At 41.2% G+C, this 60,948-nt stretch overlaps 9 protein-coding genes across 9 annotated transcripts; 7 read left to right on the top strand and 2 right to left on the bottom strand.

Moving 5' to 3' along the window:
* The first annotated feature begins 1,756 nt into the window (after positions 1–1,756).
* Positions 1,757–4,518, top strand: LOC104421110 (probable caffeine synthase 2). Its single transcript, XM_010032953.3, has 4 exons — positions 1,757–1,929; positions 2,142–2,534; positions 3,017–3,286; positions 3,778–4,518. Exons 1-4 carry the CDS (start codon positions 1,855–1,857, stop codon positions 4,129–4,131), a joined length of 1,092 nt encoding a protein of 363 aa, XP_010031255.2. The 5' UTR covers positions 1,757–1,854; the 3' UTR covers positions 4,132–4,518.
* A 2,853-nt stretch (positions 4,519–7,371) lies between these two features.
* LOC104421109 (probable caffeine synthase 2) lies at positions 7,372–10,187 on the top strand. The gene is made up of 4 exons (XM_010032952.3): positions 7,372–7,730; positions 7,910–8,302; positions 8,730–8,999; positions 9,492–10,187. The coding sequence occupies exons 1-4, from the start codon at positions 7,656–7,658 to the stop codon at positions 9,837–9,839; spliced, it is 1,086 nt and encodes a 361-aa protein (XP_010031254.1). The 5' UTR covers positions 7,372–7,655; the 3' UTR covers positions 9,840–10,187.
* A 1,624-nt stretch (positions 10,188–11,811) lies between these two features.
* Positions 11,812–13,871, top strand: LOC104423345 (caffeine synthase 1-like). The gene is given in 5 exon segments (XM_010035850.2): positions 11,812–11,921; positions 12,187–12,429; positions 12,431–12,580; positions 13,016–13,261; positions 13,800–13,871. Coding segments are annotated over 5 exon segments (786 nt in total). The 5' UTR covers positions 11,812–11,846.
* Positions 13,872–17,856: 3,985 nt separating this feature from the next.
* Positions 17,857–20,376, top strand: LOC104421108 (probable caffeine synthase 2). The gene is made up of 4 exons (XM_010032951.3): positions 17,857–18,155; positions 18,340–18,732; positions 19,175–19,444; positions 19,907–20,376. The coding sequence occupies exons 1-4, from the start codon at positions 18,081–18,083 to the stop codon at positions 20,258–20,260; spliced, it is 1,092 nt and encodes a 363-aa protein (XP_010031253.2). The 5' UTR covers positions 17,857–18,080; the 3' UTR covers positions 20,261–20,376.
* A 636-nt stretch (positions 20,377–21,012) lies between these two features.
* LOC104421107 (probable aquaporin PIP1-4) lies at positions 21,013–22,833 on the bottom strand. Its single transcript, XM_010032950.3, has 4 exons — positions 22,407–22,833; positions 21,932–22,230; positions 21,672–21,812; positions 21,013–21,562 (listed from the first exon to the last, which is right to left on the bottom strand). The coding sequence occupies exons 1-4, from the start codon at positions 22,738–22,740 to the stop codon at positions 21,470–21,472; spliced, it is 867 nt and encodes a 288-aa protein (XP_010031252.1). The 5' UTR covers positions 22,741–22,833; the 3' UTR covers positions 21,013–21,469.
* Positions 22,834–29,141: 6,308 nt separating this feature from the next.
* LOC104421106 (nematode resistance protein-like HSPRO2) lies at positions 29,142–31,162 on the bottom strand. Its single transcript, XM_010032949.3, has one exon. The coding sequence runs from the start codon at positions 31,065–31,067 to the stop codon at positions 29,508–29,510; it is 1,560 nt and encodes a 519-aa protein (XP_010031251.1). The 5' UTR covers positions 31,068–31,162; the 3' UTR covers positions 29,142–29,507.
* Positions 31,163–40,051: 8,889 nt separating this feature from the next.
* Positions 40,052–45,413, top strand: LOC104421105 (probable zinc metalloprotease EGY2, chloroplastic). The gene is made up of 12 exons (XM_010032947.3): positions 40,052–40,423; positions 40,555–40,639; positions 41,257–41,394; positions 41,665–41,715; positions 41,853–41,963; positions 42,245–42,319; positions 42,406–42,511; positions 42,652–42,745; positions 42,920–43,073; positions 44,051–44,258; positions 44,503–44,663; positions 44,903–45,413. The coding sequence occupies exons 1-12, from the start codon at positions 40,269–40,271 to the stop codon at positions 45,149–45,151; spliced, it is 1,587 nt and encodes a 528-aa protein (XP_010031249.2). The 5' UTR covers positions 40,052–40,268; the 3' UTR covers positions 45,152–45,413.
* Positions 45,414–47,747: 2,334 nt separating this feature from the next.
* LOC104421104 (clathrin light chain 2) lies at positions 47,748–51,165 on the top strand. The gene is made up of 3 exons (XM_010032946.3): positions 47,748–48,183; positions 49,273–49,426; positions 50,529–51,165. Exons 1-3 carry the CDS (start codon positions 47,888–47,890, stop codon positions 50,880–50,882), a joined length of 804 nt encoding a protein of 267 aa, XP_010031248.2. The 5' UTR covers positions 47,748–47,887; the 3' UTR covers positions 50,883–51,165.
* A 2,004-nt stretch (positions 51,166–53,169) lies between these two features.
* LOC104421097 (arginyl-tRNA--protein transferase 2) lies at positions 53,170–57,683 on the top strand. Its single transcript, XM_010032934.3, has 6 exons — positions 53,170–53,472; positions 53,761–53,799; positions 54,244–54,394; positions 54,908–56,062; positions 56,284–56,593; positions 56,973–57,683. Exons 1-6 carry the CDS (start codon positions 53,340–53,342, stop codon positions 57,234–57,236), a joined length of 2,052 nt encoding a protein of 683 aa, XP_010031236.2. The 5' UTR covers positions 53,170–53,339; the 3' UTR covers positions 57,237–57,683.
* The last annotated feature ends 3,265 nt before the right edge of the window (positions 57,684–60,948 follow it).

Below are 60,948 nucleotides of genomic sequence, written 5' to 3'. Positions count from 1 at the left end.
CCAATCCATATCAATCACTCCGTTTATTTTGCAAAAAATTAATGATTAGGAAAACTGTTCAAGCTTTTCAACAATGTGCCGACACCTTTGTCCAAAAAAAAAAAAAAAAACAATGTGCTGACACCATTTCCAAGAAGATCATCTAGATAAGATCAGAATTCACACAAATGGCAATACGAGCGCGCTCAGTTCTTCTGTGCACTCTTTACAACGGTCGAAACCTTCCTCGAGTATAGAAGTAGCCGTGCTCCCTAGCATGGGCTTGGCTAGAGACGCAATCTTTTGCTGTAATGCAAGAAATGAATTCATGCTCGTAAATCAACCCGATCTCATAGTCTAGAGGACAAAATTGAACCACAACTTCTATTATAATCGGAAATAATCTAATTGCTTGAATCACAGTTGCTAATTGATCTTTTGCCTATTACTCTGTTAAATTGACTTCACCTTAAGGGCGGGCGAGTGGCAAATGTTGGGTGGGCTAGTAATGAGGGCTAGTGATGGAAGAATTTTTATATTCATAGCTAAGGAACGGTATCGATTGGAAACCAAAACAAAGGAAGAAAAACCGGAATTCATTAAGGTGCTTATGACTTATGGGTGTTAAAAACTCTCTTTTAAGCTTATGATGAGAAGAACCCAACAAGGAGAAATATCAAGAGTTCCATTTTAATTCGCCATCAATTATTGTCAACATGGGTACAAGCAGGAGAGGGGCCTCAAGGGCTTTTTTGGGGCTGTGGCCACCGCGATTGCAAGGCGTTCGGACATAGAGCGTGTTCAGCCCAAACTGCAAATGGGTTTTGGTCAAAGTTCTTTGTTCTTCGGCCTAGTAATTAGGCTTGTCCGGACATGGAACATCTGTTCACGTCTTCTTAATCATATGGAGACTTGAACAAGTACATTTAGGCCCGATATCTGACCCTGCCCGTTCATAGATTAAGTGTAGTTTTAATATAATAATTAAGCTCGGCTAGGGATCTAAGAGGGATACCTCATTCATCTTTCTTTCGTGCTTAAATATTGAAATAGGATTTAGAGTCAATAAGACATCCAAGCAGGGCAACGTATTGGTATATAAATTTGGTGCATAGTTGGTTGGTACTTTGAAAGATGTCTAGCCGGCGACTAGAAGTATTCTCTTCAAATCTTGCCAATTACGTGCAATCTGAGATAATGCTACCAACACATTTTAAAGATTTGAATCGGAAGTATTCTCTTCAAATCTTGCCAATTACGTGCAAATGCTCTAAGACAATGCTATCAACGCATTTTAAAGATTTGAATTGAACCAATTCATTTCATATGGCTCATAAATTATCTTCCAAAAAAAAAGTAATAATAACATCTTTCCCTGGTTAAAAAAAAAAAAAAAAAAAAAAAAAAAAAGTGGTCTGTTTCAATCTCTCTCTCCGATCTCATGATCATAAAAAAATCACGCAAAAATGACATGAGAGCATCGAAACTCTGACATGATTCCCCCACACAATGTTCGACCATCTATTGCGTATCAATTTTTACGTTTCAAACTCCACCGACGGGAAGCCCGAGATTCTAATTGTGAACATTATTGAGGTCTTAAGTTTTCAATTGACCAAAATAACGTCTAAGTCCTCAATTATAACCAATGGGCAAATTTTTTAATATAAGTCGCTATCCCAAGCTTTACCCGGTCCAATGAGCACTAGGTTATCCAAATAATTTATTCGTGTCGGAGAACGACGTCTCAGAATCGAATAATTGAAGCAGACCAAGACAAAACAACCCTGTCTTGCAGAATGATTCATCACAAAAGACAGTAGACACATCTATCCTAATAACCAGCAGCAAGACCTCGGTGAGCAGATCTTCGCCATGGACGTCAAAGAAGTTCTCTTCATGAGCAGAGGAGACGGAGAAGATAGCTATGCTCAGACGTCAACCTATCCGGTACCCCCTTGCATCTCTTCTTTGTTACTTGCAGCCTACCATGGAGGACATAGCTAGGTAGCTCTAGGTGAAGTCGATTTAACAGAGCATTAGGCAGGATCGATTGTTAGCTCTGATTCTTTTTTAGCATATCAGAAGTGGTGGTTCAGCGTTTTCTCTAAACTACACGATCGGGTTGGTTTATGAGAATGAATTCAACTCTTGCATTACAGCAAAAGATTGCATCCCTGGCGAAGCCCGCTGTAGCGAGTGCAGTCGCTTCTCTGCTTGAGGAAGGTTTCTTCCCCTGCGAGCTTCTAAGTGTGGCGAATTTAGGCTGTGCTTTGGGTCCTAGCACAGTAATTTTCATGTCGACTGTCATGGAGAGTGTGCGGAAGAAGTGCGCGCACTCAAAGTGCCCACCGCCCGAACTCCAATTCTATCTAAACGATCTTCCTGGGAATGATTTCAACACGTTGTTCCAAATCTTGTCGAGCTTCTCCCAAAACAATGAAAGCTTATCGTGCTTCATAATGGGAGCTCCGGGAACTTTTCACGGAAGGCTCTTCCCTAGAAACTGCTTGCACCTCGTTCATTCCTCCTATAGCGTCCATTGGCTATCTCAGGTAAATCTAATTGTATATATCTTAGGAAAATGTGATTTTATATATATGAGTAGTGCGAATGATTGTTGTGATAATTGTTATCGTGAGAGATGCATGTAAAGTCAAAACATTTTATAGGTCATGTGTCAAGTCAATTAATACAATTCAGTGGTTTCGACTACAAGATGATATAGACTCAAATCTCTCCATCTTCACATTCAAATTCAACTCATGCATGCCGAAAATCTTCACACGACATATGATCAATTAATGACATGCGAACGACAATATCATGAGAGATAAACAGGTGCCAAAGTATTTGACAGATCATGTCAATTATTGATTTCGCAGTTTTCAAGAAGACGACTTAGGTTCGAATCTCGCTGTAATCTCGTTCAACTCATACATACATAGCTAAAATAGAGCTGTAATGTGAGCACTGCATAGTCACGATTGTTGTCCATTTTACTCCTGCATTAATATGGAACTTTAGCAACTGAAAGGTACCGAATCTCACGAGCAAAGAAGGCCTCCCGTTGAATAAGGGAAGGATCTACATCTCAGAGACCAGCCCCAGCGTGGTGAAGGAGGCCTACTTGGCTCAATTCCGAGTGGATTTATCGACATTTTTGAAATTCCGCAGCGAAGAGATGGTCAACAATGGTTACCTCGTGTTGGTACTTAACGGGAGGAAGGATAAGGACTTTGCAGGCATAAACAGCCACTACATTATGGAAAAACTTGGAGAGGCGATTGCTAATTTGGTTTCAGAGGTAAGTTTTCTGAATCAGCTTTTCAACTTTCACGAACTCGCACATTTAAGAATATGCAAGTATTGGTGAAATCTGTGCGCAAATGAGATGGAATCGGGTTTTAACATCTGATTAGTACATACCAGTACTCAGACTAAATTAGAGTTTGATGTTTCGAGTACGAAACTTTCATTATGACATAGCAAGAATAAAGTGTTGCCCAGATACATTGACATGCATCGCAAAGGAACTTTATTAACAATTATAAATCAGTTTCGCTTAATTCGAGCATATATATATATATATATATATATGTTGACATCAAACTTTCAAATCCATATTTTTCCATTGATGCAAATGAATGAATTGTAGTTGTCAAGATCAAATCTTTGCACATGTTACAAGATTAATAGTACTTGAATTCAAAATTTTCTGATTCATTGGACTCATGCCATGGTAAAACAATTTTTACTTTCAAGTTTCAATATTTATTTATCAAAACCGTGTTGTAGGGGTTTGTTGAGGAAGGGAAATTAGATACCTTAAATATGCCACATTACACGGCATCTTCAGAGGAAGTTCAGGGCATAATCGATGAAGAAGGGTCCTTCGAGATCGAACATATGGAGATAATCGAGGTTGATGTCGGCGGAACCACGCCGGACGAGGATCCTCATAGCAGAGGAAGGAAGATGGCTAAAGATGCCAGATCTTTCACTGGTTCCATAATCTCACACCATCTCGGCAAGGAGATCATGGACAAGCTCTATTATGAAAAGCTTCCCATCATCATAGGTGATGATCTGGCTAAGGAAAGGAGGATGGGAATCAGCATAATTGTTGTGCTCAAAAAGCATATCCTATGACGCAATAAGTGTTCGTCTCCACTATAGACAAGGTCAATTTCTGGGAAAGCTATTCAGGTGTTATTTGAAAGAATTCCCATTTTGTTAGGGTGTGATGAATTGTTGGCTGTATTAGGCTAAGTTTATTAAGGTGCTTATGATTTATGAGTGATAAAGACTCCTTTAAGCTTAAGATAAGAGAAGAGCCCTGCAAGGAGAAATATTTAGAGGTGCATTTTAATTTTCTATTAGTTAATGTTAACATGGATACAAAGGTTAGGGAGGGATCAAGGGTTTGATCGGTCAAGTCATTATAGGCATGACAAACCACGGCTATGGGCTTGTTCAACCCAAAGTGTATACACATGGATTTGGACAAGTTATTTGTTCTTCGGCCCAATTTTACTAGTTAGGCTTGTCTGCACATGAGCATTTATTTATATTTTCTTAATCATGAAAAAGAATAGCTAACTCTTTGTACTCATATATCAAATCTCACATCAGAAAATTAAAGTGGTATGGTATGAAATAGTTAAAATGTCTTAATTAACCTATAACTCATTTGCTAAGGTTTTTGAATAGAGGATCTAATTGGATATGTTAATAAGCTCGAACTTAAATTCCTTTTTAGCAATCTCACCTAGTAAAGATATCAGACTTTCGTTGTATGCTCCCAATAAATGATATCTAAGTTGAGAGTTGATTGGTGGCGCATTCCCAATATGTATCAGCATTTGAAGAATATCTCAAGGAGTATCGTGACCAATGTGATTTTGGGTAGCTTTCATGGTTCGATCTAGCGTAAGAGACCTATGATGAAATCGTGTGTTATCATGTTTGAGTCTAGAGAAAAAGACTAGAATGAAGGTGGGTGTCATCGTTGTTGCGGTCCTCGCCAAGGCAACAAAGTGCAAACTCAAAGTTGAGACAAGTTATGTAGAAGGATATGTGAATTAGGGGGGACAAAGTTAGCTAAAAAGGCCGTATCTTTTGCTGAGTCTGCATTCTCACACCATCTCAAAGATGAAATCTATGGTGAGAAGCTTTTCTCATTTGGTATCACGCAAAAAAAGGTATTCTCCTATCCGTCTGTTGACTTAGGGTGCGTTTGGCTGGCACCTATTTCTGTTCCCAGGAACATAAATTTTTGTTTTTTTGTTCCTGGGAACAAAAAAGGAACAGAAACGCGTTTGGGTGCGTTTCTGTTCCTTTTTGTTCTTTTGTTTCAGGAACAAAAAAGAAACAGAAACAAAACTTAGAAACACTTTTTATTTTTTTCTTTTTTCTTATTTTCTTTCTTTTTCTTTGGCGGTCGCCGGCCTCGGCCCATGGCTGCGACCGGCCGACGAGGGCCGACGGGGCGAGGCCGAGCCTCGCCGTAGCTGGGCGAGGGTCGGCCTCGCCTTGGGTGGGCGAGCTCAAGCTCGCCCGGCCCGGCGAGATGTCGGCGCGTCGGCCGGGCGAGCTCGATCTCGGCCAGATCCGGCGAGGTCGAGCTCGCCCACCCAAGGCGAGGCCGACCCTCGCCGAGGGCGGCGAGCCTCGCCGTGCGGGCGAGGCCGCCGGCCATGGCCGAGGCCGACGACCGGCCAAAAAAGAAAAAAAGAAAAAGAAAAAGAAAAAAAAAAAAAAAAGGAAAAATAAGAAAAATATAGAAAAAATAAAAGAAATAAAAAAATTATACAAATTTAGCAAACGTGTTTCTATTTATTTTTGTTAGAACAAGTTTACCAAACGCGTTTTTGTTCAGAAATTGTTTAGGAACAGAAACACTTTTTTTTTTATTTCGTTCCTAGAACAATTTTTAAAAAACGCAAACAAACGCACCCTTAGTTTCCATTTCGTAAGCAAATGTCTAAGCCTTTGTTAAATATAGATTGCGTCTTTCTACCAGAGGAGACATTTTTATGCAAGATTTTCCATATGTTTAAGCGAGAATTGATCCTGAATTCCCTAGCCAAAAACACCAAAATCCATAACTTAGTTTAGGAGTGAACTAATTAGTTAGGTGGTCCCCAATAAAACTAACTGTAGGTCCGTGATGTACGATGATTGGTCGCTCCACAGCGCTTTCCCCCTCTCGAATGTTGATTTTTCATGGTAAGACCCAGCGATTAGGAAAATAGCTGAGAGGCCCCTGTCTGGTACTTTATTGGGTTTGGTATGAATTATGAATGGTGATGAGTTGAAAGATAAGGGTAAGATAAGTCTAAAGAGATACTAATGACCTTGAGAATCTTGTACTCTCCCATCGCTAGTGATGCAAATGGAAAGGCGCACTTTCCTTGGAAAAATGCGACGCCTCCTCAATTTGGTTTGGGGTCTCTTAATATTCTTAGTTATCTGGTCAAGCCATTATCTTCCCAAAGAGACGGACCATAATAATTTGTATTCTTAATTATTCGGTCAAGCCATTATCTTCCTAATGAGACAGATCAGAATAACTTGTGGCCTTCATCTCTCTCTCTCTCTCTCTCTCTCTCTCGGGGGAAAGGTCTAGCCGAAAAGTACATGAGAACCAATTAAAGAACGGAGGATATCTATGCTTCACACAAGCGTCCGAAATCTGATGTACAATCTTTGGTCATTTACCATGTGTCATTTCTGACTATTGAAATTCCACCGACAGTAAGTTTAAGACTTAATTGTGATTTTTTCGATGTCTCAAATTTTCAATTGACTGAGATAATGCCGAATTCCTCAATTATTGCCCATGGGCAAATATTTTCAACCTAATTAAGTCACCCAAATTTTACTTAGCGTATATGCACTAGGTTATCAAAGTATTTCTTGGATATAAAATTTACCATCGAAGAAGGAGGTGTTTAATATAAAAATAAAAATAAAAAAGAGATAAGTGTGTTAAAAGTCCTAAAACTTGTCACAAAAATACAATTGAGTTTTCAAATTTTCAAAAAGAGCAATCAAATCTTGAAAGTTATTACAAAAATTTAATTGAGTTCTAAAACTTTCAAAATATCTAATCAAGTCATAAAATTTGTCACGAAAGTGTAATTAAGTTCTAAAACTTTTAAAAAGTGCAATCAATGGAAGGACTTAGATTGGACTAAATTGACAAGTTTTAGGACTTAATTGCACTTTTTAAAAGTTTTAGGATTCAATTGCACTTTGTGACAAATTTTAAGACTTAATTACACTTTTTGAAAGTTTTAGAACTCAATTTCATTTTCATGATAAATTTTAGGACTTTAAATGCATTTATCCTATAAATAAAGTAAATTATGTAAAGCAGAACAAGTCAAAAGAACCAGTAACCCCGTCTTGAAGGACAGTAGCAGTTGGAACGATTACGATAGGAAATGAAACAAAAGAAAAAAGTTGCGGAGGTGATTGGGAGGAGTATGAAGTGAAGGAGGACCGAGTCTTCTTGATCATGAAAGATATTCTTCTTCTCCCTTCCGATATGAAGTGTTGATGGATATTCGCCAAGCAGTCAAAACAGTGTAGAATCAGCAGAAGACTCTGGGAATCCACGCCTGGAATATCAACCGATCTCAAGACCTCAGTGATCGCATCTCTTCGCCATGGACGTGAAACGAGTTCTCTTCATGAGCAAAGGAGACGGAGAACATAGCTACGCTCAGACCTCTATCTTCACGGTTCGTTTCACTCAATTAATACCCCCCTTTCAGATATAAATAGGCATGATCAATCCCCAATCGCAATTCATGGAATATAATTTCCTTTTCTGATAATATTAGAAGTTGGGATTCAATGATTTCTCCAAAAAAGGGGATCGGGTTGGTTTATAAGAATGAGTTCGTTTCTTGCATTACAGCAAAAGATTGCGTCCGTAACGAAGCCCACGATAGCGAGCACGGTAGGTTCTCTACTCGAGGAAGATTTCTTCCCGTGCAAGCTTCTTAACGTGGCCGATTTAGGCTGTGCTTCGGGTCCTTGCACGGTAACCTTCATGTCGACCGTTATAGAGAGCGTACAGAAGAAGTGTACACACTTGAACTGCCCGTCACCTGAATTCCAATTTTATCTTAACGATCTTCCTGGGAATGATTTCAACACGTTGTTCAAGAACTTGTCGAACTTCTCAGAAAGCTACGAAAGCTTATCGTGCTTTATAATGGGAGCTCCAGGTTCTTTCCATGGAAGGCTCTTCCCTAGCAACTGTTTACACCTTGCTCACTCTTCCTATGGCGTCCATTGGCTATCTCAGGTAAATCTGATTGCATATATATGTGAGCTTCAAATGATTGTTGTGATGGCTATCATTGTGAGAGATGCATGTAAGGTCGTCATGCCTTATGGATCATGTATTACATCAACCGATAAATTTTCGTTGTTTCAAGTGCGAGATGATTTAAGCTCAGATCTCTCCATTATCTCATTCAAAATTGTAACTGACGCACACTCAACATCTAATCAATTAATTCTTGGACAACATAACATGTGAAGGACAACATCAATTATTGATGTATAAGCTCGGACAGTTTTCAAGTAGATGGACTTAGGTTCGAATTTCCCCATTATCTCATTCAACTTATGCATATATGCCCAAAATAGAGCTGTAATGCAAGCACGGCATAATCACGACAGAACTCCATCTTAATCCTGCACTAATTTGGAAGTTAAGCAAATGCAAGGTACCGAATCTCACGAGCAAAGAAGGCGTCCCCTTGAACAGGGGGAGAATCTACATTTCGGAGACCAGCCCCGTCGTGGTGAAGGAGGCCTACTTAGCTCAGTTCCGAGCAGATTTTTCGATATTTTTGAAGTTCCGTGGTGAAGAGATGATCGATAACGGTCGCCTCATATTGATACTTAATGGGAGGGAAGATAAGGACTTTGTGAGCCGAGACGGCTACTTCGTCTTGGAAAAACTGGCAGACGCAATTGCTGCTTTGGTTTCGGAGGTAAAGTTTATCTTAATTAGCTTTTCAACTTGCATACGCTCTCACATGGAAAGAGATGGATATTAAAGTGGTGAGGGATTCTATGCGCATCTTAGATAGATATTGGGGTTTTAATATTTGATTAGTAGATACTGCTGCAAGACAAAGCTAGAATTAATATTTTGAGCACCAAACTTTCATCGTGTCCATTGCAAGGATAAAGTATTGTCCATACAGAAAATGAGATATACGTGCAATTATAGATCAGGTTTTTATTAGTTCAGGTAACATGTCAATATCTCAATATTAGACTCTGAAATCCATGTTTACTATTGGTAAAAAATAAGTTAGTTGTAGTTGTCACAACCAAATCTTTCCAAACATCACGAGATTAACCGTGCTAAAAATATTTGACTTTGATAAATATTAGACTCTTTCTTCATCAAGTGTGTCATGGTAAAATGATTTCCACTTTCACTCTTCGATCTTATTTTCGTTCGAACTTCATTTTAGGGATTCATTGAGGAAGAGAAACTAGACACCTTAAACATGCCATATCATACGGCATCTTTAGAGGAAGTTCGAGACATAGTCAATGAAGAAGGGTCCTTCAAGATCGAACATCTGGAAATAATAAAGATTGATAGAATGTCACTGGACGAGGATCCTCAAAGCAGCGGAAGAAAGATAGCAACACTTGCCAGATCGTGGACCGGTTCCATAATCTCACACCATCTTGGTGAGGGGATCATGGACAAGCTCTATGGCGAAAAGCTTCCTGTCATCATTGGAGATGATTTGGCTAAGGAAAGGAGGAAGGGAATAAGCATAATTGTTGTGCTAAAAAAGCATGTCCCATGACTCTTTAAGTGTTCGTCTCCATTACCATGGACAATGTCAATTTCTGTGAAAGTGTGATAAGATACGAAAGAATTCCTTGTTTGTTAGGGTGTGGTGATCTTTAATTGTACTAGGCTAAGTTTATTAGAGTGCTTAGATCAAGAGATCCATTTTATTTCTTATTAGTTAGGTTGGGGAGGGGTCGAGGGTTTGATCGGGGTTGACTACCGTCGATGCAAGGTGTTCGGTCATGTCATCATAGGCATGACAAACCACAGCCATGGGCTTGTTCAACCCAAAGTGTAAATACATGGATTTGGACAAGTTATTTGTTCTTCGGCCCAATTTTACCTGTTAGGCTTGTCTGCACATGAGCATTTATTCATATTTTTTAGAGCCAATATCTAACCCTTCCTCATATATCCAGTCTAACTTCGAATATAATAGTTAGGCTCGACTAGGGATCTAATAAGGCTACATTATTCATCTATCTTTCGCGTTTGCGGTGAATTAGAAGCACTTAGGATTAAGGGACAACTAGGAAATCCTAGTGGGTCTACATAGTAATATACAAATTTACCAAACCCTGAGTTGGTGCCTGGTTGGTTGGTGCCTTGAGGATTTCCTTCTAAGGAATTAGATATCATTTCGTCTAAATCTCACAAATTTGGTGCAAATTATTCTACAATAAAGCTATTTGCACATGTCAAAAATTTGTATTTAACCATTTCATTGGACTAGTAAGGTATTCTATGGATCTCTAGATAGCTAGGTCCCAATGCTCATGCCCCTACATTATCCAAAAAAGAAAAAGAAAAATCCAATTTTGCCATCATTTACGATAATAGGGTGCTAATTATCATATTTGTCTTGTCAAGATATACAAGTGAGTTGTATAAGAAAAGTCTCACATTGAAAAATTAGTTTAGTGTAGTATGGAATAATCAGTATGTCTTAATTAGCCTATAACTCATTGTTTAAAATTTTTTAATGGATATGTCAAACTGAATATATTTGCCGGCTCAAATTTCGGCTCTCTTAAGATATGGACTTTTTTTGCCTACTCCTAATAAATGTTATTCGAGCCAATGGTTAATTTGCACCACCTAATCAGCCTAATCAGCCACACAAAGATGCAATCTTCTGCTGTAATGCAAGAAATCAGTTCATTATCGTAAATCAACCAGATCTCATAGTCTAGAGAAAAAATCGAACCACAACTCCAAAGATAATCGGAAAAGATCTAATTGCTTGAATCACGGTTGCTGATTGATCTTTTTGCCTGTCACTCCATTAAATCGACTTCACCTAAAGTTTCCCAAGCCATGTCCTCCATAGTTGGGTCGAGCATGTTGTCCTCTCTAATAGGGCTCCTCCATAAATAGTACTACGCGACAGGTTGTTTTGTCTGGGTTTGCTTCAATTATACGATTTATCTTCCTTTTACACCGAAGACGTCCGTCTTGGACTTAGCTTACTTTGCCCGCGTGAAATATCTTGATAATTGAGAACTTAAATTGGAAATATTTGCCCATTGGTCATAATTGAGGACTTATACCTTATTTTGATCAATTGAGAATTTAACACCTTCATAAAATCATATGCACATGCACGAGATTATTGAATTTTTTTATATGACTTCACCTAAAGTTTCCCAAGCCATGTCCTCCATAGTAGGGTCGAGCATGTTGTCCTCTCTAACAGGGCTCCTCCGTAAATAGTACTACGCGACAGGTTGTTTTGTCTGGGTTTGCTTCAATTATATGATTTACCTTCCTATTACATTGAATACGTCCGTCTTGGACTTAGCTTACATTGCCCACGTAAAATATCTCGATAATTGAGAACCTAAATTGGAAATATTAGCGGGAAAAAGGAGCGGAGTGGTGTTCTTGATTATGAAAGATAGCCTACTCTTCATATCCTTTCCCGGAATGGATGTGGCGGTACATATTCTAGCAGGGACAGTGTAGAATCAAATGCGAGTGGGTGGACTTGCAATTATCAATCAGCGATCGGATCTTCGCCATGGACGTGAAACAAGTTCTCTTCATGAGCAAAGGAGATGCAGAAAATAACTACGCTCGTGCCTCCTCCTATACGGTTTGTTTCATTCAATTGAACTCTCCTTTCAGATACTTTCTTCTTCTTCTTTTTGTGTAAACTTTCACTCTTTTGGTTAAGTCAATTTGATTTCCAGAGTAATAGGCAGGATCAATCACCATGGTTCAATTTTTATCTAAAATACGGAATCGGGTTGGTTTATAAGAATGAATCTAGGAAATTAACTGAAGTTTCTTTGTTTTCTAGTCCATTAGGCAATCTTTGAATTTTCTGGATAAATTAGACCTCGTTTCTTGCATTACAGCAAAAGATTGCGTCTTCCGCCAAGCCCACGATAGCGAGTACAGTTGATTCTCTGCTTGAGGAAGGTTTCTTCCCGTGCAAGCTCCTCAACGTGGCTGATTTAGGCTGTGCTTTCGGTCCTAGCACAGAAGCTTTCATGTCGACCGTTATAGAGAGTGTACAGAAGAAGTGCGCGTGCTTGAACTGCTCGACGCCTGAGTTTCAATTCTATCTGAAAGATCTACCCGGGAACGATTTCAATACTTTTGTTTAAAGGCTTGTCTAATTTCTCGCAAAACTATGAAAGCTTATCATGCTTTATAATGGGAGCTCCAGGTTCTTTCCATGGAAGGCTCTTCCCTAGAAATTGCCTGCACCTCGCTCATTCCTCCTATGGCGCCCATTGGCTATCTCGGGTAAATATGATTGTATATATCTGTCTAGTGCAATTGATTGTCGCGATGATTAATATTGTGAGAAATACATGTAAGGTTGAAATATTTTATAGATCATGCGTTAGGTCAACTGATAATATCTAATTGTTTAGAGTACAAGATGACTTGGGCCCAATCTCTCCATCATCTCATTCAAATTTAACTGATGCATGCTCCAAATCTGATTAATTAATTCTTGGACGGCATAACATGTGAAGGATGATATAATGAAAGACAAATAGTTGTCAAATTATTCGACAAGTCGTGTCAATTATTGATATATAAGCTTAAACAATTTCAAGTAGATGGACTCATTCAACTATATGCCCAAATAGAGCTGTGCAAGCACAGCATAATCACGATAGAAGTCCATGTTAATCCTACACTAATTTGGAATGGAACGTAATCAAATGAAAGGTACCGAATCTCACAAGCCAAGAAGGCTTCCCGTTGAACAAGGGAAGGATCTACATTTCGGAGACCAGCCCCGGTGTGGTGAAGGAGGCCTACTTGGCTCAGTTCCAAGCAGATTTCTCGACATTTTTGAAGTTCCGTAGTGAAGAGATGGTTGATAATGGTCGTCTCGTGTTAATACTAAATGGGAGGGAAGATAAGGACTTTGCGAACCTAGATGACTACTTCTGTTGCGAAAAACTTGGGGAGGCAATGGTTACCCAAAAAAAAAAAAAAAAACTTGGGGAGGCAATTGCTGATTTGGTTTTAGAGGTAACTTTGTCTTAATCAACTTCTCAACTTTCATACACTCACATGGAAAGGGATGGATATTAAAGTTTTGATGGATTCTACGCGCAAATTAGATAGATATTGGGGTTTTAATATGTGATTAGTATGTCCTAATAAGTTATTGTTGAGTACGAAACTTTCATCACGTCCATTGCAGGGATAAAGTGTTGTCCAGTCACTCTGACAAGCATTCCAAAGAAAATTTTACTGAAAATTATGAATCAGTTTTTTATTAGTTCGCGTATCTTAACATTAGACTCTGAAATCCGTTTTCTGCATTTGTAAGGATGAGTTAGTTGTAGTTGTCATGACCAAATCTTTCCAAACATCACGAGAATAATGGTGATAAAAAAAATTAATTCAATATCTATTAAACTCATGTTACACCAAGGTGTGTATCCTAGCAAAACGATTTTCCCTTTCGCTTGATCTTATCTTCCTTTTCACCTTGAATTAGGGGTTCGTTAAGGAAGAGAAACTAGACACCTTAAACGTGCAGTATTACACGGCATCTCCAGAGGAAGTTTAAGGCATAGTCGATGAAGAAGGGTCCTTCCAGATCAAACATATGGAGATAATGAAGATCGATAGGATTTCTCCAGGCGAGGATCCTCATAGCAAAGGAAGGAAGATGGCTATAGATATGAGATCCTTCACCGGTTCCATAATCTCGCACCATCTCGGCGAGGAGATCATGGACAAGCTTTATGGCGAGAAGCTTCCCATCATCCTAGGCGATGATTTGGCTAAGCATAGGAGGAAGGGAGTCAGCTTGGTTGTTGTTCTCAAAAAGCGTGTGCCGTTTCTTTGATTCTATTAGGTTGAGTTTATTAAGGTGCTTATGACTTATGGGTGATAAAGACGATAAAGACTCTTTTGAGCTTATGATAAGAGCCAACAAGGAGAAAATCAAGAGATCCATTTTATTTCCTATAAATTATTGTCAACGTGGGGACAAGCAGGAGAGGGGTCTCAAGGGCTCTCCCGGGGCTGTGGCCACCGTGGTTCAAGGCGTTCGGATGGTAACTTGCGGCCATGAGCCTGTTCAGCACTAAGAGCAAATGGATTTTGGACACGTTTTTTGTTCTTTGGCCTAGTAATTAGGCTTGTTCGGACATTGAGCATTTGTTCACATTTTCTCAATGATATGTAGGCTTCAACAAGTACTTTTCAACCAATAGCCAACCCTTCGCGTTCATAGATTAAGTCTAGTTTTAATATAATAAGCTTGACTAGGGATCTAATAGGGCTACCTTATCCATCTTTCTTTTGTGTTTGAATGATGAATTTAGGATTAAGGGTCAATAAAATAATCCAAGCGGGGCAACATATTAATATCTAGAGGTGTCAAAATGGGTTTTAGACCCATATATGACCCATTTAAATCATAAATGGGTCATATATGGGTCACTTGTTTCTGACAAAAAGTAGTTAAATGGGTTTACTTCGATAGGTGGGTTTTAAGTGGGTCTTAAATGGGTTTGGTTTTAACTTTTAAGTGGGTCTTAAGAGAGAGACTCTCTTCTCTTTTTAATTTTACAAAAATATTTTTTCATAAATACCAAAATTATAATTATTTTTCATTTTAATTTTCTTTTCTTTTTCTTTCCTATTCTTTTCTTTTCTTTCTTCCTTTTTTTTCTTTCTTCTTCCTCCGGTCACCAAAGCACGGCAATGACCGATGACCGGCCGGCGAGCCTCGAGCTTGCCGGATCTAGCGAGGCGGAGACCTCGCCGATGCCCGCGAGGCTCGAACCTCGCCGATCCGGCGAGACTTGAACTCACCGGCATCGAGCAAGGCTCAAGCCTCGCCGGATCTAGCGAGGTGTGAGCTTGAGCTCACCCGACACCGGCGAGCCTCGCCAAATCCGACGAGGGGCAAGCTCGAGCTTGCCCGACGCCGATGAGCCTCACGCTCACTAGATCTAGCGAGGCTCGAGCCTCAAGCTCGCCGATCTAGCAAGCCTCGAGCTCACCGGGGTCGAGTGAGCTTGAGGCTCGCTTGTGGCCGGTCGGAAGAAGAACCAAAAAGAAAAAAGAAAATTACATTTTAAAAATAAAAATAATAATTAAAAAATTAAAATTTGATTTTTTAAATAATTATTTTAAAAATTATAAAATTTGTCCATTAAACTTGTGTTGTATAAAACTATATTAGCAATACCATTTTAAAAAAAATAATATATATAAGAAATAATTTTGGAAGTTTTTTAGTAATATAATCTTTAAAAAAAACATAAGAATAAGTTTTCCTAAATTTGGTTAAATATGAAAATATTTTATTAATATGGGTAGAGTCGGGTATGGGTCGGGTATGGGTTGTGTCGGGTGTAGGTCGAAAATTTTACATTAGGCTTAAATGGGTCATAAATGGGTTAATTGGTCAATTTGGGTCGACCCATTAATGACCCGACCCAAACCCGACCCAACAACCCGTTTGACACCTCTATTAATATTTAAATTTGGTACATAGTTGGTTCGCATTGGAGGATATCCAACTTGCGACCGGAAGTATTCTATTCGAATCTTACCAATTACATGCAAATGCTCTAAGATAGTGCCACATACATATTTTAATAGTTTGAATTTAACCAGTTTATAGGACTTGTGAGGTATTTTCAAAAACAAAAATTATAATAACTTGCTCCCTTGGTTTTAAAAAAGGAAGAAAAAATAAGAAATGCGGTCCCTTTCAATCTCTCTCTCTTTCCGATCTCATGATCATGGAAAAACCTACGGCCACGAGCCTGTTCAGCCTAAAGTGCAAATGGATTTGGACGAGTTATTCGCTCCTTGGCCTAGTAATTAGGTTTGTTCGGACGTAGAGCAGTTGTTTACATTTTCTTAGTCATATGGAGACCTGGACAACTTCTAGACCCGAAATCCATATGACCCTTTCCGTTCATAGATTAAGTCTAATTTTAATATAATACTTAAGCTCGACTAGGGATCTAATAGGGCTACCTTATTCATCTTTATTTCGTGCTTTAATGTTTAATTTCTCCAAATTTACTTATATTTAGTCCATGGGGCCTTATGCCGGCTTACATGGTGTTGGCCAAGGAAGTCGAGGAAATGGTTCGTAAGGAGGTATCCTTCGAAATCAAACATGTGGAGACGGTCGAAATCGATCTCGAAGGGATTTCACCCGATGATGAGGTTGAGGGTCCTCACAGCAGGCAGAGGAACAAAGGTAGCTAAAAAGGCTGCGACATGGATAGAGCACGAAGGATCGAGTTAGTTAGCATCTTTATCACGCTGAAAAATGTATGCTTCGACCCCCCTGTTGACTAAGCTTCCATTTCGTAAGCAAATGTCCAGCTCCTTTGTTAGAAATAGATTGTGTCTCTCTACCGGAAAAGAGACATTTTTTTTTACAAGATTCTTGTTATGTTTAAGCAAAAACCGATCCTAAATTCCCTAGCTGAACACCAAAATCCGAAACTTACTTTAGTAGTAAATTAATTAATCAGGTGGTCCACAATATAACTAATTATAGGTCTGCGACGTATGATGATTGTTGGCTCTGTAGCACTTTTGCCCTCCCGACCATTGATTTTTTACAATGAAACCTAGTGATTAAGAAAATGGCCAGGGAGTTTCCTACAATTGGTCGCTTAGTGAGGCATGGTACTTTATTGGGTTGGGTATGAATTATGAATGGTGATGAGTTGAAACGTTAGTCTATAGGGATACTAATGAACCTTAAGAATCTTGTCCTCTTCCATCATTAGTGATGCAAATGGAATTGCGCACTTTCCTTGGAAAAATGTGACCCCTCTTCAATTTGGTTTGGGGTCAAGCCAATATCTTCCCAAAGAGACAAATGATAGTAACTTGTGGCCTTCATTTCTCTCTCTCTCCCTCTCTCATGGAAAAATCCAGGCAAAAAGCACATGAGAGCCAATCAAAGAATTGAGGATATCTATGTTTCGCCAACCTCACCTTCTCTCTCTCACCCCCCCGGTTGAATTCAAGCGCCAGAAATCCGACAAGCAATCTTCGGTCATTTGTCATGAGCCGTTTTTGAAAATAGAAATTCTACCGACGGAGAGTTCAAGACTTAATTATGATTTTTGTCATGTACTCTCACATTCACACACACACCACTCTCACGGTTCTTGCTCTCACCATCACTTGGTCCACACACTACACAGCACATTATGACACCCTGCACTCTTGTTTTTCTCTCTTATCACGCCACTCCTTACATCCCTCTCACGAGAGCGGCAGATGCACAGGTTGTGTTCTCCATTTAATGCACGCTCTCTTTGACCATTAGCCAAGTGACTTGATCAAGGATTGCCTCTTGGATTCTTCTAAACACTGACGTGGGCTCCTTTCCACCTCTATTTCTAACCGCTTCAAAATATTTGTAAAGATTATGCTAGACTAACTCTAGTAAAATGGATCATATTTCAACATTTAATAAAATAGGAAAGTTAATTGAAGCAGCCCAAGTCAAAAGCACCAGTACCCCAGTCAGGAAAGACAACAACAACTGGAACGATTAGGACAGGAATCGAAACAAAAGAAAAAGTTCGGGAGGTGAGTGGGAGAAGGCATACCAAGCTTTCCTTATCATCAAAAGATGGCCTCCTCTTCTTCTCCCTCCTGACATGGAAGCGGCGGTGCATGTTTTCCAAGCAGTGACAACAGTGTAGAATCAGCAGAAGACGGTGGGAATATACACCTGCCGTATCAACCGGTCTCAAGACCTCAGCGATCACTCTTCACCATGGATGTGAAACGAGTTCTCTTCATGAGCAAAGGAGACGGAGAACAAAGCTACGCTCAGACCTCCACCTACACGGTTCGTTTCATTCAATTTAATACCCCCCCCCCCCTTTCAGATATAAATAGGCATGATCAATCGCCAATCGTGATTCATGGAATACAATTTCCTCTTTTGATAGTATTGAAAGTCGTGGTTCAATGTTTTCTCTAAACTACGGGATAGGTTGGTTTATGAGAATGGTTCGTTTCTTGCATTCCAGCAAAAGGTTGCGTCTGTGACGAAGCCCAAGATAGCGAGTACAGTTGGCTCTCTACTTGAGGAAGATTTCTTTCCGTGCGAGCTTCTAAATGTGGCCGATTTAGGCTGCGCTTCGGGTCCTAGCACAGTAACTTTCATGTCGACCGTTTTAGAGAGTGTGCAGAAGAAGTGTGCGCGCTTGAATTGCCCCCAGCCTGAGTTCCAATTTTATCTTAATGATCTTCCCGGAAATGATTTCAACACATTGTTCAAGAGCCTGTCGAGCTTCTCACAAAGCTATGAAAGCTTATCGTGCTTTATAATGGGAGTTCCGGGTTCTTTCCACGGAAGGCTCTTCCCTCGCAACTGTGTGCACCTTGCGCATTCTTCCTATAGTGTCCATTGGTTATCTCAGGTAAATTTGAATGCATATATGTGTGTGTGCTTCCAATGATTGTTGCGGTGAATATAATTGCAAGAGTTACATGTAAGGTCAACATACCTTATAGATCACGGATTAGGTCATCTGATAATGTTTCATTGTTTAGAGTGCAAGATTACTTAGGCTCAAATTTCTCAACTATCTCACTCAAAATTTTATTGATACATCTGATATAGCATGTGAATGACAATATCATAAGAGAGAAATAGGTGTCAAATTATTCGACTGATCATATTAATTATCAATATATAAGGTTCAGCTATTTTTAAGTAGATGGACTTGGATTCGACTCTCACCAATATCCCATTTGACTCACGCATACATACTTGAAAGAGAGCTGTAAAGCAAACACATCATAATCGCGATAGATGGTCATGTTAATCCTGCATTAACTTGGAAGTTAACCAAATGAAAGGCACCAAGTCTCATGAGCGAAGAAGGCTTCCCGTTGAACAAGGGAAGGATCTCCATTTCGAAGGCTAGCCCGGACCTGGTGAAGAAGGCCTACTTAGATCAGTTCCGAGCAGATCTATCGGCATTTTTAAAGTCCCGCTGCGAAGAGATGGTCGATAATGGTCGCCTGGTGTTGGTACTTCACGGGAGGAAAGAAGAGGACTTTGCGAGCCTGGACAGCCTCGACATGTGGGGAAAACTTGGAGAGGCAATTGCTGATTTGGTTTCAGAGGTAAAGTTATTTTTTATTAGCTTTTCAGCTTTCATAAATTCTACACGTTACAAGACATGGATATGAAAGTATAGATCCATTCTGTGCGCAAATTAGATAGATACCGGGGTTTTAGTATGTGACAGTACATACCAACACTCGACAAAACTAGAATTAATGTTTTGAGTACCAAACTTCCATCATGTCCATTGCAAGAATAAAGTGTTGCCCTGACCCATTAACATGCCTTGCAAAGGGAATCCAGTCCTTATTATAAATCAGTTTTCATCTTATTTCGAGCTAACGTGTCAATACAGTCAACATCAGATTCCAAAATCCGCCATTTCCATATGTGATAATACTAATGGGACTTCAATTAAAAAAAAAAAATGATCATTCTATATATATTAGACTTACGCTGGACCAAGGTGTGTGTCATGGCAAAAATCTTCACTTTCGCGTTTCAATCTTTGAACCTTTTAGGGGCTCGTCGAGGAGGAGAAACTAGATACCTTAAATGTGCCATACTACATGGCATCTTCAGAGGAAGTTCAAGGCACGGTCGATGAAGAAGGGTCCTTCCAGATCGAACACATGGAGATGTTCGAGGTCGACGCCGGAGGAACCGCACCAGATGAGGATCCTCGTAGCAGGGGAAGGAAGACGGCTAAACATGCCAGATCCTACACGGGTTCCGTAATCTCCCACCATCTCGGCGAGGAGGTCATGGACAAGCTCTACGGCGAAAAGCTTCCCATTATCCTAGGTGATGATTTGGCTAAGGGAAGGAGGATGGGAGTCAGCATAATTGTTGTGCTCAAAAAGCATGTCCCTTGAATTAGTAATTCCAAGTGTCATCTGAAAGGACCCTTTTTGTTTCAAGTGTTATCCGGAAGGATTCCTTTTTGTTATTGCATTAGGCTGATTTCATTAAGGTGCTTATGATTTAATAAGTAATAAAGAATCTTTTAAGCTTTTACCTGGCGGTTATGAACGGCTGTAAGGTTACGAACGGCTGACGGGTTCCTTGGATATAATAAAAAAAAAAAATCTGTTAAGCTGATGATATAAGAACAAGGAGGAACACGGAGAGAACCATTTCATTTTCCTACTAACCATGGTTAACACGTATACAAGCAAAGGAGGGCTCAGGGTTTCGATCAGGGTTGTGGCCGCCGACGTTGCAAGGCGTTTGGTCAGTCCATCGTAGGCATGACAAGCCACGGGCGGGAGGGTCCTGTTGATCCCAAGTTGCTAATAAATGGACTCGGACATGTTCTTTGTTCTTCGGCCTGAACCGACTAGTTAGGCTCGTTCGACACGAGCATTTGCTCACGTTTTGTTAATCATGGGTAAGACTCGGGCAAGAACTTTTAGATACGATGTACAGCCCTCCCGCTCCTAGATCTAAAAAGTCTAGTTTCGAAAATATCGTACGTTTACTGCTTTTTGTCACACTCAAGAAAGCAAGGAGCACCTACGATTGCTTCGTTGCATGAAGACAGCCTCCGGCGGAGACGGCGAATATCCGAGCGAAGATGCCATGTGAAAAAAAAAAGCAAAGTGGAGGGGGGAAGCAGATAAACATGTCGAGCGTTCCGATCTGCACATTATTATATTTCACATCACAGAAGACAACAAAACTCAACAAGACGGAATCGATCCATGGTGCTTGAGGACGACTCGGTGGAGATAAAGAGAATACCTTCTTCCTTTTTTTCTTTCCTTTTTTTCTCGTTTTACCATAACTTATTTTGATGTGACGGATCACCACCTTCACGATAAAACACATATAATACAAGGCACTGCTTACAGATTGGACCCCCCTTTACATTCCACAGGTCATGCGGGGGGGACCCTCCTTCGGCTAAAGTTGAAAGCGAAAAGAGCCTTTGCAAAGCACTATTGAAAATTACGCAAATCTTTAAACACATGCCAGACACACATAGGCAGAAACCAAAAGAAGTCGGGCCCGCCAGCTTTTTTTTCAATCATCTTAGGGTTTGTTCCTTGACGGGGCAAGTGACGGGGAGGATTCAGGGGGCATCACCGGGTCTTGAAAGGGATGGCCCTGATCACCACTTGATGGTAGAGGGCGGCGAGCGCAGCACCGATGAATGGTCCCACCCAGAAAATCCACTGCACCGAAACAAGATGCCACTGTTAGTAATCGAGGAAAGAAGAGAGGGGAGGGAGCTGGTACTTGCAGCTCCAGGAAACTTCGAGGGAAGTTAAGGGGGACACTCACGTGGTCGTCCCAGCCACGGTCATTGTTGAAGATGATGGCCGCGCCGAGGCTCCTGGCCGGGTTGATGCCGGTCCCGGTGATGGGGATCGTGGCCAAGTGCACCAGGAACACCGCGAACCCGATTGGCAGCGGGGCCAGAATCTACGCAAGCGCACGGCCAAAGCAATAATTCGATGTCATATATCCGCTGCTTGGTGATGATACTAAAAGGGAATGATATGCTCCGCCCGCTTAATTCTTATCAGTTAGAGGAAGCTTACAGGGACGTGAGAGTCTCTGGCGCTCCGCTTAGCGTCGGTGGCGGAGAAGACGGTGTAAACGAGCACGAAGGTACCGACGATCTCGGCGCCGAGGCCGTCGCCTTTGGTGTAGCCATGGGCGACGAAGTTGGCGCCCCCGTTCAGCCTCTCGAACGTGCTAGCCTTTTCGAACCCTTTCACCACGCCGGCCCCGCATATGGCGCCCAGGCACTGCATCACCATGTAGTAGACGGCCCTCGTCAAGGACAGCTTCCTACCCAGGAACAGCCCGAACGTCACCGCTGGGTTTATGTGACCACCTAGACGTCCACAAATAACCAAATATCATCACTGAAAACTTATAAACCACGGAGAAAATAGCAGACTATAGTGGATTTAACTAGCTCTTGAAAACCTATCACAGGGTACTTGTTTGATGAAAGAGGTGAATATCTTAGTAAAATAAAAGACAGAAAGAAGGATCCTAAGTAATTACCCGAGATACCGGCGGTGCAATAGACGAGAGCGAAGATCATGCCTCCGAAGGCCCAAGCGATGCCTTGAATTCCGACCGTCGTGCACTTGGTAGGGGCTTTCACTACGCCCATCACGGTCAAGATGGTGATGTACAGGAACAGGAACGTGGCCATGAACTCGGCGATCCCCGCCCGGTAGAAGGACCACGACGTCAGCTCCGAGGGCTCAAAGAGCGGCGCCGGCGGGGGTTCGGCATAGTCCCGCCCGTCCTGGCTCTGGGCCGATGTCCCAATCGGCTGCCTCTCCGGGAACTTGTTGGCTCCCTCCCTAACGTCCTCTTCCTTCCCCTCCATGCCTCCCTCTTGCTGGTCTCTACGGTTCGATTGTTCGCGACTGGATCTAACTGGCGGTTTGGTCGAGCTCCGATGAAGGACGGAGAGTGGGGGCGGTTAGGTTATAAAGAGTGGGTAGTGGGGAGTGTTTGGCTGGAGAGAAGGTGGTGGGACCCGAGTGGGAGATTAGAGAAGCGAAATTATGATAATTGCGTCATAATATAAGACAGCCGACCAATCATGTTAGGATGGCAATTCATTCGTTTTTTTCTCTATGCTTTTTAGTCTCGGATGGGTTTTAAATTCAAGTTACGACTTTATAATATGATCGTGAATGCGACATGTCGAACGACTCGAACTTAGTTGGCAAAAATGTGTCCACAAGGGTGTTAAGAAATCAATCTCCATGACGCAGGTCCGGTCACCGACCATTCTGCATCAAGCACATAGAAAAAGAAGCATTGAAGTCACGCCTTAGAGAAGGGAAAAGACAAACCTCTGAGGAATTGGTGGCATCAGGTAAAACGATTGGGACATTGTAATTGAGAAATCGTGAAGATCTCATGTGCAATTATTGCTCGGTATAGTATCGCGTGTTAGGTTGAAGAGGCGAACTCGAATACGTTATTTTTAAGATGATTTGAAATATCAATTAAATCTCGTTTATTTCAAATTGTGACCTAGCTTGTTATATAGCATAAGTAGCAACATGCCGACTGGTATGGCCACAACCATAACAATGACGAGTCAAAAAATTTCCCGCTAAATAGAATTGTTGTGTCACAAACGATGCATCTATCGAGAAATTACCGATGGACTGTACATATAATTATATAGAAACTTATGCTACTCAATTCGAGGTTAAAAGACAAAGGATTGGAATTGGAAAGGAATCCCATCGTTGTCACGTAGATTAAAAAAATCACAAAACGATCAATTGTCAAACAAATTGGTCGGTAATAATTAATAGGTAAGTAGACACCGCATTTGCGCTTTGATCATCATCATCAAGACGCTTGATCGAATTATTAATCGACGACGGCCAATGCTGACAACTATAACCTTATCTCGCCCCATTATTTATTTTTCCCTTTCCATGGTCGCCCTTTGCATATTATTTAATATGCTCTATGATTGTCGATAGCCGCGACCAATGCTATCCACAGGTTCGATGGAAGCAAAACGACACGTAGCAGTTCCTCTAGATAAGGACCACCTTGGCTGTGAGACTTTTTTGGCTTATAGTACTACTTTAGCTCACCTAATTTGATTAGACTAGCTATATTAGCGGCAACGAAGAGGATTGAAATTAGTCCGTAACCCCTGTTAGCGAATTTCCGGGCTTTAATTTGCCATGTTTCCTTAATATTTGCTGCAAATTAACGAACGCCATAATTCATGAGTATACAACAGGTCCACATTTGACACCAAAATGCATGCCACATGGCCGTAGCCCACAAATTGAGACCGTGATAGAACATTCGTGCTTACAAATTGGAAAGAATTAAATGCAGATGAAACCCAAATTCAAATGGGGAGAGAGAGAGAGAGAGAGAGAGTTCTCCAAGTTAGTGTGGATCACATGCTGGGTGAGGGAATAAGAGTAGGGACGGAAGCTAGAGGTTGAAAAGGAAATTGTTGCGTGTCTTTCGCTGTAGACTATAGTGGAAGTAGGTTAGAGATGTGAACCGCAGCATATTTTTCAAATAAAAAATAAAGAGAAACTGTGATAATTTAAATCTGCTTACGTAAATAGTGGTTAAACCCTAAAAGCCCTTGCGGGCATGAAAAGTTGTTTGAGAGAGCTCGTGATGAGTATTCATTTTGTTTTTCCAGAAAAATGTCATCTAAGGTTTAGAAGTCGAGAAAAAGTTAAAAATTTATGCGTCTTGAAAGATTTCGATTATTGAATGTTAAGTAAATGTCAATATTGAAACACTCCGGTGAGCAGGCAAATGTCACTATCCTCACTTTGTCGTATTGACCAATGACCTGCCAAGTAATTTCTTGCTACATTGTTGTCCACCAATTGACTAGTCAGGTAAAGTTACTTTTGATTGTACGCATGTTAGGATTCTGCCATCTCCCTCTCATCTTCACATACTTTTCTCCTCCAATTTCTACGGAGGGGAGGGTTTGAATTAGACCTATCCATTCCTCCCTTTTTCCTTTTTCCTTTTTCTTTGACTGATGTGTTTACTTTCCTCCCGTTTTGAAGAGCTTTTCTCTTTCAATTTGTTTTAGATCTAGAAGTTTCTCTCCCTTTTCGAGAAGGTTTCTATTTCGATCTAATCTAAATTTGAGATTTTTTTTTAGCATAAAATTTCTTTGTTTCTCTTCATTCGGATTTCATTGGTGTACAAGTTCAATTTCGAATTAGATTAGAGGAACTTTTTGAAGGCTTCACTTACCTTATTACTCCGAATGGCGATGATGTTGGAGACGCCAAATCGAGACGCGCACCACTAAAAAGCAAAATAGTAGTAATAACTAGAGATCTTGGTGTGTGTTTATTACTGAAGACGAATTCAATAATCAGTCGCCAATTTTGTTATGAAAAAGTCACAAATATGCTCTTTGAGTGTGTGGTCCATAATCTTATTGTGATGATTCATCTTCTAATAAGGAGTTTGTTTTGTTTTGGATTTATATCAAATTTGTCTTGATTTGTAGTTGAACTGTGTTTCTATATTGTTTATACATGAAATGTATCTTTTTGACAAAAAATTAAAAAAAAAAAAAAAGATACTTTTGATTAATTGTTTATTTTAAGGTGCCATCCGAAAGGATTCATCTGAATTGTATTAGTAGTAAAAAAATGAATGAACATGAAGAAGACCCTCTTGATGTGCACGTACTAATTCGCAATCTCAACATTGAGAGGACCTAATTTCCCCCGGTCCAATAGACAAAGCTCAAGATGAGTGTTCCGGGTACGCAAGGATTCGAGAGAAAAGTGAAATTTAGCTTGATTTGATGTCTAATGACAAAAATTATGATAACCAGTTGAAGGTTTTAAATGGTTGAAATGGTTGAATAACAAACAATGAGGGGAGTAATCAGTATTTTCACTGAAAAATGATAGAGAAATCCATGATCTTTACAAATCATAAGTCATAATCTATTGTACGGCTATCAATTTATGTTGGTAGTAACAAACTAGGAGGTGCATTGTCCCATATCAAAATGATATAAGTACATATGTAGACGAGATTTGGCACTAATCAACGATCATTATTTTCTATCTATTAAAATTCGAATTACTTGTTATAAAATAACTTGTGCATCCTATTGAAACAATATAATTTTTCATAATAGAGTAACAATTATTTTTAATTATTTAACTTTGAATTTATTATTTTTGCATAATGGTTATTAGGCACTTTTACAACCATTGGAAAGTTGTGTTTGATCAAAAATAACTTCTTTATCTTTGAAAGGTTGTATCCGTTCAAATATATTTATTCAACATTTGTGTTCAATTCTTTGCAGAATTTTCAAGTCTTTTTATAATCTTTTTCTTCCATTTTTGTTTTCTTTTGAAAGAATATACATCCATTATTTCCAATTGTTTCTCATAAGAGACTCTAGAAAAATAATAAAATTGTTATCTAGTATTTTTATTTGAAACTCTATTATATACTAGAGGATATTTTTGCCGATGACCATTAGTAACGATGTAGGGCAAATAAATACTCAAATTAAGTAATATCACGTCTCAAAATCTAACTTGATTGTTCTATTGATTCGAAGCTATATTTTTTGCGAAAATTTAGTCATAAACATTTCAATTTAATCAATATAGTTCTAAACATTTTAACAATTTGTTGTTTTTGCTAGAAATCGAAGATGTAGATACCTTTTACAATTTTTTTTAAAAATATGAATTTTATTTTATTTTTTATCTTTTCTTTCATTGTGGCTAGTAGTGAGAACTTGATGACTCTTATCGACCACAGTTTGAGAGACAAAAGAAAAGAAACAAATAAAAAAAAATAGAAAATAAATAAGATTTTTTAAAATTATTCACATCAATACTAGTCATGCCACATAAGGTAGAGAGCATCAACGTCAGCAATTTTCAGCTAAAATTAGTCGGAATGACTACATTAATATATTGTCAAAGGATTTATGATTAAAATGATCAAATAAAAATATTATGATTTTTTTGATAATTTTTCGAGCCCGTAACGTGCCCTATTGCTCTAAGCATAATATGATAGTTAAGTTTGTCTATGGGAAGCTGATGAGCGGGCCTGGGTTGGAGACCCAAAATTGCAAATCGAATCGAAGGTGTCAAAAGAAGGCCACACGCAGAGCAAGAGCCCACAATTGTTCTATAAGCATCTAGTTGCGAGTGAACAGAAGAACGTGACTGCTTTTGGGGAGACGCTAAAGAAACGAGCCGTAACTTCAAGCCCAGTTTGTTTAGTGCCGGTCCACCAAAGTCGGTGCAGACTACGAACTTGCAGAGGCAAGCTTGCTCGGAAAAAGGCCGTCAAAGTGGGGTGATTGATGATGGACGGGGCCGAGAGTTAGGGCCATTAAAGAACCTGGCCCGAACCAACAAAAGAATCAGTTCTTCTCGGTTCGTGCCTCGTTCTGATTGGGTAATGGTTGAAAGGATTGGGTATTATTTCGGTTCCATTCGGTTTGGTTCTACAGAAATCCGAATGGTTGAGGGCCCTACTTGATCCATCCCAGGTCGGCCCTAATCTGTTGCCCATCATCTCTACTGCTAGGAGCCATACCAGGACAGATTAGATGGGGGAAGTAGCTCCAACATGGTACATCCTAATAACCCGTGTGAAAGTGAAAAGTGAATTATTACTCTTTTCTTGTTATTCATGCAAGACCAACTCCTCACATGTTGCTTTATGTTTTTCTTCCTCACACTCCCAATTGGGTCGATATATTCATTGAGTCATAGCCCCGACTCTACCGCTAATTGCTTTACATTACATCCTAGGGATTCCGAGATCCAAAAGAGGCCCAACAAGAAGCCTTTTTAACTACTTGCTCTGGTTGGAAATAAGTTTAAGCTATTAAAGGTATAATTTTGTCATACGACGATTGCTCACTTCAACTTGACAAGTCAAAAATTAGCCAGAGCCTTATGCAGAGTCAATGTCCTTGAAAAAGATGTGCCTTGCATAACCATTTCTCATATAAATAAATAAATAAATAAAAAGAGAGAGGGACAATATCTATTAGCATGTGAGAAATTGCTCTCTTTCAAGATAAAGGCTCTCACCCTACTCATATTTTGACCACACATGGCGAAATTCGAATCCAGTGGCTCACATGAGTGGCTCTTGGCTTACTTTCTTTAGGCTAGAAAGACTATGTGTTGATAAGCCAAAACCACCTCAACCAGAGATTGAAGGCTTCCAAAGTCGATACGTAGGTTTCAAGGGTTGGAATTGAGGAATGGGAGAGAAACTGCATCGGTAAATTTACAACAAGTTGTTTCAAGGTTATATTTTTCATCTTTTATGTGTATATTTTCACTCAAAAATCAAAAGCTTAAGCCAAGAGATGGATCGTTCTTTCTAAATTAAGCTATGCTAAAGATATAATGATAAGAGGATATAGTTGATTTAACAGTAAAAAAATTAGCCAGAGCCTTATGCAGAGTCAATGTCCTTGAAAGAAATGTGTCTTGCACAACTATTTCTCATATAAAGAGAGAGAGACATTATCTATTGGCATTAAGGATGCGCATGATAAAATTTATATTTCTCTATTTTTCTGTTTCTCTGTTCCTTAGAACATGTTTGGAACGGAAATCCGTTTAGTAATGCAATTTGATTTTTTTATTTCTGGAATATATTTCTATTCTAGAAATAGATTTGAAAAAGAAATTAGAAGCTAAAATTTTTAACTTCTCAATTTCTAAAACATAAATTAAGAAATCTATTTCTAACTAGAAATCGATTTTTATTCCATAAATGTTGTTATATGAACCCTAAGCATGTGAGAAATTGTTCTCTTTCAAGATAAAATATTTTGACCAGACATGGCGAAATTCAAATCCACTCGCTCCGATGAGTGGCTCTCGGCTTACTTCCTTTAGGCTAGAAAGACTTAGTCAGAGGAATTTAGATCACCTATGAATTGTTAAACCAAAACCATCTCAACTAGAGATTGGAGGGCTTCTAAAGTCGATATATAGGTTTCAAGGGTTGGAAATGAGGGAATGTGGAGAGAAATTGCATAGGTAATTTTACGACATGTTGTCCGAGGGTTATATTTCATCTTTTATGTGTATATTTTCACTCAAAGCTAAAGCCAAAAGACGAATTGCTCTTTTCGAATTAAACCGTGCTAAAAATATAACGATAAAGAGTATATAATTGATTTAACAGGCAAATGGTACTTCGAAATTGATTACTGAAAAATCTCTGGGCTATTTTTTCAACTCATTTACAAACCAAAATCGCATACCATCTCAAGATAGACTGAGAAAGCTGAAGCTCTTTTACATTCCACCCCATCAATTGTCTGAAACAGAAGTTGCACTACAATCAATCCACTATAAAAATTATTATACAAAGAATAAATAATCGATCTCTATCCCTATTCAAATGCAAAAACAAAAGAAGAGAAGAGAAGAGAGAGAGAGAGAGAGAATTCTATCAATTTTTTTTTTTTTTTTTTTGTGGGAACAAAAATTCGGTCAAACTTTGACGAAACAATAACGTATTTGAACGAGTTGACGCTCCCGTCAAAGTCAAACACGCCCAGGTCTCCACCTTTCTTCCCCTCGCTCGGTCATGGCCGGCCGGTCAAGACGCCTGACCGCGCTCTCGGCTCAACGAGTCGCTCAGGAACGTCTTAGCGGCGTCCAAGCTGGGGAAGTAGGTCGGCTCCAGGAACATCTGGCTCAGCGAGTCGTCCCGCTCGAGGCTCATCGCCGCTCGGCTCGCCGTCGCCTCCAGGCTCCCCACCGCCACCCCGAGCACCTGCCGGTACGCGAAGAAGAACCTCTTCATCGCCGCCTCGATCGCCTGCAGCGCTTGCAGGAGGTGGATCTTGGCGTACTGCTCCCTCTTCTCGCCGCCGCCGAACAGCCTCATCGCCGCCTCCTGAACCCTCGGCCCTCCCTTCGGGTCCACCTCGACGCCGAGGATGTACGGCACCTTGTGCTTCAGGTCCCTGCACTTCCTCGTCATCGCGACGAGCCCTCTCGAGCGGAAGCAGAACGCCGCCGCCTCGCTCCGGAGGTCGAGCTGGTTCTTCAGCCGGAGGAAATCCTCCGGATCCATCAACAGGTGGAGGTCTTCGATCTCCGTCATTAGCTTCCATGTCCGCTCGAGCAAGTAACAGTACGTCGCTGCCGTCTCGAAGCTGTTGCTCTCGATTTGCTCCGCGACGCGATTCAAGAGCTCGTTCGACGCCTGAACCCACGACTCCAGGATCTGGTGCGTCGTGTACAGGTTCTGGTTCTCGTGATTCTGGATCTGGTGATCGTACGGATTCTTCGCGAGGGAGCGAAGCTCGCCGGGCTTGCAGACGGCGTCGTACTCCAGGCTCGGCTTCCCCGTCAGGTTCGGCTCTCCCAGGCCCAGCGTGTACGGGCACCGCCTCATCTCGCACTCGATGGTGTACAGGATCTTCTGCGCCACGTCCTCCGACGTCTGCCACGTCCCCAGCCTGGGCAGCAGGCTGGCTTCGCTCGTGCGGCTCACCACCGTGCCCGCGGCCTCGCCCCCGGGGAGCCGCCAGACCTCCGCCGAGCTGCAGTTGCGAGCCAGCACGCCGACGCCCGAAGTCACGTCCGCGATCGGCGCGCCGCCGCGCGTCTCCGCCTCGTCCTCCTCGCTCTCGATTATAGCCGCTATGAGCCCGATCTGGGTCGCGGCCAGCGCCTCGAGCCGCCGCTTCCACTCGCGCCGGTGCGCGTACGGCCTGGAGTCCGACAGCACGGTCGAGACGAGCCGGAAGGTGATCTCGAGCGCCTGGAGGGGCGGGCGGAGGAGGGGCTCGGACTTCCAGTCGGGGAACTCCCTGCAGCCCCAGAGCCGCCGCAGCTCGGGGAGGCGCAGGTACGCCTCGTAGGCCGAGGAGGCCGAGCCCGAGGCGGCGGGCACGTCGGTGCCGCCGCGGAACGGCGTGGGGATCAGCAGGTGGAGCTTGTTGGAGAGCCGGGGGGACTTCCGGGACATGTCGGGGGCGGCGGCAGTTGACGTGGCTCTCTTTGCTTTCCAGTCTAGATCGACCATCTTCGCAGCATCAAACGACTTAAAAAGGAAACGAAGGATTTCTCCCTCCACTCGTCGGTTTAGGTTTGGCTTGGCTTTGGTAATTCGAAATTGAGGAGGAGAAGAGGAGAGAGAGGAGGGCATATATAGAAGGAAAAGGCGTGTGGAATGGAAAATACGGGTGGCATGGGGGAGGGGGAATTTGTCTCAGTCGTTCTTTTAAGAATCGAAATCGAAACGGTGCGGAGAGAGAGAGAGAGAGAGAGAGAATAGAGTTATCCACAAAGCCTAACGAAGACGAGATTGTCGGTATGTCGAACGGGGGGTGGATGGAGCTGGGAAATTTCAAGGGGTTGGAACGTGGAATCGTTGAAGTTGGACCTCCCCTTTCTTTTTTGGGTCTTCGCTCGACTAAAAAGCGACAGTGTCGTCGTAGCGTCTTCCTGCGTGACAGCCCAGTGACACTGCGCCACGTGGATTTACTGTTCGGGGGTGGGGCCCCCATTTGACGACCACTGAATATTCTAGCGGTAGATGCCGACTTGTGTGGTGGGGACTTAGGTAAAGCACCGAGGAAAAGTATAATTACGACAAACGAGAAGATGGGATCTTTACCTGCAAATTCAGATCGTTTCGAGAGAAATCGAGTTTTTTTTTTTGTGAGGTGCCCGTTTGCCGATTTACCTACTTTGCTGCCTTCCATGTGCCTATTCTGTGAACGATTCTTATTTAGTTATAGTAATTCGACATGTGGATTGTCATAGATGGGGGGAGTTAGATCATTTATTACCAATCTTGGGATATAAAAATTAAGTAAACATTTTACGTGAAATGCTCAATAAGGGCAAGTATAATCTCTTAAATGTTGTCAATCGTCTATATATATCAAGTAAAATCACAAAAACCATGACAATGAAAAGCGAATCTCTTTTCGTCTATCCTCTAATTGAGGTCATTTACATTTTTTATAAGTATATTTTCCATTTTCTGAAAGAATAATTGCCAAGAGGAGACAATCTAGTGGTAGATATCATACGCATTTGTTCTAATGAATCCGATGAGAATCGGATGCTCCGAAGTTTCACAAATTGAATCCTTCTAGGCTGCTTCGTGGGTGTACAAATGCGAGGCACGCCGGGTGCGATGAGCAACGTGATGATTTATGGATTTTATTGTCTGCTTTTTCTTTTTTCTTTCTTTCTTTTTGGGTCTTCCTTTTTGAGGTCCACGATTGCTGCTCTCGCCGCTGTCGGACCGCACCAATTAGGGGACTCGTGATTTTGTCCCTGCTTCCCGACAGCCCACCTTGGAAATTTTGAATGTGATTTCCCGGCCGTCTTCGTGGGACATGAGATCTGGAGTTCGGAATCGCGCCATGATGGCTGGAGGATTTTGTGGATAAACCCTGGAATCCGCTCGCCTTTTCCTTTCCGGCGAAGTTAAACCTTCGCTGCGGAGTTGCGCCATGGCACACGAGAGAGAGAAAAAAGGGGAGAGGAAAAAGGGCGGTCCCGACAAGGTTTTGAGAGCTGTCTTATATTGGCTTTATTGGAAAGTAAAGGTAATTACGCCCACAATCAACTACAAAAGCACTAGTGGTCGTTCGTTTATTATCTCCTCTCTTGCTCAAAACTTTTCTTCGGCTGCGCTGCACCATTGCTTCCGAAGATTCAAATTTGTCCCCATTAACAAACATCTATTCAAAAACCTTAAATGAAAGTGCAGTTCAACATTTAAAACATTCTAATATTCCCATTCACGTGTAAGATGTACTTTAGTGTCTCACAAAACGTGAAAGTACATAATAAGAGAGGCAAGATTAAATGAATAAATGGATTCAAAATGAACTTGTGAAATTTTATGAAAGCATTGTTAATTGTTATAAAAACTTACGCAGATAGTTGATGGTATAGTTTAATAATTAATTTTTTTTTTTTTTTATATTTCGTTTTTTGTTTTTTTTTTTTTTTTTGGGTTGCTTTGTGGACATTTCACTAGATAGGATTAGACTATAGCAACGTGGTGTCTTTCTTATCAAATACAGTGGATGCGCTGAGCGAGCGTGCTAGGTCCAATCAAATTGGACTTGCACCACTACCATCGCTAGCCTAGCAAAATCCTCAATTCCTCTTACCATACAGGAAGATAAAGTGGCCCATTCTTTAAAGATGGCTAGACTAGGGCTTAATTTTTCCATCTCCTCCTGTCTAGTCCATAAAATCAACTCAGGATCAAGCCGGTGGGTCCGACCCTATCTTGGGTGGGGTTTATCCTTCCAAAGAATAGAGACATAAGTCGACGTGGGAAATTTCAAAACAAAGTCGGGAGAGTCCGCACCTCGTGCTAATGGATGTCGTTCGCCTTGAACATGTCAAATGGCCTACCTTTACCTTGTTCCGCAGACCAAACCCCATCTACTTTCTAGGTCTGCGAGTTGAATATTCTTCTTCCTGTTTTCTTGGTGGTTTCGATAATGTTCCAAACTAGGCTATCAGAGGCCGCTCATCGCGGGAACTCATGGACATTGATTTTCATAGTGGATGTATCGAGTGATTCATGGTAGACTGTAAGTGACCACTTAAAGAAGTAGGTCTTTGCTTTGCTTCATTTAAGTGAACGTACACTCAAGTATCTTCAATGGGTCAAGATACTCCACAATTTTAGGGAAGAAAATGCATGTGTAGATTGGCTAAAAAATTGGTTATCCAACTTAACAATGCGGGTGATAATCATGTATTAGATAGAATCAATAAGTTTGCCTCCTTTATAATTAACGGATTAGATCAGATTATATTTTATTAGAAGAGTAATCAAGTGGGTCATCATCAATACCTTAATAACATATTATTACAGTCGCTCAATACAAGAGTTTCTCAATACAATCCAAAAGAGTTTTTGATACCAACTTGAGAAGTTTCTATAACACACTAGACAAATACTTTGGTGCTAAACTTGAAAAGACAAAAACACCCTACGACTTGATAAGTCCATGGCGATTTTTAAGGAGAAATCTTATCCAAGTTCAAAGTATGCGTTACGAATTATATAAATTATAAACTTGGCAGACCAAATAATTTAATAATTTATAATCCGATCCCAGTTTCGCAAATCAGCGTTCCTCGAGTACTTCGATGGACTCGGCCGCGGAAGAAAAGAAGCTTCTCCGAGGTGGACTCGATCCCCGCGTTTACCGGGTTCCGATGTTGCGCCGAGCCAACCCCCCGCACCGCCCCCGAGTGGGACGCGTGTCCGCGGGCGAGACTCGGCTCGGTTGGCATCCAAATCGGCGGCGGCGGCCCTCCTTGTTTTCCCACCTGGCGAGTCCCATCTCCCAGCTGGTCACGCGGCTGAGCACGTGCCGAGCTCCTGATCTGATCCCCACATGCGCTTTTAGTGCATATGCCCCCCAGCCGATGCCGTCCCGAAATTACAAGTGCGGTTGTCACTTCCATGGTACGATCGCACGAGTGCATGAATTGATCGTGTGTAATTGATGAAATCTCTATTGCTTCTTCGGAATATTTTTGATCTTTTCAACTATATGTCGATGTGCTTTTTATCAACCACATGAAAATTGTGAGAAACGAGAAATTTACAAAACTATATTGTGTATCCCCACCTAGCACAATGTTTTCATAGCTAGCATAAATTACAAGCATTGATCTGACCTATTCGGTGATGACATATATCACATAAGTTGGGCTGTAAAAAATCAATACACAAGCAACATGAATTTCAACATTCTTGGATCAAAATCTAAGAATTGACTTGCACGTGGCATGCAAGTCAAACTTGACATGGTTTGAGAGATAAATTGTCTAATGTGCGGAATGATGGATGTGGGAAATTAGATAGAGAGCCCACACACAGGATGATTGATCAATCGGGGTACTAAGGTGGAAGACTTGGTATTCCAACGTCATGGTGAGGATTTTTACCCAAAAATTAAGCTTTTAATGCTTAGGAATTTTTAGAAAGAATTATATTAATCAATTTTTTTATATATATAAAAGAAGTTAAGTACACCGGTACCTTCAACGAGGGATGTTCTTGTGAGACTACGATCTTTCACAAGCAATTGAAATTAGTAGACTCGAAACAATAGAGAGTCAACATTAACGGGCTAGCTCTATTGTGGATAAGGATTTTGACTTTATGAAGGAAGTCAAAGTCTTCCCCTCCCTCTTTCCCTTCTTCTCTCTGAGTTTCGGTCTTCCTTGGCTTCTTCAATTTTCAGAGGGGAGGAATTTGACGTAGATCTCTCCATTCTTTCCCTCTTTGGTTACTTTATTTTTTAATATTTTATTTCTTATTCCACTATCTCAATATAGATTTAAATCTAGATGCTCTACTCCATTGATTTAAATTTGGGAGTTTTTCTCTCTCGATCTTAATAAATAAGTATTTCACCCTTAGTATATTCACAATGGCTCCAATGTCGAATTTATTTGTGTTTCAACATGTCTTTGTTAAAAACTATGACGTTTCGTACTCGCTAAAATGCTTGTTCTGACAAGTATTACATCCAAGCTTCTTTAATGTGTTTTTACTCTCTCTCTCTCTCTCTCTCTCTCTCTCTACCATGCCCATAGAGAGTCGCTGAGCCATAGGTGACAGTCGCGGCCCTCGCCCAAAATTTGGCGAGGTCAGTGCTGTAGGATGGCTGCCTGTTTGCTTGCAAGTTGGCAAGGCTAGCTTTACCCAAATTAGGGCAAGGTTGCCTCACTCGCGACCGTCACTCAAACGGCCATTGTGGCTGTGGACAAGGTCGCCTTCATGCTTGGTTGGCAAGGCCACCTCGCCTGCGATTGCAAGGGCCTCTTTTGCTTCACATATCTGTTTTTAAAGGGTGATATACCATGTTATGGTAATATACCTTGATTTATGGATTTTTGTTTGTTTTGCCCCTGTATGGGTTGCCCTTTTTTTTAAGGGGTCTCAGAAATGGACATGCTTTGTCGTGGTGATTTAGGATTTTTGTATAGATCTTTCAATATATTATTTTGGTGATTTCCCTTCAAATAAGTCACAGCCTAAATTAGTTGAATTTGAAAAACGAATCACATTACGTGGCCGATCCCATTTTCAGAGGAGTGAACGATTCGCACTTCTTCATCTCTCTCCTTTCTTGGGGTCACCTCTTCTTACTTTTTCCTCAACAAAAATCTAAAAAAGTGACTGCATAATTGTCGATATTTGCACCTACCAACTTGAAAAGGTGATCTAACATGGCAGCAATTTGCTCCGATGTCCACATACGCAACAATAATTCGGATATTAATTACAAATAAAATCAAACCAGGATCTCATCGGACGAAGACGACGTAGTCTAGAAAAGATTTAAGAAAAAAAGAGGCGATTATATCGACATATGAAGTTCCTTTCACCTTTTTCCTGATAGCAAAGCGCGAAAAAGTTTGATAGATGCGTCCAGCATTTGATTCTAAGAGTTGAAAACTTGTGATTTACGAACGTAATTGCTGATCCAATATGCTTTTGGCAACATATGCCGACGACGTGAAAGGTCCCCCATTTCGTGACACAAGCGCCCTTCGCTTTGCTTCACGGTTTCTTATTTCTAACCTTCATCGAACTTTCATCCTCTTGCGATTAGTGTCTTGAAAACTACATAGGACCAATGGGTTCGATCGGTTTAGTACCACGTCGAAACGGCTTCCACTATGTGCTAGCTCACACCCATTTGAGAGGGTTTTCCCTTTTTTTGTTAAGAAAGGTTTCCTTGTGAGAAATCTTCAAGGCGATCATGAAAGGAAACCCATCACATCTCCAAACAGTAGCTCATCCTATCCATTCAGAGATAATAGTCCAAAAGTCCTAAATCTATTGTACGGCAACTAATTTCGTTTTAAATCTTTTGATTATTTCTCAATTTACTCTTAAATTTTTTGTGTCTGTTTAGCCCATCTTCTTGTAACCAGAGTCTTGAAAACTACGTAGGACCAACGGGTTTGATCGGTGTAGTCACATGTTGGTACGGCTCCCAACGGAGGAGCCAGCTCATGCTCATAGTAGGTTTGCTTATTTTCATTAAGAAAGGTTTCCTTCGGGAGAAATCTGGAAGTCGATCGTGAAAAAGAAACCCATCACGTGTCCAGACGACGGCGTCAATGTTGCTGCTCGACCGCTGCTAATCGTGTTCCCGTATGAAATGAAAATCCGTCAATTCCCAAACATAAAATATCGGGGATAGGGCATAGTCCTGGCGAGCGGCGGCAATCGACCGACACATATACAATGTCGCATTGATTGCCCATCGTCCCACAGATGTTTCCACGTGTTATTTTGGATTAGGGTTCGCCTTAGGAACCCGATGCATTAGTCGTGTCGGCATAAAAGAATTCTAAAAAAGTTTGAAACTAATCTGAAGTTGAAATAGCGTTCACCTTGGGGTCAGCGAGGTAGCATCTGCATTGACTATCGAGGAGAAAAATAAGTAGGGGAGTGCTTCCAGAAGCGTAGCGCCAATTTCCGCTGTCTAAAGTTGGATTAAGAGAATTGTCAACAAAAAAAAAAAAAAAAAGTTGGATTAAGAGAAATGCACGGGAGAAGGTTGGTGACCTACTCTCGTGACTTGACATTGTCAATGAAGTCCAATAATTAGACAGAATTGACCAACGAGGATATTGGGAAAATTGTTCAAAAAATTGTGAATTTATCGTACGACCACCAATTCAATCTTGAACTTTTTAATTTTACTAAATTAGTCCTAAAACTTTTCATGATTGCCAATTTAATCCTAAACCCTTTGACAATTTGTCAATGTAGTCCTTGCTAATTATCCAAACAATAAGTTAATGACAAAATTGAGATAGTTGAAAGATTTAGAACTAAATTGAAAAATCGTCAAAATATTTAGAACTAAATTGGCATAACTTCAAGGTTTGAGACTAGATTGGCTATTGGTATAATAGGTTTAAGACTCTTTGGACAAGTATTCCTATATATATAACACAAATAAATCGGACCCTAATAATTGTGCTAGATTGAACTAAAAACATCGTCTAATAAAATTATCCAACTTAATAAACACCTTTAAGGTGTTAATGGAAGAAAATAATTAGAAAAGGAATAAAAGTCGTCACGGGTCATGCTATAATTAATTGGATAACATATGATGAATATAAGAGCAAATAAACATAGATTGTATTTTACAATTTCCCACGTGTAGACCTTTTCATGATCATCGAAAATACGACACGCATTCCCCGAAACATGTACCGTCGATATTCATTCTAATCGTGAATAAAGTTTTTTGTATTGTCGGGAGCTATCATAGGTTATTTTGATTTGGTCATGTCATTTTAACACGATTCTTAGACAAAAAGCGTATAATAAGACTCTTTATAAACCTTTCCAGATAAGCGTCGGACCGAGTCCGAGAGATGATAAGGAAGGCCGCTCGGCCATTTGCGAAAAGATAACGATGCTTAGCTTTTGCGCAGAAATTGATTTGTGTTCATACTTGTCTCCTTTTCTTAAAACGATATTCAACTGGTGTCGGTTTTGTTTATTCCAGATAAACCCCAGTTTCTTTGACCCTTCCAATATGTCGGGACTAGGGTCAAATATATTCTACTTTAGGGTTTATTTAAACTTGAAAGCTTGCAAAGATTTAGGTCCGCTTGTTTCGTTGAGCGCCGGGTAAGAATGGAAAGAGTAGGGGTGGCAAAGTTATCCGGATCGGATAGAGATGAAGTTGAATTCACGATTCATTTTGATATTAAATCCTGGATCCATCTAATAATGATGATATATTAATAGATACATACAGAGCATTATTATCTTATTTCAAGCTGATACCGGCGTTCCTCATAATCAATAATTCTAATGCCACCGACTTCAAAATTTCGAGTAACAGAACCATCTTAGACCCTAAGCCTTAGGATCCTAGGCCCATTACTTTTCCTCCTATGATCATTAACCCGGCGGAATAATGACCGTGATTACATTTAAGTTTCTCGAATCAAAGTCGAGTGAGAAGTGGCATGTGGCATGCCTAGCAATTTTGCTAACCCATGAAGACTGTAGCTCTATAGCCATGCTACACATGCTAAAATTTCACTAAAAAAAAAAATACTAAATGTTAAGATAACCAAAATAGGATGTCGGATCTGTTCTTGAGGGGATGAGAGTGTGCTTCTAATTGTAAACTGTGCTTTGTTATCTGCTTTTTGACTTTTGATTTGTTCATTAGTTATCTAGGATTCGCTAGGTTTGAAAGTTTTCTATGTACCTTTCGAGTATTATTTTGATATACGAAAGGTATGTTTCTTTTGAAAAAAGGAAACGAAGGATGTGCTGTGTTTTTTAGTAGCATGTTTTTAATTGAACCGTGTCGCACCTTAAAGGGCTTCCTACTTAACCCGATGGGCCGATGTGCTCTTCTCTAGGGCGGGCCTAAGCTTTGCTTCGTAGTTTCTTTTGGGCCCGGTCAAAAGAAATGTTGACCGGGCCAGAATAGAATAATAATGATGTAATTATTATTCTTATTATTCTTATTATCATTATATAATGGGGATGACTTTTATACAAACCACATATTTCTTTTTCTTCTTGGGAAGCGGAACCCATCATCATTGATTTGATATATTTGATTGCCACAATAATTATATCTTAAATTTGGGGATGACTTGCATAAAAGAAATTGTTTTGTATGCCAAGAATTTAATTTCAATAAGAAGTTTATCCTTTTTTGAGTTAATATCATAAGAAAATTCGTTTCACATTTATAATAAATTTATCTAAAATTGATTTCTAGTCACTAAAGACTTCAAATTGATGCATTTATAACATATTTACATTTTGTTAGCTTTTATCTAATTTTACTGTAATATTATTGAGTTAACTCAATTGTCATAGTAAGTTCATATGAGAATTCGTATTAATTTTGATAAATTTATCATAAATGTATTAATTTTGAATAAACGTGTTGTGTAAAATTTCTGATTTTCCTTGATATAAACCTTTATATTTTCTAAGCGAGAAGGAAATCAATCTAGAGGCAAGTATCTCCGCCACTTGTCAAGTCACGATTCGTGAGCCTGGGTTCGCGCGGCCACGTCGATAGCCAGAGAAAGGAGTAATCCGTGGGCGGGTGTCGAAGCAACGAACCGGAAAAAACGGATAATTCCGTTCGCCTCGAAAAGATAAGATCTTCTCCTTCGAACTCTTCGAAAAATCTTCATGGTGGTCGAGCCCGCCCACTTCACCAAAAGTGGCGTCTTTCCCGTTGAAGTAAAGCTCCCCATTTTCTCAATTCTCTAGAGATCACCACCACCACCACCACCACCATCATCGTCGTCGTCGTCGTCGTCGCTTTCGAGGATGAGCGTTTCCGCTGCTTTTCGCGGGAGTCTGGCGTCGGTGTGGCGGTGCGGCTCGTGCTGCGATCTCCGTCTCCAGCCTTGTTTCGATTCCTCCGTGATCTCGCGGCGCCGGCGCGCGGCCTGCCGGAGCAGCTTGAAGCTGTTCGTTTCGAGGTAGCGAGTTTTTGTTCTTTTTTTTTGGTCGTGTCGGGCTTGTGGGTCCGTTGGTTTTGCGCATTTTTTTTTTTTTTTTTTTTTCGGTTTTTTGGATGCGGTGGCTGAAGGGGTCGGAACTGGCGTTGCAGTTCGGAGTTGAGGTTGCGTAGCAAGAGGAGGTTTTTGTGTAGAGTGACGAACACGGAGACTGAACCCGAGAGCAATGACGATAAGGTACTTTGTCTTTTTAGCTTATTTGGCATCACGCACGCGGGGGCGGATGTTGCGATTTCGAAGTTTAAGGTAAGATGTTTGATTGTTTAGACATGCCCCCGTATTGGTTTCCTGTGTTTGGAAAATGTGAATGGAAGGCTCTAATGAGGTTCAGCTTAGACTTTTGGTTTCTTGTCGGTTTTCCAAGAAATTTGAACTTTGCTTTTGTCTAATTTGCTCAAATCCGTGAAATCGTGCTTGTTACGGCCTGTGGTAGTTTAATTGTCGATGAACATTATCAGGGAGATGGAGGGACGGTTCATGAAAAACTCAGCGTTGAGGATGAGAGGCTGTTTCATCCCGCTAGACAAAAGAACTAATTCTCATTTTGGAGTCGGAGAAATGTTCTTGCTTTCGAGTAGATAGCTTAAAACGAATACCTGCTTTGGAAAAAGCTAAAACCATTGAGATGAGCATGGCTTTGTCTCGAGCTAGTTCACTTCCCTTTTCTCTATGTGATGTTTGCACGATAAATCTGAGCATTAAGTAAATCATGCCATCTGCTCTCTCTCTCTCTCTCTCTCTGTATTTAATGAGCATGCTAATTGATCTACTTTAATTGCACCTTGTTCTTGTAGGAGAAAGAAATGCATGAGGATGGAGAAAAAGCATCCTCTGCGGATTCCTTTACAGAAGGGCAGCTTGGTCCTCAATCTTTAGGCACAGATGAAAGCATCAATAGCGAATCAGAAAATAAGTTACAAGATGGTATCCAGGTGCCTATTTATTTTGATCGGTCAATATAAGAGGAGCTCAAATTTTCCGTTTTTGCTATCATGTAGGTTACCATGAGTCAATATCTAAAGCGGTACTTTTGTTGCACACGGATGCATTTTTATTTTATTTTATTTTTTTATACATTCTGATAATTAAAATATCTTATAAAAGATTAGCTTACTAGTAGATTTTTAGGCTGTCTTCTAACACTGAGCAGGCACTGGAAATTGGTTTGCTTCATCCTAATTGGTTGGTTGGTACTTGAGCAGGGTGCTGATGATATGCAAGTTGCTAGTGGCTCGCCTCTTCCAGGTGTGAAGGTAGTCATGATTACTACATTGCAATATTCATCCACTTTAGAATTTGGATCTCTCTCGTTCTCTCCTGGCCTCCCTCTTGCTGCATGAACATGTTGATGTCTTATATTTGACTTTGCTTCAAAAACTTGTTGATCTAGCCACAACAACTAGATGAGTCAATGAGGATCTCGAAGGAGACAATTGAAGTTCTTAAGGATCAAGTATTTGGCTTTGACACATTTTTTGTGACCAGTCAGGAGCCATATGAGGTATGCACACATAGGAAGTTTCTCTCTGTGTTCATTGCAATTTACTTTAGAGAATTTTCTTCTGAAAGAAGTGAATGAACTTAATGCAGCAAGAATTCAGCTTTAGGTTAGGAGATTTGATTGAGTATGACAAGATTCTGATGTAACGTGATTATCTAGCATCAAGATTTCTGCAAACAGATTAATTTATGCCTTTTTTCTTTTTCATGCTGTCTATTTTTAGCTTGTGTTTTATTGAGGTATTTGCCAAGTGTTTGAGTCTACTCTTTTGCCTTTGACAGGGTGGAGTGTTGTTTAAGGGTAACCTCAGGGGGCAGGCTGCCAAAAGTTATGAAAAGATATCAATCAGGATGCAGGTATCGACCTCCTCCTTTCACATTGTTCCATGACTTCTTTAAGTTTCTTACTTGTCACCTCAAATTCCATGCGCTCTCATATACAGAATAAATTCGAGGATCAATATAAGCTTTTCCTTTTGGTCAATCCAGAAGATGATAAACCTGTGGCAGTTGTTGTTCCAAGGACGACTCTGCAACCAGAGACAACTGGTAATTATGGAACTCTCCCTGCAATTTTCATTCATGATATCTCTCAGATTATTCATCAATAGTGTGTGAAAGTTTGTGGTCATTGAACTACTTACCAATTGATGATGATGTCAACATCTTGTTTTTCCCCCCTTTTGCAGCTGTCCCTGAGTGGTTTGCTGCAGGGGCTTTTGGATTGGTCACAGTGTTCACTTTACTTCTGCGGAATGTGCCTGCGCTACAGTCCAACTTATTGTATGCAATTGACTCTTTGGTTATTCATTAGTTACGCAGAGCAAAAACAGTTTTTTCTTTTTTTTGGGGGGACATGTGGGACATGATTTAGCCAGAGAAGGAGAGTTATATCTCTTTCCTTCTTGAAACTTTGACATTGTCTAGTTCATAATGGCATTTTTGCTACTACTTCAGGTCGACATTCGACAACCTTAACTTGTTAAAGGACGGTCTACCTGGAGCCCTTGTAACTTTACTGATTCTTGGGGTCCATGAACTCAGCCATATTTTAGTAGCAAAGAGCTGTGGAGTTAAGCTCGGAGTGCCATACTTGGTTCCTAGTTGGCAGGTGAGATCTATGGTTTTTCCATCTCACACAAACTTTTACAAGAGAAGAATAGACAATCCTCCAAAGTGCGCTATAAGGCCATTCTACTTTACACTTGTCCAAAACAAAATATGGTGGCATTAGCATGGTAATTCATTTTGTTCTTTTTCTTGATAAAAGATCCTAATCATCGAATACTGCTTGCTTGAGGTAGAAACTAACAACTTTAGTAAACATCCATAAATAGAGCTAGTTCTGAAATGTAGAAAGTATGCCAGAGTGCTGAAAATCACTCCCCCCTCCCCCCTCTTCATGGATATTCTAAATGTTTCATGGGAACGAGTTCTGGTCCCAATTTGAACTCTAGCCACCAGAAGATACAATTTCTTTTGGAAGTCCTTTCTGGGTTTCTCCAGCTGCAACGTTCTGGAAGATTTTTACGGCCTTTTGCATTGTTGAGACATCTTAGAGATTTGAGGCCTTTGAGATTTGTGCAGACGAATCACATGATCTTGCCACTTTAACTGTATGAACTGTACATTCAGGACGCTTGCAAATCATACACTGATGATGCTGCACATTCAACAGTTCACTTTATTCAGTAAAAATACTAGGGATTTTGCTTCAAAGCATCAGCCTGCAATGCCGCCACCAGGAGTAAAAAGAATTATAGTGTTGCTGAAGTGCTAGTAATGTTATATTTTCCTTTAAAAGATAAAAGAGCTAGGCTGCATGATAGATGATGCCCTTATATACAGTTCAGATTCCAGTTGAAGGCTTGTTTTTTTCTACACCTTTTATCAGTATTACCTCCAAGCACTTTTACTATCTCTCTTGGCTGGCACTTCTGTTTTTATTTTACCTATGCAGTCTCAGTGATGCAACCACAGGCATCTCCTTGTGCTGCATAGGTCCTTGTTTGCACACACAAAGGCGACATTGTGCTCAAGTGTCTATGTAAGTTGTTTGCATTGTCTAATTTGTTCTGTTGGTGGCAGATAGGCTCTTTTGGTGCTATAACAAGAATCGTCAATATTGTGCCCAAGCGTGAAGATCTTCTAAAGGTTGCAGTGGCAGGACCTTTGGCTGGATTTTCTGTTGGTCTTGTGCTTTTGCTTTTAGGATTCTTTTTACCACCTACGGATGGGCTTGGTGTTGTGGTTGATGCTTCTGTGTTCCATGAGTCACTTCTTGCTGGAGGAATAGGTGAAGCTCTCTCAAAAAGTGAAAATTAAAGCTAATAGTTTTCTTTTTTTAATATAAGTATGCAGCTATAGGAAAACTATGGTAATTGCTGTGTTTATGCAGAAGAGAATTTAAATGGTTGGATCATATCTGTTTTAATATATCGGGTGCGTTCTTATTCGTATCACCCCATTGCTTGCTGAAGATCTTCCAAAAAGCTTCCGACTTTATTATTAATGAGATAAAGATAATGCTTTCTTTACAGCAAAGCTTCTTCTTGGCGATGTGTTAAAAGAAGGCACTCCCATATCTGTCAATCCTCTTGTTATATGGGCATGGGCTGGACTTCTTATCAATGCGATCAACAGTATCCCGGCAGGGGAGCTTGATGGAGGGCGAATATCTTTCGCCATCTGGGGAAGAAAGGTATGCCATAAAGATTTAGTGATGGATGTTTGGTGCATGTATGGGTGTGTTGGTAGTTCTCAAATTAAACCAGAAGGGGCATGTTTTAGTGGGAAATTCTTTCACTTGCCTAATGTATGATCCAGAACTTTGGAGATATCCGCTTCATTTTTTTCCTTATAAAAAGATGAAGAGTTTGTGTAAGAAAAGAGCAACTGGGAAACTAGTCTGCACATTAAAAAGTTTCTTCAATTGTGCAGGCTTCTGCTCGATTTACAGCTGCCTCAATTGGGCTTCTTGGACTATCCTCTCTGTTCAACGATGTTGCGTTTTACTGGGTAGCTTTGATATTCTTCCTGCAACGGGGCCCAATTGCACCTCTCTCAGAGGAAGTGACTGATCCTGACCAGAAATACGTTACACTTGGAATCTTAGTGTTGTTCATAGGTTTGCTGATATGTTTGCCCTACCCATTTCCTTTTACTGACGAAGTCATGAGCAGTTTCTAGCTATAAATGCTTTGTATACGTTGGTCTTATGTAGAATTTGAGAATATAGTCAGTAGGAGGTAGCAAAATAAGGGAAATGCCCAGTCGTTCAGTCTATTTTTCATAATTTCACTTTTGAAAAGGAAATGGTCTCTGGATCCATTCATGTACTTCAAACTATGTCCGGGATAGTAGGGGCAACTTAGATGCGGGGAGTAAATTTCCTGAATATCTGTAGTGAAAGTCAATAATGAGCAATTGCCGATGCGGCATTTTTGATGAAGTAACTTCATAGTTTGCTAGACTTGTCTGTTGCTCGAAAGAAGAACTTGTCTTGGATTGGCCGTATGTTAACTGCTGTATAGACTACATATTCTTATCAAACATGCTACAGCAGGAGTAAGCTCGCTTGATATTAAACTTTGATACCATCAACTTTGGCCTCTTGATAAAATGCGCTTAACATGTATGATCAGATTTTATTCACGTGGTAGATGCTTACCTGCATCAGGAGTCATTAGCAAATCCTTTCCCGTTAACTTCTTTAATAAAGTTAAAACACTCAAGAAGCCAACGATACAAATGTTAACGTCCGACGAGCCGCTCCCCGTCCAACAATACAGACGTAAATCTCTTGGATGAATGTATGGATATATAACTGGTAGCAAGTCTAAAACATCACATAACATCACTAAAAAGTGCGAGCAAGATGCTTGCTGTCCTATGGGTGACAGCTACGAAGATGTAAATGAGAACAAAGAAAGGGCTTATCAAAGTAGATTCTTCAAGAAGCCTGAGCTGCCGATACCTTGTAATTTTTCACTCATAATATGACTCAGAGTGCATTTGATAACCATTTTATTCCTAGCAATAATTTTATTCAGCAATGATTTCTTCAATTTCTCAGTTTTTGAAAGCTTTTGGTAATTATCTAAAATTTATATCATCCGAATAAAAATGCGTTTGGTAAAATTCTTTTAGTACTTTTATTATTTTTTTCTTTTTTTTTCTCTCTCCCTCTCTTCTTCTTCCTCCTCCTTTGTGGCTAGTCGTTGGCCACCAGTTGGGTGAGGTTCAATGAGCTCGCTGGAACCATGCCCGGTCATCACGAGGCTCGTCTGGCCATCAATGAGGCTTCACCTCGCCCAGATTTAGCGAGGTCAAGCCTTGCGGTGGCTTAGCGAGGCCGAGCTCACCTAGTCATTGGCAAGGCTTGGCCTCGCTTGATTTGGGCAAGGTCGACCTCACTGAGCCACAACGAGGCTGGGGCCTATAAGCCTCACTGTGGCTTGGCATCGCCGGGGGCTAGCAAGCTCTGGTGAAGTCGCAGGCTATGGCCAAGGTCGGCAACCGGGCAAAAGTAAGAAGAAGAAAAAGAAAGAGAAGAAAAGAGAAGGGGAAAGAAAAAAAAGACTTGATTACAGGAATTGTTCCTGAGAACAAGAAATAATTTTTTTCTATTTCTTGATTCCATTCTAAATTTTATTCCGAGAACAAAAAAATGGATTTTTATTTTCAGGAACAAAAAATTTATCAAATGGATTTTTGTTCTTTTTTTGTTTCCAGGAATAAAAGAATAAAATCAGTTTATTTTTTAGAGTGTTACCAAACAAGCCCTTAGCAATTGAATAATTTAAAGAAAGAAAGAAAGAAATGAAATGAAATGAACAATTTTAATATTAATAGAAATATTGGAACATTCCAAAAAATAATAATAATAATAATAATAATAATAATAATAATAATAATAATAATAATAATAATAATAATAATAATAATAATAATAATAAAAGCCCACGTGCATTTTACCACGTTTTTTTTTTGGTCGAAACATTTTACCATGTTGATGAGTGTTGAGAATGTGGCCGGACATCCAGAACCTTGATGCCTGGAACTAGTGTCTGATCATAGCAAACCAAATTCAAACTAAAGCCACCTCTATGTTGGAGGAAGAATCTCATCTTATCTGTTTAGATTACAATCTTGTGATTGATATAACAAATCATAGACATAGAATATTTTTAGGAAAACAATATTGTGTGTATATTCTTTCTGATTTGCTTTTTTCTTTTTTCTTGTATTACAAATATGGGCACTTTCTTTTTCTTGTCAATCAATGCGAGATATATTCAACATAAGCACAGATTAAGCCAAAAAGGGACAAGTTTGATCACATTTGCAGGAGATTCACCTTCTTTATAATTTTTTATTAGTGCCATAAAAACTTTGGATAGGAGAAATGATAAGACGTGGAGTGCACTCGTCACTTTGTAACACTACTCAACGATGCACTACGTGACCATCAACGGAGGCTGCTTCGCTAATTGCCATTCCACCTAATTTCACAAAATTTAGATCCTATGAAATAATTCTTGAAATCGTGATACCTTTTATCCATCACTTTTATTGGGATGGTAGATTCTTTTGATCTAGGAGAGATTAGTTTTGACTAACGTTTACCTTACTTCAAATTCAAGGGGTCCCGTCTTCGAAAATCCCAATATCAGATGGGCCTAAAATTAATTTGGCCCAACAACAAGGCATCAGGCCCATAAAAGAGGCCCATTTTCGTCCCACGAGATGGTATCTCCTCACGCGCTTTTGATTCCCTTTCCGTTTCGCCCGAAACATTTTCGCTCGCTGAGAAAATCCAAAGCGCCTCTTGCAACTGAAAACTCCGAAGCGACAGAAGAAGAAGAAGAAGAAGAAGAAGAGAGCGACGAGTCCGCGACTCACTCCCTCATTTCACTGATCACGATGTCCTCCTTCTCCCAACTCGACGGCGACTCGGTCCTCTCCCCGGGGTTTGAGCCCTACGCGGCTCCCCACTTCGCCGAGTCCGACTCGGTCGCCGAGGAGGAGGAGGAGGACGACGACGGCGCCGCCGGCTTCGATTCCGGGGACGGTTTTTTCTCGGAGCAGGCGCCGGCGGCGCCTCCGGTCTACGCCGCGGCCGGGGAGTTCTCGGCGGAGGAGGAGGCGGACGGCCCGGTTTTGCCGCCCCCGATGGAGATGCTGCCTGAGGAAGGATTTGCTCTGAGAGAATGGAGGAGGTGAGTCTCCCGATGTTGCGGAATTCTGGGTTTGAGGTTTTTTTTTTCTTTTCATTTGATATCTTGTAGTGATCGGTGAGGTGGTTTGAAGAGCTTCGTGCTCTGATCAGAAGTGCAGTGCGATGATTAGGTTAAAAGGCAACTGCGATGATTCTCGCGCTTTAGCGATGCTCTAATCGCCGAGTCGAGTCAGAGAAAATGGACTTCTACGAGAAAAAGCCGCGCTTTTAAGTGAATACTGAATAGAGGGGATTCTTTTGGCTCTTGGAGCATCTTAGTATTGTGATCATGTAGGATCACTTAAGATGACCTCGTAGTGGCGCTAATTTTGTGTGGGAAAGGTTATGATCTTCTGCAATGATTCAGAAATTGAATTTGTAAGTCGGGGATTGGAAGGGACCTGGAACAATTTAGGAAGAGAGAAACCCTCAACACGTAGATCCACCTTATCCACCTAATGACTAACAGCAGCCTCAGAATTCTCTTGCTTCTCGAAAATCCTGTTAACTTTGTCTGATTGTCCCGGGGCTTACAGAATCTCAAATTCCCATCCGCTTATGAATTTTCATTACCTTCACAACTGAGTCCATGTGATCTTATCTAGATTTTCAAGAGTGATTTTGCCTACCCCGCTTTTTTTTTTTTTTTTTTTTTTTTTTTGTGAGGTCACATGCATTTTGTTGTAACTCCTATCGAAAAAGCTTTAATTATTCTTGTTTGATCTAATGTTAACCAACTTGGGCGATTGTAGAAGAACTCGAGAAGATAGGGAGGGGAATTGAGGGGAGGGGGAACATTGAAATCAAAGCCGATGACTGCTTATTGATTGAAGGACCAAACCACCGTGAAATAATGAGTGGATTGCTTTAATAGCTCTGAAAGTATGATTATTGTGTAGCGTCAAAGTATTGAAGGACCCCAAGGATATAAGGTCTTGCTTTACTTGTAAATCCCTTCAGCGCTGGTGACTGTTAACCTTTATTTTGATCAAAGCAAAATACCTGCTTTTGTTCAGCACTATTTACTTTCTTTTTCTTGACGTCATATATTATAAGACTGTTGTCATTTAAAATATTTTGCAATGCAAAGACAAAATGCAGTTCGATTGGAAGAGAAAGAGAAGATGGAGAAAGAACTATTGAACCAAATAATTGATGAAGCAGATGAGTTTAAAATTGAGTTCTACAGGAAAAGGACGATAACCTGTGAGAACAACAAGACAACCAACAGGGAAAGGGAGAAGGTGAGCCCTACCAAACTACTATTGCAAACTTAATCCATGATATTTATCTTTTGTTAATACTTGAATTTTATTTTATTCTTTTGTGATTGTTTCTGTAACAATTTTTCCAGGGGGGTCTATATGATTCCTTTTTATCACATCAGTGCATCAAATTACAATCTTTTAATTTCATGGATATCATGCTGAAGACTGTTTGTGGATTATTCAAGCCATGGTATTTGAAAATTAAGTTCCAATGCATCAGCTTTCTGTTAATATCTGAGGTATGAGATGCATTAGTGGCTCCCATGCTTGCAAATTAGAGTGAATCAAGTTAAAGTACCCTTAGAATCAGTTCTAAGTACTGAATGTCCACTACAATCAAATAATAGTTATGCAAAGGAGGAGCGCGCCGATGGTATATATTGTGTTTGAACTGCAGTTAAGCCTCATTCTTCATGATTATCATAGTGCACACCATCTGGACATTATTTGATATGACGAGTCAAATGAATGCGTTGTAGTTGGTGGAGAAGGATGAAGGGCAAGGTGTATTTGGGAAATCGTTTCTAGTGCTATAAATTCTGGCAATTATGTGGAGTATATTTTAGGACCAAATTAAAGTTGATTTCAAATGATATAAAAGTTATTAGGATCTCAGTTATTCCCTTGGACCCTTGGCTATCATGCAGCATGGGAAAAATCAGAATGTCTTTGACCTCAACTAGTTGGAAGTCTGACCAATGTCAATTTTATACTCGTGACAATACATCCAGGACTTGATCTATTGTGACTGGGTGAAATAATTCAATCATTAATAGCATTATTAGTTGCATAGAATGGGGAAAAAACTGAATGTGGTTGAACTCAAGTTAAAACTGGTTAATGTCATAGGTTACACTCGTTATGATATATCAAGGACATCTATTGTCTAATCTAGTACAGGTGATATAACACAAAAAATCATAGCACCATTAGTTGCATAGGACCACTGCTTACACGGGGTCACGTTTGGCGGTCTGGTAGGCGATGTTGGTAGGCGATGTTGTCATTGTTCTTTTAATTACAAAGTAAAACCTAAATTTTATTGGCCTTTTCTGATCCTATGTCTTGGGTATTTCAGTTGTTTTTGGCCAGCCTAGAGAAGTTCCAAGCTGAGGCTGACAAGAACTATTGGAAGGCGATTGCAGAGCTCATTCCTAATGAAGTTCCCACCATAGAAAATAAGAGAGGAAAGAAGGATCAAGGGAAGAAGCCCTCTGTTGTCGTTGTCCGAGGACCTAAGCCAGGAAAACCAACCGAACTTTCAAGGATGCGGCAGATTCTCTTGAAGTTGAAGCACAGCGCTCCGTCCCACCTGAAGCTTTGTCCGCCATCAGCACCCAACACAGATGACCCTAAAGTCAGTGGTGCCGTGGTGGCTGATGCTCCCAAGAAGGCGGCGGTGGCAGCCCCTGAAGCTGTTGTCGCTGCTTGAATGGGACTATAATTTCGTTATTGTCGTTCTTGCTGGATAGCTTAATAGCGAAAATACATCCTCTGGAATGTCATGACTCGTGGAGTTCCTCTTTTTGGAACACACGTGGTCAAGTGTCTCCGATGGCACAGAACTAGCGAGGTCAAACATCGAGGTCCAACTTCTTGTTGTGATAGGGTCTTCCTAAATGCTGATACTATGCTATCCTTTATGTAATCAACGTTCCAGGTGATGGTCTTGTCATTTCTTTACATCAAGTTGAAGGAAGAAAATATTGGATGCCTCTCGTGTAGCCGCAGTGCTCAAAAAAAAAAAAAAAAGGGATCTAAAGTGGTGACACGTGTCCAAAGTGGGTCCAAACATCAGTCCCCCGCACGCTCTCTTCTCTCTTCTCTATCTTGTCTAAATGCTGCACGCTCTCCTCTTTCTCGCCCGACTCTCTCTCTCTCTCTTTGCGCTCCCCTCTCTATCCCATCGAGCCCTCAACCGACCAACGAACTTCGTGCTGGCAGAGGCAATCTTTCTAGGCAGAGGTGGAGCTGCGCGGTGGTCCGTCGATTCTCTCTCTCTCTCTTTGCCGCCCCCTTTCTATCCCATCGAGCCTTCATCCGACCAACGAACTTCGCACTGGTAGAGGCAACCTTTCTAGGCGGAGGCGGAGCCGCGCGGTGGTTCGTCTGAAGAGCCATTGTGCCTTCGTCCAATCGACAAGCCACAGCGCCCATTCGATGACGCCTTGCTGCACCCTTCCGGCTGTTCTCTCGTTTCTCTCCGAGTCACAATTGAGCCCAACCATGCGGTTTTGCCTCTGCCTGTGCAAATTCTGTCGGTCGGACAAGGGCTCAGTGGGATAGAGAGGGGGCGGCCAAGACAGAGAGAGTAAGGCGAGAGATAATGCGTGCAAGGGAGAGAAGAGAGAGAGCGCGTGCAGGGGAGTTTGGCATTTGGGCGAGAGAGCGTGCTGGGAAGTTTGCCATTTGGGCTCACTTTAAACACGTGTTATCATTTCAAATCTTTTCTTTCTGTTGTAATAGTTTCATAAAAGGTGCTCAATGTTTTCTCTAGTTGAATGCCGGCTGTTCTGTCCCGGGCTTCTAGCCCCTGTGCATCATTTTCCAAGTCGATATGAATACTGAATAGGGCCAGGATTGACTATTTAACTACTAGTTGTTCTTTCTTTTTCTTTTTCTTTTTCCTGGTGTTGAGTGGACTTACCTTTCCATCATCATCATTTAGCAAAGTCGGCAATTGAAGTCCCTGCCAGGCTGCCACGACATCTTTCTTATAACTTTTTGTTGGTTAGTGGGTATGGGGCTGTCATTATATTTTGGGGATAGAGATAAGACTTCGAATGTGGCAATCGGAGCAAGGGAGATATGACCGAAATACGTCGCTAGTGCGCCTTGATGGGTGGAGAGTGGATATGACAGAAAATACGTCCAAATACATCTTTCGCTTTTGGTCCACTTACTTTTCAATTTCCTACATTGCACACCAATCGAGTATCCTGCATTAATAATCTTTTTCCGTTTCTCTTGTACAAACCGTGGATTATCAAAACCCAAGACCAACTAATACTTTCTTGAAGGAAAATGGACTTGATGTTGTAATCGAAGTTTGAACCATTTTAGTAAAAAAATTAATATCATGAAAATTCTCAAATTGATGCATTTATGCTAAATTTATCTAATTAAATTTTTCTCCACACAAAATCTCAAAATAGTATATTTGTAATAATTTTATTATCTATTAGTTTTCACTAAATTGAATTGATATAACGAAAAATCATAAACTAATAAGCTTGTGATAAACATAAGATAAAATCCTAAATTGATACACTCACTAACTATCACGTGTAATTTAATTAAGCAATTTGATAATAAAATTTAATGAAAACTAACGAACGATAAATTTAGTATATGTTTATCGGTTTAGAGTTTTGGATAATCAAAAATTTAATTTAAGATAAATTTATTATAAATATATTAATTTGAAATTTTTGATGATATTAATCGTTCGCCATAGAAACATACACGGGGAAGAGAGTCACGGGTTTTTTTTTTTTTTTTTTTTTTTGGTCGAATGAGTCCAGGGTTGAACAAGCACAAATTGCCGCCCCCTTTCGGTGGGCCCTCCCGGTAAAAAAGGTCAAAATTGTGGCCTCCTCCGGGAATTATCCTCAGAATACGTCACCAAAAAGCTAAAAAAAAATTTAAAAAAAAAATGGAGATTATACTTTTCTTTTCGCTCTTTTCCAAGAAAATATTCCGGATTGGGGTTAAACCAACTAGCGGAGTCAAGAAGAGCTCGAAGAAGTAGCCCCACGGATTTATATCCAAATCCCGGAAACGGACTGGGGCCGGCCGGTCACGGTCGCACGTCGTCATCTCCACTCGACCGGTTCGAAGCTCGTATAAATAAATCGGAGACGCCGGAGGAAAGGAGCTTCGGTCGGAGATGGCGGCCAACCGTCGCAGCGAGGCGATCGGCGGCGGCGGCGGAAGGGGGGAGTCGGTGGTCGTGGACTGCGGCCGGCGGAGGAGCTCCTGCGGGTACTGCAGGTCGCCCAATCGGTCCAGCATTTCTCACGGTCCGTACGGTTTCTCCTTCGTTTCTCGTGGTTTCCCTCCCCTCCCCCGTCGATGAGTGTGGTTTTTGCCCGGGCTTCGGTGGCTCGGGACTGGAGATGCCGTGCTTCGGGGTTTGCCTTTTCCGGCTTTTGTCGTCTGTTAGTGACGTTCACGGTCGCTGGAATTGCTCATTTGCGTAAAGTCTATAGTTCCAATCCGCTGCTTCGTTGCCTGCGTCGGCTTGCGGTGACGTTTTCTTCCCGTTTCGGATTGTTTGTTTTTTAACGTCTCTTCGACTTGGATCGCAGGCTTGATTGCGCAGAGCCTGACCGTGGATGACTATCAAGGTTGGTGCGCAGTTTCCTATTTTGAGAGTTTGGGCAGCTCTGGACTGCCGATTCGCTGTTGCTAATATCGGCTGATGTAGTTTCAATATGTGCGGGTGTCTGATCGAAAGAACTAGAGAAATTTGAAATGTTTGATCAGTACGAGGGAAACTTATGCGTACTCATTCTACCAACTGTTAAGACATGCGCGTATGCTTCAGTATGTGCGTATTCAACTGCACGAGCTCAGAGAAACCACGTCGGAGCTACGGTCGATGCTGAAGTTCCGACTTGAGTCGCTTCTATCCCTGCGTCTTCGCTTTTCCTTTCATTCTTCTTTCGAATGCACCTCATGGATAGTTTTATTACTGTGGCAATGATGGGTCGGATGGATGTTATAGTACATTCGATGATTGTGCATTTTTCTTTTGAGTGGCAATTCATGCTTTGGTACTCATCCTGTAGATCTCCTTGATCGAGGATGGAGAAGATCTGGCTCTTTCCTTTACAAGCCAGATATGAGGACTACGTGTTGCCCTGCTTATACTATCCGCTTAAAAGCAGCGGACTTTTCTCCTTCCAAGGAGCAAAATCGATTACGCAAACGGATGGAAAGGTATTATTTTAATAACCTCTCTGCATTGGATTCTATTCATTGGATCGTTGCATCATCGCATGATTTTTTTTTTTTTTTTTTTTCTGTCGTTGTTGCATTTTGCAAAATCGACCACCACCCTGTTTTCAAGACAGCATTCGAGTTTGGAGTCCATTCTTTGTCAATTGATTAGAGCAGTGGTCATCAAAAATACTATTTGCCCACTCTGAGGCTATTAGGCATTGGAATGGTATTTCAATGGACAACTCCATGAGTGGAATTTTAGTTTGACGTCACCAAGATTTCCAACTTTGGAGATTTCTCAAAGTGAAAGAGCATTGCTTTTTGGCTCCTTGAGAAATTTCTTGGACTTTTTACTCCATGAAGCTAAACTTAACAAGTGCAATGGTTGCGAAAATTGTTAGGCTACTTGCACATTTCAACCGAATTATGCCTTTGAGGTGAGGATTTAGCAAAGCTGCATACTCTGGATATAATGTACAAGAATTTCTCATCATGGTGATTAGTTTCTAGGTTCCTGGATGGTACACTGGACACCAAAGCCAAGCCTGAGCTCCTGGAGGATTTAAATACTTCTAAAGTGGCATGTGAATGTGAATGTCATGGAAGGTCAAGCTTGGCAACGGTGGAAACTTCTGTGGACGTGGAGGAGGATAAGAATGAGCCAGAACAATTTATGCATTACTTGTCTGATGCAATTGATAAGGCTGTGCAGGCATGCATTGAAAGTGAGATGTTTTCTGCCAATCTTCAATTACCTAAAGCTTCTGTCAAAGGAGTCTCCCCAACCAAGAAGAAGAAGCTAGTCAAAGGATTGGAAAATCTCTCGTATACCAGTAACATTGCTTTCCAGTTGGCTGCCACTTTAAGGCGTGCACGGTCAGAAAAAGAGGATGAAAGACAGTCAAAGTTCTCTGGAAACTCAGCAGAAGACCAACTGCCTTCTGAGTTGACACCTCGAAGTATTGGAGAAAAGTTGGCGCAGTCATTGTCTCAGATGGGTGAAACATCTGGCTTCTTGATCCAAGCATGTGACGGACATCTGAACTTTTATTGTATCTCAGAGCACGCTTCAGCGGATAAGACTGGCCAAGAAAAATCTCTCTCTAAAGAATCTCCAAGGAGAAGTGGAAACAAGAGAAGATGTATGGTGAGGTGCTGTAACCGTTGTTCAGGAAATAGGCAGAAGCTTGAGATTCTTCTGAAAAGATCCACTTTTGAGCCCGAAGAATTTGAGTTGTATAGGCGATATCAGGTGAAAGTGCATGAGGACAATCCAGACCATATCACAGGGAGTGCGTACAGGAGTTTTTTGGTTGACACGCCATTGGTATTTGTTCCCTCGACCAGCGGTGGTTCAGTTCCTCCCTGCGGTTTTGGGTCTTTCCATCAGTCATATGTTATTGATGGCCGATTAGTTGCAGTTGGTGTGGTGGATATCCTTCCTAAATGCTTGTCGAGTAAATATTTATTTTGGGACCCTGACTTTGCCTTTTTATCTTTGGGAAAATATTCGGCTTTGCAAGAAATATCTTGGGTGAAGGAGAATCAAGTTCACTGCCCCAGTCTTCAGTATTATTACCTTGGCTATTACATTCATTCATGCAGCAAGATGAGATATAAAGCAGCATATTGGCCATCTGAGCTTCTATGCCCCCTCCGTTACCAGTACGTCCCTCTTGCACTCTCCTTCTTCTTTGGATGAAACTTTATTTCTCGAGGGTATTCCAAATTGCGAGGAAGTGAACTTTTAAATTCATCATCCCTCCTAGTTCAACTACTTCACACTTAATAGTCATTTTGTGATTTCTGTTATTCTTTTACATGTGCAATAAGTACCTGTGCATATTGTCAAAGTTAATGTGCAAGCTAGTTAATGCATATCTCAGGTGGGTTCCCTTCAACATTGCAAAGCCTCTGCTCGATAGAAGTAAGTATGTTGTCCTGTCAGATTATAAAGACCAAGATGAAAAGCCAGTGCTGCCTCCAGTTTCTGATCATATCAGTGAACATCAGCACGAGGAAAGTGAGCATAAGGACTTGAATGATCGTTTAGTTGGAGATGAAGAAATGTTTGATGTTGATGAGGAAGATGTTGAATCAGAAAGTGAAAGCTCTAATGTAGAACTCTATAAAACGGAGGATAGGGATATTGGAAATGCTCTAATAGGATTACCGGGGTCTCGCCTGAGATACAAGGTATGAAAAATTCATTGGCAACTCTAAATCTCCTTTCTTATTGGTTCGGAAGCTCCTTTCCGTCTGTTATTTGATGTTTCACTGTTGAATGTCATTTTGAGTTTCCACTGGCTTTTCAGTTAATATAGAGAAGAGAAGCCAATGGGTTATTGTCTGGACGGTTCTCCAGCTAGTGCCCTGCTTTTCTCTAATTCATGCCCCCAATTATTTAGTTGATTTTACCCCTCACAGAATAATAATTAGTGTGTTTTTTTTCAACTAATGGAACTCGCATAATTGCATAATCTACTTGGTGTCTTGAACAGAGATCCGTCTTGTGAGTGGCCTGTATGTACACTTGATACACCAAATGGCTCACTGATCTATTTCTTCTATGAAGGATCTGCGAGGGGCCTTTGGTCTTGCTGAGCGGAAATACCTGGAAGCCCAAGTGCAGAGGTACGTGAGAGTGGTTGGTCGAGAGTTGTCTGAGCGAATGGTCTATTCACTTGGTCACCGAGGAGGAGGAGGAGGACGACGACGCCGGTGGCTTCGCTTCCTGGGATGGTTTTTTCTCGGAGCATGCACCGGCCGATCGTCTGGTCTACGCCGGCCAGGGAGTTCTCGATGGACGAGGCGGACGGCCCGGTTTTGCTGCCCCTGATGGGGATGCAGCCTGAGGAACGATTTGCTTTGAGAGAGCGGAGGAGGCGAGTCTCGCGATGTAGCAGAATTTTGAGTCTGAGTTTTTGTTCTATGATCATTCTGTCTGGGGAGAGATATCTTGTGGTCATATCACTGTGGTGATTTGAAGAGCTTCGTGCTCTGATTATAAGTGTAGTGCGATGATTAGGTTAAAGGGCAATACCGATGATTCTCGTGCTATGAAAGCGATGCTGTTATCGCTGAGTCAAGTCAGGGAAAATAGATTTCTAGAAAGAGAAAGCCGCACTTTTGAGCTAATAGAGGGATTTTTTTTTTTCTTTTTTTTTTGCTGTTAGAGCATCTTAGTACTGTTTTCACGTAGGATCACTTCAGATGACCTCGTAGTGGTGCTAATTCTGTGGGAAAAATGATGATCTTTGCAATGCTTCAGAGATTGAATTCGCAAGTCGGGGATTGGAAGGGACCTGGAACAATTGGGACGAGAGAAACCCTCGACACTCATACCCGCCTAATGGCTAACAGCAGCCTCAGAATTCTCTCACTTCTCGACAATCCTGTTAACTTTGTGTGATTGTCCCGGGGCTTACAGAATCTCAAATTGCCATCTGCTTATGAATTTTCATGACCTTCACAATTGAGTCCATGCGATCTTATCTAGATTTTGAAGAGTGATTTTGCTTACCCCAATGTAAAACTATAATACACACACACACACACACACACACACACACACACACACACACATATATATGTATATATTCCGTGAGATCACATGCATTTTGTCGTAGCTCCTATAGAAAAAACCTTAGCACACAATAACATAAAAATGCCGTAGTGAGTGAAATTAATTCTTGCTTGATCTAATGTTAACCAACTTAGGCGATTGTAGAAGCCCTGAAGCCCTGAAGAGGAGAGGGATGGGGATTGAGGGCTGGGGGAACATTGAAATCAAAGCCAATGACTGCTTATTGATTGAAGGACCAAACCACCATGAAATAACGACTGGATTGCTTTAATAGTTTTGAAAGTATGATTATCGCATAGCTTCAAAGTTTTTAAAGGATGATAGTGGACATTAGAAATCCAAGAGTTCCAATATAATATTACCCAACGAGTAGGTACGAATTTAATTACCCATTGTTCAATTCTGAGCTTAGACTTTACTAAAGAAATAATATAAGGTCTTGCTATACTTGTAAATCCCTTCAGTGCTGGTGGTTGTTAACCTTGATCAAAGCAAAATTCCTGCTTTTGTGGGGCACTATGTACTTCCTTTTTTTCTTTTTTCTTTTTTCTTCTCTACGTGATATATTATAATAAAAATTTGTTGCAATGCAAAGGAAAAATGCAGTTCGATTGGAAGAGAGAGAAGATGGGAAAGAGCTATTGAACCAAATAATTGGTGAAGCAGATGAGTGTAAATTGAGTTCTACAGGAAAAGGACGATAACATGTGAGACCAACAAGACAACCAACGGGGTAAATGAGAAGGCGGCAATCTACAATTGCAAGCTTAATTCATGATATTTATCTTTTGTTCATACTTGAATTTTATGTGTATTTTTTAACAATATATGATTCCGTTTTATCACATCAGTGCATTAAATCGTAATCATTTGATTCATGGAAGTTGTGCTGACGACTGTTAGTGGAATATTCAAGCCACGGTATTTGATTTTTATATTTGCCACAGTTAATCAAATTGATTTTAAATTAATCTTTTGCAATCATTGTGAAGAATTGAAGTTCCAATGTATCGGCCTTCTATTAGGTGCGCATGACAACGTTTCTATTCCGGAGAACTATTTCTACTCGGAAACAATATCGGAGTAAAATATGGTGTTTTGTAATTATACAAATTTTCTATTATTGGAATATAAAAAGAATAGAAATGCGTTTAGTAAATTTTTTAATTTTTGAATTTATTTATTTTTCTTCTTACTCACGGATGTCGATCGTGCCCGTCGCCGCGACCGCCGCACAACCACCGACCGTTGCACAACCGTCGATTGTCGTCGTCGTCGCCACCGCAGATTGCCGCCCTGGCCCACGGGGCCTAGGGAGGGGGTGGTGGATGGTGAGCTGTGGGCGGCGATCTGCGGTGGCGGTCGGCAGTGACGATTGGTGGTCATGTGGCGGCAGGCGGTGGTTGGCGACGGTAGGCTGTTAGCAAACGATGGCTATGGGCAGCAGCCAATGGGCTACGAGCGGTGGCAACCATTGTTGGCGGTCGGCTGCTGACGGTGGCCACGGGTGGCAGGAGGTGGCCAACGGTTGGTAGGCAACCGGCGGTGGTCGAAACAAAGGAGAAGAACAAAAGAAAAATAGAAAAAAAAAAAATTATTTCTAGAAATTGTTCCTAAGAACGAGAAACACTTTTTTGTTTTTTTTTAATTTCTTGTTTCTGTTCTAAATCTATTCCCCAACCACATTTTTATTCCGGGAATAGAAAACTAAGGGTGCATGATAAAAATAATTTTTGTTCCGAAATGATTTTTGTTCCGCATCAATTTAATGTAAAACTTGTTTGATAACCCTTATCAAATTTTCTATTTCTGGAATAGATTTCTATTCCGGAAATAGAAATTGAGGAGAAATCGAAATAGATATTTTCTATTTCGATTTCTCTCGACCTAATTTCACTCCTCCCTCGTACGCCTCTCTTCTCTACCTCCTCCTCCTCCTCTTCTCTACCTCCTCCTCCTCCTCCCTCTCCTCCGCCTCCGCACCACGCCCTCCGCCTCTCTCCTCCGCCCGCACCGACGCCCTCCGCCTCTTCTCGCACCCCCGCCGCTCGTTCCCCCGCGGCCAAAAAGCCCTCAACGATCCGAGCACCGACGCCCTCCGCCTCTTCTCTCCGCTCCTCCTCCTCCTCCTCCGCATCCGCCGCGCTCCGCCTCCGCCTCCGCCTCGCTCCGCCTCTTTGCTCCGCCTCCGCCTCTCCGCGCTCTCCTTCGCCTCTCGCTCCGCCTCCGCCTCCGCCTCTCCGCCTCTCCTTCGCCTCGCTCCGCCTCTCCTTCGCCTCGCTCCGCCTCCGCTCTCCTCCGCCTCCGCCTCCGCCTCCGCCTCTCTCCGCCTCTCCTTCGCCTCCGCTCCGCCTCTCCTTCGCCTCCCGCTCCGCCTCCGCCTCTCCTCCGCCTTCGCCTCCGCCTCTCCTCCGCCTCTCCGCCCCGCTCCGCCTCCGCTCCGCTCCGCCTCGCCCTCGCCTCCGCCTCGCTCCGCCTCCGCCTCCGCCTCCGCCTCGCCTCCGCCTCTCGCTCCGCCTCCGCCTCTCCTCCGCCTCTGCTCCGCCTCTCCTCTGCCTCTCTGCTCCGCCTCCGCCCGCCTCTGCTCCGCCTCTCCTCCGCCTCTGCTCCGCCTCTCTGCTCCGCCTCCGCCTCTCCTCCGCCTTTGCTCCACCTCTCCTCCGCCTCCGCCTCCGCCTCTCCTCTACCTCTCCTCTGGCTCATCAAACGAATTTCTATTTTTGAAATAGAAATTCTATTAAGTTATCAAACAGTTTTTTTTCCTTAGAAACTCGTCCGTAAATAGAAATCGAAAAATTCATTTACATTTCCCGAAATAGTTTTCGGAATGAAATGTTGTCATGCACCCCTAAGTTGGTGTTACTAAACAAATTTCTGTTCTTTTTTTGTTCAGGGAACAAAAGAACACAAATCGGAAAAAATAGAAACCTTACCATACATGCCCTTAATGTCTAAGGTATGAGAA

Source organism: Eucalyptus grandis, chromosome 10 (genome assembly GCF_016545825.1).
Source record: "Eucalyptus grandis isolate ANBG69807.140 chromosome 10, ASM1654582v1, whole genome shotgun sequence".
Classification (NCBI taxonomy): Eukaryota; Viridiplantae; Streptophyta; class Magnoliopsida; order Myrtales; family Myrtaceae; genus Eucalyptus; species Eucalyptus grandis.
Note: the sequence above shows the minus strand (reverse complement) of the source record. Positions and strands in the feature narration are given on the sequence as shown.

Excerpts from the sequence above, each read along its gene's own strand:
- LOC104421110 (XM_010032953.3), top strand. The coding sequence starts at position 1,855 with ATGGACGTCAAAGAAGTTCTCTTCATGAGCAGAGGAGACGGAGAAGAT. Across the intron at positions 1,930-2,141 it reads CTCAGACGTCAACCTATCCG|CAAAAGATTGCATCCCTGGC; the intron begins GTACCCCCTTGC and ends CTTGCATTACAG. Across the intron at positions 3,287-3,777 it reads TTGCTAATTTGGTTTCAGAG|GGGTTTGTTGAGGAAGGGAA; the intron begins GTAAGTTTTCTG and ends ACCGTGTTGTAG.
- LOC104421109 (XM_010032952.3), top strand. The coding sequence starts at position 7,656 with ATGGACGTGAAACGAGTTCTCTTCATGAGCAAAGGAGACGGAGAACAT. Across the intron at positions 7,731-7,909 it reads CTCAGACCTCTATCTTCACG|CAAAAGATTGCGTCCGTAAC; the intron begins GTTCGTTTCACT and ends CTTGCATTACAG. Across the intron at positions 9,000-9,491 it reads TTGCTGCTTTGGTTTCGGAG|GGATTCATTGAGGAAGAGAA; the intron begins GTAAAGTTTATC and ends ACTTCATTTTAG.
- LOC104421108 (XM_010032951.3), top strand. The coding sequence starts at position 18,081 with ATGGATGTGAAACGAGTTCTCTTCATGAGCAAAGGAGACGGAGAACAA. Across the intron at positions 18,156-18,339 it reads CTCAGACCTCCACCTACACG|CAAAAGGTTGCGTCTGTGAC; the intron begins GTTCGTTTCATT and ends CTTGCATTCCAG. Across the intron at positions 18,733-19,174 it reads GTGTCCATTGGTTATCTCAG|GCACCAAGTCTCATGAGCGA; the intron begins GTAAATTTGAAT and ends ACCAAATGAAAG.
- LOC104421107 (XM_010032950.3), bottom strand. The coding sequence starts at position 22,740 with ATGGAGGGGAAGGAAGAGGACGTTAGGGAGGGAGCCAACAAGTTCCCG. Across the intron at positions 21,813-21,931 it reads CCAGAGACTCTCACGTCCCT|ATTCTGGCCCCGCTGCCAAT; the intron begins GTAAGCTTCCTC and ends GCGCTTGCGTAG. Across the intron at positions 21,563-21,671 it reads ACCGTGGCTGGGACGACCAC|TGGATTTTCTGGGTGGGACC; the intron begins GTGAGTGTCCCC and ends GTTTCGGTGCAG.
- LOC104421106 (XM_010032949.3), bottom strand. The coding sequence starts at position 31,067 with ATGCCCTCCTCTCTCTCCTCTTCTCCTCCTCAATTTCGAATTACCAAA.
- LOC104421105 (XM_010032947.3), top strand. The coding sequence starts at position 40,269 with ATGAGCGTTTCCGCTGCTTTTCGCGGGAGTCTGGCGTCGGTGTGGCGG. Across the intron at positions 40,640-41,256 it reads CCGAGAGCAATGACGATAAG|GAGAAAGAAATGCATGAGGA; the intron begins GTACTTTGTCTT and ends TTGTTCTTGTAG. Across the intron at positions 41,716-41,852 it reads CGCCTCTTCCAGGTGTGAAG|CCACAACAACTAGATGAGTC; the intron begins GTAGTCATGATT and ends TTGTTGATCTAG.
- LOC104421104 (XM_010032946.3), top strand. The coding sequence starts at position 47,888 with ATGTCCTCCTTCTCCCAACTCGACGGCGACTCGGTCCTCTCCCCGGGG. Across the intron at positions 48,184-49,272 it reads GCTCTGAGAGAATGGAGGAG|ACAAAATGCAGTTCGATTGG; the intron begins GTGAGTCTCCCG and ends TGCAATGCAAAG. Across the intron at positions 49,427-50,528 it reads CCAACAGGGAAAGGGAGAAG|TTGTTTTTGGCCAGCCTAGA; the intron begins GTGAGCCCTACC and ends TGGGTATTTCAG.
- LOC104421097 (XM_010032934.3), top strand. The coding sequence starts at position 53,340 with ATGGCGGCCAACCGTCGCAGCGAGGCGATCGGCGGCGGCGGCGGAAGG. Across the intron at positions 53,473-53,760 it reads TCGGTCCAGCATTTCTCACG|GCTTGATTGCGCAGAGCCTG; the intron begins GTCCGTACGGTT and ends CTTGGATCGCAG. Across the intron at positions 56,063-56,283 it reads CTATGCCCCCTCCGTTACCA|GTGGGTTCCCTTCAACATTG; the intron begins GTACGTCCCTCT and ends TGCATATCTCAG.